General features: G+C 50.7%; 4 protein-coding genes across 4 annotated transcripts; 1 reads left to right on the top strand and 3 right to left on the bottom strand.

Annotated features, from left to right (window-relative positions):
• The first annotated feature begins 3,779 nt into the window (after positions 1-3,779).
• LOC128267059 (adhesive plaque matrix protein-like) lies at positions 3,780-5,330 on the top strand. Its single transcript, XM_053003851.1, has one exon. The coding sequence runs from the start codon at positions 3,780-3,782 to the stop codon at positions 5,328-5,330; it is 1,551 nt and encodes a 516-aa protein (XP_052859811.1).
• A 5,741-nt stretch (positions 5,331-11,071) lies between these two features.
• LOC128267058 (LIM/homeobox protein Awh-like) lies at positions 11,072-12,479 on the bottom strand. The gene is made up of 4 exons (XM_053003850.1): positions 12,474-12,479; positions 11,862-12,043; positions 11,353-11,789; positions 11,072-11,262 (listed from the first exon to the last, which is right to left on the bottom strand). Exons 1-4 carry the CDS (start codon positions 12,477-12,479, stop codon positions 11,072-11,074), a joined length of 816 nt encoding a protein of 271 aa, XP_052859810.1.
• A 5,012-nt stretch (positions 12,480-17,491) lies between these two features.
• On the bottom strand, positions 17,492-41,494 carry LOC128267283 (LIM/homeobox protein Awh-like). The gene is made up of 6 exons (XM_053004089.1): positions 41,421-41,494; positions 24,633-24,814; positions 18,169-18,386; positions 17,884-18,102; positions 17,674-17,814; positions 17,492-17,592 (listed from the first exon to the last, which is right to left on the bottom strand). Exons 1-6 carry the CDS (start codon positions 41,448-41,450, stop codon positions 17,567-17,569), a joined length of 816 nt encoding a protein of 271 aa, XP_052860049.1. The 5' UTR covers positions 41,451-41,494; the 3' UTR covers positions 17,492-17,566.
• A 13,687-nt stretch (positions 41,495-55,181) lies between these two features.
• On the bottom strand, positions 55,182-59,155 carry LOC128268032 (intraflagellar transport protein 122 homolog). The gene is made up of 7 exons (XM_053005028.1): positions 59,091-59,155; positions 58,783-59,013; positions 58,155-58,719; positions 57,209-58,098; positions 56,024-57,139; positions 55,551-55,950; positions 55,182-55,474 (listed from the first exon to the last, which is right to left on the bottom strand). The coding sequence occupies exons 1-7, from the start codon at positions 59,153-59,155 to the stop codon at positions 55,223-55,225; spliced, it is 3,519 nt and encodes a 1,172-aa protein (XP_052860988.1). The 3' UTR covers positions 55,182-55,222.
• Between the last annotated feature and the right edge of the window lie 2,886 nt (positions 59,156-62,041).

Below are 62,041 nucleotides of genomic sequence, written 5' to 3'. Positions count from 1 at the left end.
CGGGACCGTGCGTGCCATCGACTATCTATGATTCATGCGGCCAGCTACGACCACGAAAAGGGTAGTTTTTTGCCATTCAATTGACCTACATCGAAACGTCCACAGAAAAAAAAGCGACGCACCGATAGGCACTGCTTAGGATAGATAGTTATGCGCCATGTTTGGGCTCCCTGTGCGGCGGCTTATCGCTTGAGGTACACGGCTAACGACAACACGCCGTTACGCACGCATTACGCGGACGGGACGGGGGACAAAAAACACTCCACGCCACGCGGCCGACCGAAAGTTTTTGGGCGGAATGTAACGTAAACAAGCCGAATGGTGCGGAGAAAGCACGCGGCCACCTCTTGACACGAAGCCTTCGAACTGTGTCCGCCGCACGTCGCGGACCGGCGTGCTAGAGCTGAGCCGCGCCGCGCATCACATTCCGCCGCGTCACGAAAGCGCTGGGACCGACAATGGCGCAATCCTGCCGCAGGAATGCCTCTCTCTGTCCGAGCCGAAGCCGGACTGACGATCAAAAGACCTCGACGCCGTACGCGACGAACCCGAAAATTGTGTGCCGGAGCGGATCGATACAATTATTTCTCACCTGCACCGGCAGCCGCGGGACAGGATCACCCGCACCGAGCTTCGGATGACCAGCGGAGGGTCAGCGAGAAAAACACACAATGACACAGGCATCCTGATCGTCGGCTGTCGGCATCGGTCGGAGCTTCGAAGGCCCTCCCTCGAGAGCGCTCGAGTGTCGGGCACCTTCAGAAGTGCGGACATCCGTGCCCGATCCCGAGCGGCAGTGGCCCGGCCCGGCGTTGTTTTCGTTCCATTTCGGAAACGAAAATATTTATCCAAAACCGTTCCGATCCCAAAAGTCGTGAACCGTGAGCCGTGGGAAGGGACCTGCGCTTAGTCACGAGCTTCCGTTCCTCGCGCCTCGCGCCTTGACACTTGCCGCAACGGCCCGAAACCTGTCCGCCGGTGTGCAGATGGCTCGATCGGTGGATTCGATTCCTTCATCTCCACTCAACACTCGGGGGGTTTGAGAATTTATCACATTTGTCACATTAGACTTTAACAATCCAATCCGGGCACGGGTGTCGTCCGTCGGTCGCGGACAGGGCCACGCGCTCCGATCTTTTCCCGGTTCGCCCGGCACCCGGGCGACCAAGCGGCATCGGTGCGACCAAGAACGCAGGTTATGAAAAATTGCCAGAATTTGCATAAACTTGTTCAACTACTGTTGACACCTGAGATGCCCGCGATGAGATTCCGGGCGAGGTCGCCGTTGGCGCTGGTAGTTGCATTTGACTCACAAAATTGTCGCTCCGCATCTTTCTCTCTCCTTCTTTCTCTCTCGCTCTTTCTCTATTGCCCTCGGTTTGGTGGGCCACGAACTACACGAACATCATTTACGGTGGACAGCGTTACGAAACGGTTCATTTAAATCATGGTACACGCGACCCAATGTTGCCCACCAAAAAACCGGACGGACGCAGAAGGACGCATTATGTTATTGCATGACACGACGACGACGCTCAACGATGGCAACAAACGGGTGATAAATCACCCGCCTGCCGGTGGGGATTTATTATTTTTTGCTCCGCAAGTCCGCAAACAACCAGTTGGAAGCTTGGTGTTGGGTTTTGTTTTTTCCGAACCAACAAGATGCCAGCTACCGGTTCCATGGCGCGCATCTTGTTCTACTTTCTTTACTACTCGGGTGCAGTAAGCTGCCAAAGTTGTAATTCAACAAATGTTTCAAAAGGGAATTACTTGCGGCTTAAAGTTGCGTAGAGCTTATAAGTTTCATAAACTTAGGAAATCACCATCAGCAAAGGAACTGTGGAACGCACATCACTCCTTGGTACCTTCCGACATCTTCCTTGTTAGAGTCTTGCTCGCCAGCATTCTGCTAGCCGCTGGCGTGTGATTAATCGTCTCGAAATTCATCATCACCTTCCGGCTCTTGAGCCGGAACGTGAGTAAACAATTTAATTCAATACCTCTTTACCCAAACGGCGATGGCGATGAAGAGAAGAATAGTTGAAATACATTATCATTTCGAGCAACATTCACCCCCTTTGACCGGCCGACGGCGATCCTTGGCCTTGGGGAGACGGCTCGACCATAGTGTCGGTGCGTGTTTGGAGGTAAATAGATTCATCATAGAGTCTCCACCGCCCGAAAGCTTCCTTTATCAGCACCCCACCCGATGGCTGGTAGCTGCAAACAGCAAACAGCCAGCAAGTTCCCCGATCTGCGGTGTTACGTCGTGATCTTCGGCTCACTCGTCGAATTTTAAACGTGTTTCCGTAGAACTTTCTTTGTAGCACCCAAGAGGGTCTATGTTTTGAATCGAAACCTTTTAGATTTAGTAAACCACATGACAGGTCGCAGATAGACGCTAGTTTCTCGGACCTCAAGCGCACTAGTACGTGACCTTTCTTTCGCCCGACCAGACAGCTCGATCACGAGGTGTTTCTCCGCTGCCACGCGTTACGCGGGAAATGTAAACGCGCGGATCGCGCAATGTTATGCGTAACGTAACTGGGAGAAGAAATAGTAAATAACTAGTACCGGCATACCGGCTCGGCGGACCACACTCATGAGGAGAAAGACAAAATGTTTACTTTCTGGCATGGCATGAGCCAACGATATGTTTTATTAAGACATAAACGAAACATAAAAGGAGCAAAATTTGCGATGCGCGTCGCACATTCATGGCCAGCTCCGGAGTGTTTTCGTCGCAATTGTGATAATCAAATTTCGAAAGAAATGTTGGCCCGGGTTTCTGTTGGTGGATGTGGTAAAATGTGAAAGCTTATTTCTTGTCCCTTTTACTATGCAAGCAAAGTGTTTTGGGTTGCAAGTTCTGTCAAGATATGAAGCCTCCAATAAAAATAGTACCTATGTACTGTTTGTATCACGCTCTACTGATAACTATTTGATATGATAATTGTTTTTCTAATTAGATAAAGTTTACAATAGAATATTACAATTGGAGTTTATGGCGCTGAACTTCTATGACGCCATTTTGTAACTCGTGTTTTGTTCTTTTAAAATGTGATAAGCATGTCAAGTTATCTTTCAATTTCCCTTCGTAGTATTGTGATCACTTGAACGTGATGGTAGCTGCAAATGGTAGCTAATTATAAAAATGGTAGAATAAAGATATAATTAACGCACCTTCTATGTAAAATACAGCTGATGAACACACACATTTTTATCTCTTCTTTTTTTCTTTAAACCGACCCTCTTGTAGGTAAAATATCGAGTAAGAACTTACAATTTGTCGTGTCTAGAGAACAACCTTGCAAACGAAATGCAACTTATTCTTACATCACTGTCCAAGTTGCATTCTACCAGTTCTTGGACTGTTTCGTTGCAACGAAATCCAAACCAAACCTTCTGCCGAACTCTTATCTCTTAGCGCCCGGTCTATTTGTATCATTTTTGGGGCCTACGTGCGCCGACCCCCCGGAGTAACGTAACGTCCGACCGGCACAACTTGTCCGGTGTCCGGCGCCCTTGGAGACACACTTATTTGAGAATGTGTGCACTATATAAACCTCGAACGTTCGGTGCAGCAGTCATACTCAATCGCCAGCACTCAGCCGTCCAACAGTGGAGCGCAACAATAGCTCACCTGGCAGGACCTATCCGGAGCCAGAAGGTTGACCGGATCCAGCGGTTTTACTGGTCAGCGAAATTGGACTTCCAGCGGTCACTTAATTACTCACAGTGTTGTACTTAACCGTTAAGTTACTGCAGCGATCACAATGAGTAGCGTTACGGTTGTGGCGCTAACGCTGGCCCTTGTTTGCCTCTGGGCACGCGAGTCCAGCTGCAGCGGGCCGATGTACGGAGCCAAGGCATCGTCCAAGCCGGACGACGCGTCTACTGCCGGGTATGAACAGAACGCCAAACCTGACAAGCGAGTTGGCATCTACCCGACTACCCCGAACGTTGAACAGGACAGCTCTTCAAGCGAAAGTGCAGAGCACCACGCTTCGTCTGACGATCACTACGGTCCGTTGGTCCAGAAGTTCCACGATTGCTACCACGGACACCTGCCGCTCTCGCTGTGCGTCCAGCTGCCCGCGGATGCCCCGATGAAGCTCTCGAAGCACGTGATGCAACAGATGGTGAACTCGCTCATGAGGGATCCCCTCGTGCACCACGGCGAGGTACCGTGCAAAGCGCCCAAGAAGCATGCCCACGGTAAGCCCTACCATCATTCGCACGAGTCGGGCGAGAAGAAAGTCTACGGCGAAGTGAAGAAACCGTGCCCCAAGGAGTACCCGCAGCCTCCGTGCAAGGTTTGCCATGAGACTCACGAACATAAGCCACACGGTTGTAAGAAATACTCTCACCTTGTCTTCGGGAAGGCTTTGGAGCACACGAAAAAACCTTGCGGCTATTCCGCCGAGTCGCACGAGCCGCCCAAGAAGGACTATCCCGTGTTCCCGGCTTCGGGAGAATTCTATCACCAGAAGAAACCGTGCGAACACAAGAAACCCTGCAGTTGTTCGGCCGAAACGTACGAACCGCCCAAGAAGGACTATCCCGGCTTCCCATCTTCGGGAGAGTCTTATCACCAGAAGAAACCTTGCGAACATAAGAAACCCTGCAGTTGTTCCGCTGAGTCGTACGAACCGCCCAAGAAGGAATATCCCGGCTTCCCGGCTTCGGGAGAATTCCATCACCCGAAGAAACCGTGCGAACACAAGAAACCTTGCAGTTGTTCGGCCGAGACGTACGAACCACCCAAGAAGGACTACAGCTACCCGTCTTCGGGAGAATCTTATCACCTGAAGAAACCGTGCGAACACAAGAAACCCTGCAGCTGTTCGGTGGAGTCCTTTGTGACCCCGAAGAAGCCGTATTCCTTCCCCTGCTCGCACGAGTCAGCGGGCTCCCATGAGCACCCGAAGAAACCGTACCAGCCGTACCCGAAAGAGTACTCGTCGGGAGAAAGCTACAAGCCGGACTACGTGACGACGCCGCAGGTATACAACGCCCCCAAGAAACCGTGCGGAGCCCACCCTGAACCACCCTACTACAAGAGCACCACTCCCGCTCCTCATCCAACAGCCTACCCTACGCCGCGCTCAACGGCTCATCCCGTTCCGTATCGAACGACCTGTACGGCCGGACACTACACACCATACACTGAACCTCCTCGCTATCCGTCCATGTCGTACAACTCACCCAGCTACCCAAAGCCAACGTACGAACACAATCGCTACGACCACAAGGACTGCGAATCCGCGTCGACCTATCCCAAACCACCGTACCACTTTGACCAGCAGCCACGTCAAAACTACTAGACCACTCCGGCCTAGTTGCTTCGTGCGGAAAGCGAACCGTAGGCCGTAAGGGGGCCGTGTTGGGAATGTGGACTCAGTTAGCCTAACTTATTTATTTTATATTACAATAAAATACAATTCTATGAATACACGCCAAGTAAACCAATCGAACATGTTTTTACTGTTGAAAAAGGATATGAGCGCGAGTGTGGCAAGGGAAAACTTTGGAAACACTTGCAATTTGGAGTTCAATACCTTCTGAATCGACGGACGATGCTTGCTGAAAACTGAAGCAAAATCCATAGCAAAAAACCGAATGGGCGACCGAGGGCTCAAGATAACTGGCTCAAGCTTCAAGACACGTACCCCGTTTCGTTGTTGAAAAACGAGCGGCCAATATTTGTTTCAATTTTGCGATGTGTTGTGGTGTGACACAACAAACAAAAGTGTGATTAACTCTTTAACAGCTAAAAATCTGATATGGCACGAAACGCATGTTTCACATCAAACAAAGAGTTCACGATCTTCTGCGAACGATGGCAAACAACGACACCACACCGATAACAAACGACAAACGATATAATGTGAAATTAAAATTAAATTTAAAGTAAAGTGTTTGAAAAAGGCTGTTAAGAATCTACTAGCCCTGCAGCATATTAACCAAACCCAGAAGTTTTTATGTTTATGTTTTGAAGATTAGTTCCGTCAAAAAGAAAATTGCCGAAAAGATATACAGAAATAATCTGTTGCTTGAATATCAACTTTTAATGTGTGTCGTCTGTTGTTGTTGTTTGTTTTGTTAACCATGGAAACAAATAGTTTTCCCTGCCGGATCCGACCATACAACCGCTCATCAAGGATTGTCGGATCAACCCGCCGAATAGGTGCCAGGTGCCAGATCCCGAATGAAGGACCAAAACTATTTTTACCCCAGAAAAGCAGAGCAGAACAAAATTAACTCAAAATTCTTTTAAAAAATATAACAAAATTTATTTCATTTTTAAATACTCTTAATAACGTGAGGTTAGTTCATTTTAAAATAGTCTTACTAACATGAGGTACGCCTAAACAAACGAAAGCACGTTCCGTAGTGCGATGGCTACTACGATGGTGCCTGTTTCGCATATCCCACCCGGCCAACGGTCAACAGTCTATATTTACACGATCGTCACATGGTTCCTTGAGCGCACTCCGTAAACACCTTTCGGAACTACCGTTTCAGTTGTACGTTCTGGACGCACTGCCTACGTCATGGGTCTGGTACTGGGGCGTCGACAGCTTCGTAGCGACCGCAACGCCATCGCCATTCTCTCGCTTGTCCATCAATCCGCGCAACATCCGGAACACGGGATCGGATCCCTTGGTCGGCAGCTCGTACTTCGCCATCTGTTTGCTCTCCGCACCGTAGTAACCGCCCGATCCCGTTTGGGTTTTGCAGTTACACGTTGGCTTCCGGCGCAGCACCTTGATGACACTCTTGCCCGGAATGCAGTAGTGGTGGCGCTTCTCGACGATCACGAACCCACAATCGTTGCACTCTCCCAGTCCGGGCAGCTTCCCGTGCGTGTACGGCAATCGCACGTTGTTGCGCTCGCACGATGCACCACCTTGCAGCATACCGGGCAGGCCGTAGCCCGAATCCTCGTTCGACTCGGACTCCGTGTACATGTACGTGTCGTCTAAACCGGGGGCACCGCTCACCAACAGTGCAATCGCTGCCACCAACAAGAACTGGACCATCGTAGAAGGCATCCTGTAGCGGGAAGTCCGGACGACGACTGGAAGGAAGCAACCGAACGGAAGTTGTAGAACACCTCGCTCCACTGGCTGGCACAGGAAAAGTGTGATGCTCTTCCGGCGGCGCTAACGTTTTATAATCGTGCCGGGCCGTGCAGGATGGATGGCCACCCTATCGCATGTGCCTTTCCGGTGTTGTTTGGTTGTTTTGCTTTTCCCCAGCACCAACAGCACGGTAGCAACACCCTTACTTGCGGGCCACCAAATGGAAACCGTTCCCAACGACTGCGCTAAAGCCCGGCCCGTTAGCGGGCAGCCCTTTGCTGGGGCCAGCGCCTTGTTTATGCGCAATCCAGCGTGCCGGCTACGTGCCGTGGGCTCTGCACACTTCTGTCGCACGAGGTTTTGATTTTTTCCTGCGCGCGAAGAGTCACCTTTCACACCTTTCACGTGAGTTTGTTTGGTGGATCATGCATAATCGCTACAAATGGAGCAACACGCACGCGGGGACGATCACTAACCGGTTTCGTAATGTTGGGCCAGTCCCTCGGAGTCTTCCGTTCGGGTCAGTGGAGTATAATGTTGCGGTGGCCCAGAAATGGAGCGGATCGTTGAGGTTCGACAACGGCAAGCCGGGTGATTTGGCATCGAACAACCAACAATCCAGAAACGACGGATGACAAGTAAGATTTCGGTCAAATCGATAGTAACTTTGCATAAAAAATTGTCCCTTGAAGGAGGAAGTCCCCTGGAAGAGCCTACTAGGCAGAAGCATTGTGATTTCTGGGTGTGGAGTGGATTCATGGGTTTTCATGGGTCAGTTTTATTGAAGCTTCTTAAGTGTGACTATAGTAGACTTTTAAAAACAATTGGTCCTTTTGAAATCCGTTCCGGGGTTCTAGGTATTAGAACAGAAACCTTTGAACCGATCTACTGGTCGCGTATCGATTATGATAGCGAGCCGTAAAGAAGAAACTGTTCCCATAGCCAGCCCGTAAATTACGTTCGCGAGCAGTAGGAGGATCACTTGCGTAATTGCAGGAATAACTCCGGCCACTAATTGGTTTGAGCTTCCGGACTTCTGCGCCAGAAAACCAACCCGTAACCATGCTGCCGGCACCGACCGTTTCCACTATCAGATGAAGATGGAAGGCCGTGGAACCGTGTCTGCCCTGTCGCAATTGGTTCATCACGTTTCCCAGGCGGCAATTGGACCGGGTTGGGAACCAATTTTCTGTCTCAATTTACGTCGGGGCACATAAAAAAGGCACATCGATGCGATGCAGCAGCGATGGCGGCACCACGCGCTCTCGATTGCACTCGCAAAGCATACAAAGTAAAGACCAGAAGTTCGCAAAAGTAGTTAAAACTTCCCCAATCCGTTGCGGATCACCGATGGCGGGGTGGGAAGAAACGACGGCGACGACGCTAAGAAAACGGACGGACATGCCAAGAGCGCACCTCAAGTCGATCGATTGGCTGATCGATTTACGATCGGTGAGCAGTATTTTAATTTGAAGACCAACCGAAAGACGAAATATGTTTCAATTAGTTATTGAAAGGCCCCGAACCGTCCGATAATGCGCTCCGTCCGTCCGGGCGAGGCCTTCGGGACCTCGGGACTTTGGGTCTTTTTTATTTAATTTTCCTCTCCCGTGCGTACGATCGGCCGGGTCGGTGCATCGATCGGTGCGCACCGGACCGGCGGACCTGCAGCAACATATTGAGATGATCGTTTCGAAATGAAATCGCCCTCCGAGAGCCCCCGGGGAAACATTCTTCGTTGGGGTCGCCGCCGTGGACCGCGCAGGGAAATGAAAATAAAATCTCTTATTTACAACCACGAGCATTCCTCCTGCTTTTTTCAGAAATTCTCGCCAGCCAGCCACCACAACGTCACTTTTTCTTACGTTTTTATGATTTCTATCCTACTCGGTCCGCGGCCCTTCGGCCGCCATGCGGATCTGCACCGTCTGGCAGGGGTCGATCGGGCACTTGGGAACCACACGGCGAGGCCCCTTTCGGGATGAAAGTTTCCTTTTTGTTCTTCCCTGGCAGCAACATAAATTAAGCGCGAAACCAATCGCCAGAGCAAATACAGAATAAATCCTGGGCCGGACATTTAGGATTAATAAAAGTAACGATATGAGAGGTGATAAACGGATTCGTAGGCAAAACGGGGCACCGAAGGCAGGAAACAGATCACGGAGGGTTTGTTCAAATAATAGAGACGAAACATGATGTGAGCCTGCCCTGCCATATTCCATCAATCGCTGCTCGTTAAAATGGTGCCAGCATGTTTATGTATGATTGCTGAAGGTTTACCCTAGTGTCTGACTGAACCTTTCAGTTAGTCAGACGAAGATCTGGAAACGTCGAACCTTACGACGCGCTTCCGAATATTACTTCATTGATTTGGAAACAAAAGTCGGCTTGATTATAGTTAAAAATTCGTGTATTAAATTAAGCAAAGGCTTCCTAAAGCCGCTCGACAAAGGCTGCTTATAGTCTAGAAAATGATAAGAAAACCTCTAACAGTCCAACATCAACGAACAATCTAAATCAGGTGTATCTGCTACGAATACAAAGCGTACCTCATATGCCTTTGAAAATACATCTTACAGATCCTTAAACACACAGGACGTGCGCCGGTGGAAAGCAATACACAACCCGGCAGAGAACTAAGGACGTGCGGCAACGGCGCAATGTGTGAAAGTCTCGCGCAATAACGAAAACCCCTTGGCACAGCCATTCTTTTTCGCCATTATTAATGACACTCAATTTCCTTGGCTACCATTTCGTGCCGGCGCATCCCTGGGTCCCGGGCCCGGGCCCGGAACTGTCGCGCTACGATCGAGCCAATTTCACGATCAGCCTGAGGCGCCCCGAGGAATCGCGGTACATTTATCACGTTTAATAGGGAAAAACCCTCATCAAATTGGCCAATTGCTTGGTGCGGTAACAATGGTGCGGCTCCAATCGGGCGGAGAAAAATCGAAAACAATCCAAACCCAGGCTACTAGCCAGAAGCTTTCAATTATTTTCACTTCCTCGATCATCCGACGATCGTCCTGCGGCGATCCAGGATGCGGATCCAGGAGCCGATCGCTTTCCCCGCCTTCTCTGGTGGGGCTGAGTGTCTCCGCGCGCAGGTGAAATAATGACCGCACCGGATCGCTTAACTCATCGTGCGCCCTCGAGCCACTTTTCGGTCGGCTGAAAAATCGACCAACCATACACCGTGCCCTACGGTGCGCGGATATAAATTATGAAATTAATTTCTGTATTTGTTTTGCGATCCTTGGCCCGGGAGTATCGATGCCGGCCTCGGCCACGGACTGCTGGCGGGCGACCGGAGACAATCGACCGGATTTTTATGCTTCTGCCATTACTCTTGCCCGCGGAACCACCAGAGACGTTTGACGTTTCAATTAAAACCGTCCTCGTGCGGCGTTTGCCTAACGCTTCGGCTACCTCGAAAGGATGATGAAATAATTTCATTTCGTGAACTCAGAGGGAACTTGAATTCAAAATAACTCTGACACGTGCATGTCCTTCGATTTGAAGCCCGAATTTAACATCGTCATCATTTCATTGGTTCTGTCGCATATCAGCCTGAGTGAGCAGCACTAATAAGACGTCACAGGTGATAACATACTTGATAACTTACTTTTTGGGGCTCATGTTTGAGTAGAGTTTGACACAGTTTATATACTTTTGTATAGCAAAAAACTCTGGTTCACTACACAACACTTTATTTCCATTGTACCGTCGTCGGGGACAGTTCGTCTGGGTTCGCTCACTGCACTTCCGACTACAGAATTCCTTGCGACCTCACCGACTGGCGACCGATGGTCGGTTGTTTGCCTCCAGAGCCTCCTGGACGGCGCATATCCCGGAGAATTCTCATCCTTAGCCCGCGTAGCGTTAGCCGATCAGTTTCGCACGGCGCGGCGCGCGTTTCAATGGCACTGTTGTGGATCACAGACATCCATCCAGCGATGGAGTGCGTGGTCACGGTCCCGTCACACCACGAGATTGATGAAGCCGTGCGAGTTGAAGATGGGCGTCTTGCGCAGGACACAGTCTTCCGGCAGATTCAGGTTGGTCAGATGATGGACCGATCCGTCGCTGCTGGTGTTGCTGCTGCTGCTGCAACTGTTGTTGTTGTTCAGATCCGAGCGCATCCCATGGAACAGATCCTGAGCGCGGGGAACTGGAGAGATCGGAAAACAACCAAAACCCACTGCGGTGAGCTGAAAGCTGCTGAAAGTCCTCTTTTCGGCGCCTCCCTCCGACTACTCACCATGGACGTGCTTTTTCTGGCGGGCCCGGGAATTCTGGAACCACACCTGCGTCACCCTTTTGCTGAGCCCCGTGGCCAGCGCGATGCGCTCCAGGTCCTGCCCGTCCGGGTTGCTGTCGATCTGGAAGTTGGCCTGCAGCACCTGGATCTGCTCCTCGGTGAACGTGGTCCGGATACGCTTCGTTTTGTTCTTCCCGCTGCCGTCCGCATCGCAGCCGTCCTCGCTCGAGCCCGTCCCGTCGTCGATCAGCTCCATGTAGTGGGTTTTGCACAGCACACGGTCCTCGCAGATCGCGAACTGCTCGCCGGTCGAAAGCTGCCGGCCGCAGGAGTCGCACGCGAAGCACGCCAAGTGGAACACGTGTTCACGGGCCCGCCGCACCCAGTCGGTGGCCGAAATGGGCCGCGAACACTTGGCGCAGCTCGTTTTGAACTTTCTGCAAAAGGGTCCAGACAGACCATTTAAAAACTCCGCGCTTTCAAAAAGGCGCACACCTTCGCACACTTACTTGATGTAGTCCATTTTGCAGTAAACGTCGCCATCGCGCAGATAGCACGAAGCCTGCCGTTCCAGCGGACAGCAGCAAGCGGCGCACCGCAGGCAGGACCCGTGCCAGGAGCCACCGTTCACTTCGAATATGTAACGATCGGTTATCTGCTCCGCGCAGCCACCGCAAGCCTTGTACTCCGTCTGTGGGAGTGATGGAACGATTGAGATCACATTTTTGTTGACTCCAAATTGTATTTAAAACCCAGCTTTATGGGAATCCAAAAAGTCGGAAGGATTCTGACAGGAACCCTTTTTTAAACTGATGCACATTGTTAAACACGAACGAACCAATATTGGCAACCGGTATTAGACCGTTGCAAAGTCTCCTGTTGTTACGGATCGAATTTACAAACCCTTTTATTTAGTTGAAATCATAAACGAGATAGGAAAAAAATCGAAGTAATATTTATAAGTAAAATGAAAGCGGTTTTATATCGACATCCTTTAAAAAGTCTAAAGTGACGTTGCTTCATCGCACCAAGTTAAGACAGTGAATGTAACGAATAGTAAACTCTAACAATCTATTGTGTAGTGGAACGATTTGACGTTGTTAATTTAAAGCTGAACTTACCTTCATACTAGAAACAACAATAAAGGTAACGTTTTGCTAGTTTTATATCTTAACAACACTTCACTGAGTCCAACGGAGTTTTACACTTTTCAAAACTCCTAACTGGACATAAATTTCAATCTACTTCCTTAGGATTCTATCGGGCCTCGCTATTGAACACTTTTATAAAATGTCACTTCAACTTGTACTACAAACTTCAATTTATTGCACTGCCTCACGGAATACCTTTAATACGGAACCTTATTTTGCTTAGTCCATAACTTCCACGCCGTTCACGGGAACATTCACTGACCGCACACTCGGCGTGATGTGACTCGAGAGGCTCGCCCGAGAACCGGTATCCGATCCGCACGCTGCGAACCCGTTCGGTGCGTTCTTCCTCGACGCGGGTCAAACTCGAACTGAGCTAGCCGCACCGTACCCAGCAGCATCAAAGCCTAGCGAAGATCAGCCGTCGTTCTTCGATGTCCCGCCGGGTGCCGCATCATCTGCCAGCATTATCGGACCGCCGGGTACCACGGGAAGAGCTCCTGCCCGCCCTTTATCTGCTCTCTCGGTCGTACGCTCTCACTGTTTCACTCTTTTGCTCCTCGTTTGGTTTGCTTCGGTTCCTTTCCGTTACGGGCGAACTGTTCTAGCCGATTCCCGTGTCCCAACCGTCGGTCTAGGCCTAGAACCACCTAGCGCGCTATCTCGCTCTCAGGCGAGCGAGCAGAACTCACGAAACCGTCGGCAAACGGGGTTTAGGGTTATGTACAAACCGGGCAGAACCAACCCCTCGGCCTTTAACCTAAACCATCAGCACGCGGGCGAGTTACCCTTCGGACAGCCGAAGACGATGATCGCGGCGTCCACACAATGACTACAACATAACACGCCCCTTCGATTTATGTACCTCGTCTCGTTTTGGTGGGCACGATGCACGTACAGGACTTGGTGGTCGAATCGTTCGAGTGTCCTGCTTATAGTGGTGCCGAACACGGGTCAACCCCGTGGCGACTCTACCTCCTTTTCAACGGGCCGCCAAAGTCAACAATGCGAGATGGGCCTGGTTGAAACGCCTCTACAAGTACTTGTCGCTGGCCGGGATTAAAGTTTCCAGAACCCACACCAGACGGCTTGAAGCGGCTTAGCGTGCTTAAAGTATCATCGTCCAAAGCGTCTTCTCGGAGGTCACCGACGACACCTGAACGCAGCCAGCCAGCCAGCCAGTGATGTCACATCTTTGGCAACACGCCCCGCACACCCGTTGTCGCCGTTGCATAATTGTGTGCCATTCAGATGCAAATCAGATGGAACGATGGTGAGTGACTACCGAACGATGCGGGTCGTGTGACGAATTTTTAACCCAATACTTGGCCGTTCTTCGGCGGTCATTAACGGTGACGACGGGGGCTGCGGAGGTAAAGGGGCATACCTGGGCACAAAAGGGCCCAGCTCTTAGACGAAGCTTAGAAGGTCAGCTTCCGGCGTTCCAACCACGGGCTGCGTTATGAATTTCGAAGCGAAGATGGACCACCGTTCGAAGGGTTACCCCTGGCGGCCGTACCTGGGTACGCCGATGTCCCTGAGTAGGATCAATGGATGTCACTCTAACCGGATGAACGGAATGGACGGCCACCGGTCGGCCATTGTCGGCCCGACGGAAACGGGGAGGCTGAGCGCTCTCGGTAAAGTCGCTACCGTTTGACAGCTTGACAAGCGATTCGGGGAAAAGACCCTCCAAACGGCCTGCCCATCCCAAGACCCTCGCGGCGAGGTAATCGGCGGACACCCAGTAGTGCCCTCGTGTGGACGGAACGGTGTATTCGTGACGGGTCGGCCGATCTTCTTCCTTGCTGCGTGAAATTCCCTTTTTGAACCAAATTTAGCCGACCCGGTAGAGGCGCGAGATGCGCAAAACTGCGGTAACGACCTCGTTACATTTTTTTGCTTCAAGATCCGCCAGGTAAACAAAAGTTCTCCATGTTCAATGTTGCTAAATGGTGACGGTTCGGTTCTCCCCGAAAAATGTCACTTTGCATGTTTGTATTTGCTTAAAAGGCGGCAGAAAATGAGAATACATTGCGCTGTATGTTTTCGGTATGTATGTCAAGGTACACACTTATACAGAACCATATATAAAAAAATAGTATGAAAGTAACCATACGACTTATCATCTAACTTGTTCACCCAGTCCAGCGCTTTTCTTGAAGTTTTGAAGTTTGGTATTGCCCATTACACTTTCGTTGGCCAATTTACTGGCCCATAAATTGCAATCGACTCACCACAATGTTGCAACTCTCGCATTACAATCACTTCCACTAAATTACATGTTACACGTGGCCAACGTTTAAGGAGCTCGTTTTTCAAACGTCGAGCTTCAGTTGAGGAAAACTAGTTCTCCAGGAAACTAGTTCCACACGCCCCAGCCGAGTGCCGAATGGCTGAAAAATGGTTTCAATTCGTCGTGCGCCGTTAGAGGCACTTGGAACTTATTAATGGCCTCCAATGCATCAGAACGTACCGAACGTGCATCCTTGAGCCGTTCAAAGGGGTCATGTTCAGTTGTCGCGCGCCGGAAGGCGATTACAATTATCGCGCTCACTTACGGGGCTCGTTTTTCTAATCTTTCGAACGGAAGCCCGCGCCCCTGCCGACTGATTTACTGAGCCGACTGGGCCAAACAAGTGCCCTGCTGGAGGCCTTTTTCGGTGGTTGCAATTCTATCCCAATGCGCTACCCATCGGCCGCGCGAAACAATCGGGCAAATAAGTGATCAGTTTCATCGCCGCAGGTGGCGAGCCTTCGAAATCCGATGCCGCCGATCCGAAGAAGGCTTGAAAAATCCTCCGCCACCCAGCTTCCGGTTTCGTCGCCCCCTTGAGACCAGGGTGCAGTCGCCGATGTTTGATTGTTAGGCGTTAAGACATCACTAATAACTGCATTTGAGGTACCGGGGCATCCGCTCCCTAATGGCGGCCAGGCGAGTGTGATGAGCGGCGTCGGCCAACTTCCGAGCGCTTCCGGGGGCGATTATAACCCCTCCCTGGAGGCCAATGAATTCGTCGTTGTTGCGGGTGATTTTTCACGTCCCTTGGGTGCGCGGAATCCGCCGGCGCAAACGCAAACACCGCCACCGCCGCCGCCCGCAGCAGCGTAAGCGTGTGTGGCCGTCCTTGCCCGACAGGCCACGGGAACATTATTTACCTTCCGTTTGTGTGCCCTTTTTGACGACGACGGCGACGAGGGAAAAAGACCAATTCCTGAGCAATTTACGCTTCAGTGAAAAGGGGCCAAATTGCTCGTAATTAAATTAGGCGCATATAAATCGCTTCATCGAGCGTTCGGCTGGCTACCGTTCGGACGCAGTCCTTTCTCCCGGTTCCGGGGTCTGTTCGGAACAGTGGCTTTTCCTTTTTTGCTCCACAAACCTTTGAACTTTCTCTCTGATTTTTATGACAACGAAAAAAGTGTGGTCTTTTCCGAACTTGAAGTGTAAGATAAAGAACTTCTGTTCCTTTAAAGATCTCTTACTTGTTACAGATTTATATAGTCTTAAGATAAAGTCAAGGGATAAGATTAAGGTCAAGGCTTTTTGATTTGGTATTTTGGATTTGAAGAGTTTACTACTTTGGTTTTTTGGCTAACTTTAAAACGAAACAAACTTAAAAGCTGGTCAAATTCTACATTAAAACTGAATATTGAAACAAGGAATTGAGAAAGGTGCTCTTGAGAACATTTTCATGAGTCAATGTTCGTCGCCTTCGCTCGGTGACCTTCCAGCATCCGTGGCATAGAAAACCAGCCCAACATTTGCACAAAAAAACCCTACCGATGTCTGCAGTGTCTCTGTCCGGACTTGGTGGTGCTAGACTTTCGACACAATTCCCTCAACACCCTCGGCGGAAAACAAACTTGGCCGTAATGAGACAAACAAATAAACAAACAAACAACTTCGCAAACACCGAAAATGATTGCCATGCGCCTTGGCCAAACTTCATCAACTCGGGTCCCTTATTTTTGTTTCCGGTTGTGCTCTGTTTGTTCAAGTCCGAAAATGGCAAGATGGCCAGCTCCCTCTCGTCGATGGTCGAACCGGAACCAGATCGAACAAAAGTGAAAACAGGTCCTCATTGCGTGACAGATTTTTGCCATTCGTCCCTTGGCCCCTTCCGGCCAAACGTTTTATGTCCCTCCGCCTTGCTCGGTCGTCTTCTTAAGCGGGACGGGGAAAAAACGGGGAACAAGGAACCCGAAGTGAGTCGTTCCGTGGCGGGATTACAAAACGATAATCCCATTAAGCTGGGCGTAATCGGATCAGCCGAGCAAGTTCCTCGAACGCCGCCGTATCAGTCCCGCGCGAGGGACGCATGCATCTGTCGCATGGTGCGGGAGCGGATTAACAATCGTTTATGCTGCGGTGCTTCATGGGCCGAATTGTGAAACAGAAATGCTTCCACCAAAGGGGACAATATTCAAATTACCTTTATTTCTTTTCGATGTAAAACAACCCAACTGTGATGCTGACATAAAGATGATACGGGCTGGATGGGACCGTTTCTGTTCATCTCGATTTCTGTTTCAATAAAGCAATAAGTATTAAAGCAATAAAACTTACCTTGTGCCGATGATTCCTCCACAGAAAGTTCTGCCAAAACAAAGGTTCAAAATGCAAAACTCGACAGTTGAATTGTTTAAATCACGGGCTTTATTTTGGGTGCCATTAACTTTCCGTACATTTACAGCAATAATTTATTTACACTTTAAAGATTTCACTAGAGTTTCGCTACAACCACACCGTGGTTCGATATAACACGGTGAGATGGGAGATTCGTTTGCATAGCTTACATTTACACGTACCATTTTAATACCACCAGCAAGCAGTGCAAAGTGGTGGTGGTGGTGGTGGTGAAGTGCCCCTAACACTACTGGTTGTCCAGAACTAGAACTAGAAGTTGGTTTTTTGTCATAACTCTTTGGTAGTATTCGCGCGGCACCATCTTCGGACGCTTGGCGTACGGCGGCGGCGGCCGGCGGAGGCGACGTCTTCAGCAATCATCCATTTGGCAACCTCCGTGTGGCGCATGCAACAGTGATTGCCTTCCCATATGTTACACCATCAGGTTGATGAGGTTCACTGTCAAAGAGAGAGATACACAGTGAAGGGCTTCCAACCGGTGATCTGGTGATCTGGTGACTCTGCGCCGGACAAACCTACCGTGTGAGTTGAACATCGCACCCGAATGTTTGCCCATACTGTGGCCCGGTTCGTGGTCGCTCAGGCCCGCTTGCCCGCTGCTGTTGTTGTTCAGATCCTGTCGCAGCGCCCCGAACAGATTGGGATTGTGGTCACGTGGAACTGGAAGACAAACCGGAACGCCATAAGGATCGCGCGCGGACGTTCGGACGATCGATCAATCGAACTTACCGTGCGTATGTTTCTTCTGGCGGGCGCGCGAGTTCTGGAACCAAACCTGTGTCACCCGCTTACTGAGGCCCGTCAGCTGCGCTATCCGCTCCAGGTCCTGCCCGTCCGGGTTGCTGTCGATCTGAAAGTTGGCCTGCAGCACCTGCAGCTGTTCCTCGGTAAACGTGGTCCGGACGCGCTTCGATTTGTTCTTGTTGTACCCATCGCTACTGCAACCGTCTGAACCGGGAGGACAGCGAAGGATCAGCAACCGGGGCCAGAAATGCAACCGTGCGCGGGACTTACCATCGCTCGAGTTGGATCCATCGTCGACCGTGTCCATGTAGTGAATTTTGCACATCACCTTATCGTCGATCAGCGCAAACTGCTCGCCGGTCGAGAGCTGCCGGCCACAAGTGTCGCACGAGAAGCACGCCAGATGGAAGACGAGATCGCGCGCCTTGCGCACCCAATCGGAGGCCGCTATCGTGCGGCAGCACTTGGAACACTTGGCGCCGAACGTTCTGCGAAGTAACGAAACCTTCATTTAAACATAAATTGGATAGCCTCTAAGTTATTGTCTTTCAGTTATTTTACAATTCAGGAATCCCAGAACGATTCCCCCATCGCGTTCGTCGGCGTTGTATCAGTGATCGATCGTAAAACCAATTATGTCCGCTACGGCATCAAGCAGAACGAATGCCCTGAGCATCATCGCGATAGGTTGGCTCAATTTGTACGTGATCGCAACCATATTAGAGCCCCCTCCCGGCCGGATATCGATACGGTCTATGAACCACGACCAGCGCTGGACCGCACTTTACCATGTAGGGAAACATGTCCCGTACATTAATGTCGCGTTCTGCTCTCTCTCTCTCTCTCCCCCGTAGCAGCGTTCGAAACCACCTACAACCAGTCAGCGCAAAAACACACAACCAATATCGCGGCGCACCAGGATGCCCAATTTAATTACAGCGCTCCTTCGGCCAGCGCGTAACAAGCGCGCGAGTAAGCAGGTTAAAATGGTGCGACCGACACGGGCGAGGAAAAAGGAACAATTGGATCCCGCTGTGACTGCCTTTTGCTGTGACTTGCGCCTGCCATCGCGGCTCCTCCACCCCCCGCGAGAACCGTGTCGCGCCAATTCATTCAACTCCAACTTGGACCCCTTTTTGCTGCCGTACGCCATCTCTGGCCTCGTGGGTCTCGTGCGCCTTCAGCTTATTCATTCATTTATTTATTCTGTCTGTTATTTATTTAATTTTAATTGAACCACCGTGCAACTCTACCGTGGCCCTACCGGGCTGCGCGGCACCCTGCGACACCTTTTTCTTGTGTTTCCGAGCACCTTTTTTAGTGCTTTCTGCAATGTTTTTTGTCGTTGCCGTTACCGTTGTCCACTCGCTTGTAGCTTACCGAGCTTTAGCCGGTTCTTAAATCTTTCCTTGCAGGCAGAGTCATCGTACTGGTGGGGTGCCGCGCAGAGGCAAGAGGGGCCAAAGCTCAACGACAAGACTGCAAACATCGCGTTGTACATCGCGCGGATCGGGCGGACTTCGCGAGCCGGGTTCGATAAGCGAACGTGGCTCCGAAAGTGTTCGCGGGACCCACGAAACCGCGGGCGCGGTTCGCAAAAAAAAGCAAGAAACGTCCAGAGAAATGTGTCACTGCTGTGCTACTGCGTTTCGCGATTTGCATATTACACCGAGATCGAATTATCGAGCAACGAACCGGCGCGTCGTCGAACCCGGGGGGACCGGAGGGCTCTCGCTTGACGTCGAGGGCCGAGTGACACTCCCCGAGATACGGACTTCGGAGTCCTTCGGATGGTGGCACCTGAGCGTGACGAACTGGCACGGCTCGGGTTGAGTGCGAGAGGGTGTTGGCCATCAAACCTGTGGCAGGGAATAAATCTCGAATCCGCTGGAATGTGATCAACGTATCGGTGGCGGATCAGTTTGCAGTTGCAACTATGTTGCGATCTGCTCGGACCGTTTAATTGCGCACCAAAGAAAGGGTAAGGTACACTGAAAATGCAATGAGAAGAACGCGACAAATTAGAACATAAAGAGTTTCAGGCAAAAGAAACATACTGAAGCGGTTTCCATTAATTAATAATCGTTTCTGATCAGCTTTATCTGCATATATTTTCATTAAAAGCCTCAAAAACGGGCGTCTAATTCCCATCCAAATCCATCACGATATGCAGTAGCCTCCAGGGGTGTCCCGCGGCTGCAGTAACGCCACCGGCGGGCCACGGGCCGTCATGTTGTGCAAAGATAAACGACCCACACAAGATGGACGCATGTTGCGAACTCTCGGTGTCGCTCGGTCCTCTTTTTTCCTGATGCGGAACACTAAAACATAAACCGAATCGGTTGCCAATTAAAAGCCCAAAAACCCCCGAAAGGGTGGAACAATTACATCACACCGCGTTGTGGCGTTGTTGCGTGCTCCTTGCGTGCGCATGTTTGGCGCTCATCGGCCGAATGCTGCAACTGGCGGCATTGATAAGGCCCAGAGCCTGAACGGAAGCAACCCATCGGTCGTTGGGCAGTATGTTGGGCCGGTTGGGCTGGCGGTAGTGCGAAGCAAGCGATGCACGGAAGGTACGATACCGGGTGGTGTGTTGCCCAGCGATGCTCTGGCCCCGTGCCGGGCGAACGATAAATCATAAACTCGTTTGTAGCAACACCAAACACATTTATCACCCCGTATGCATCAGTCAACTCCTGGCCGTTGACGGTGGGGGCCAACCGGCAGCGAGGGGGGTGTAAAACAACACCCGACCGACCGATGGGGCCACGGGGGCACACACAGCTCCAACCACAACCACAACAACAACTACAGCCCCACCAACAACGCCAAGCAACGACGACGATCGGTGTGGTTTGTGGTTGAAATTTGAAGATTTCTCTTCGTCGCCACATAACCGCGCCGCGAATAAAGCGGCATCCTGTGCATCGTCCTGTGCCGACCGCAAACACCACATCAAGCATAACAGGCAGCAATCTTGCTCCACCGCAACAGCATCGGCCGCCGCCGCGTCATCCGTTTTGACACGGGCCACGGAAGTCGCGATCGCGATTTTATTGCCCGGGTCCCCCATTCCCGGTCGGTGATTCCGATCTACACCCCGTTCGAACATATGCTGCCCGCTTGTTACATTGTTTTTTCTTTGTCCCTTTTCCTAGGACCAGTACCAGGTTATGCTCCAACGGTGGCTACTAATCAGCATGGCACGATCTCATAAAATACGTTCTAGCGGCCACGAAAGCGTGCCGCGTGATCGCCGGGGTCCGATAGCCGATTCTGGGATCGGGCCGGAACACCCGAGAGAGTGGATTGAATCCCTTACATTGACGCATAACTGACATTGGGACAAAAAGTTGCGCGAGGCGTTTAAATGGGGCATTAATCGTTCGGGTAGAAATGGCTAGAGTGAAAATATTAACAATAATTGTCTTCGGCCACCAAGTGGACACCGAGAGCGGAATAGTGTGTGGGGCCGTGCCTGGGGCACGCAGTGTCCCCTCCGGTACGGAGCGAGATGAACAAGGCGCGATATGTCTTGTTTAATTACAGTCGCGAGCTGCGTGTGTGCCAGGAGGTTCCCGAGGGGGGTTGTAGCATACCGGGGCACGGAACCGATCTGACAACGATACCGCGGAGCTGGTGCATGCTCCACACACACACGCGTGCGCGATCGCGTCCTGCAAACCCGGTGCACGGAGCAAGCATTATGATCGGTCCCGCAGATATGCACTCCAGATATTGCGCTTCTCACTCACACACACATACACAAATTCTGTCTCTTTCTGTCTCACTGTCGGTGAGTCCAGGCAAGGGCATACCCATCATACGAAGCGCGAGTTCCGCGCCGGTTCCGATGTCAGATTTGCGCGATTTTGCACATTATAAATATTTATTTCGCACGTACCCGTTCGGTGAAGATTGATGGATTTATTTTTTTATTGAACCATCGGCCCCATTTTCTGCCCTTCCCCTTCCCACTCATCCGCCTCGGCCTCGTGCCACGCGAGACGCGACGATTGATGCGTTATGGGCGCGTTGTTTTATTAATGCGCACCGCACCGCAATTGATAAATATGCCAATTGATAAAAATGATAATGTTAACCGGACCGAAGCCGGGCGAACCGGAACCGAGTGGGGTACGCTCCGGCCCACCACCCAAGGGGTCCCGTCGTGGCCTCGACGGTGCACGAAGTCATCCACTGGCTTCCGTTCTTCGCGGGGGAAACTCCTGAACGGTCTGCGCTGGCGCCAGCTCTCTGAAGTGCTCTCGCGCCCGTCACGGAGAGATTTAAATGAAGCAATCGTGGGCCACGCGGAGCGTGGATTAGACGGGAACCTGATCGCGGGACCTGATCTTAAAACATCTCCCCATTCCACTGGCTGTCTCGGTCGTGCCGGGCGCCCTGACAGGCGTCAAATGACATCGCAATTCCCTGGGTCGGGCCCCAGAAGGGAATCCACACACATACACATCGTCCCGATCGTGCCGATGTGCCGTGTGTCTGCCACGACAAGTTGAGGTCGCTGTCTAATAATCCGACAGTTCCATACTGAACGACCGTACACGGAACGCCCGAACGCCAGCCCGTCCGACGCCAGTCAGATAAAGTGTCGTGATATAATAATTCCATTTGGCGCATAAATAAATGCGCGCTGTCAAAACACCCGCCTGCCTGCCAGTGTCGCCGGACGAGATGCGTTCCGGTTCTTTCAGGCTTTCGCGCCCCTCCACTCATGCACCTATGGAGGGTCGCCTTTTTCTTATCGAAACAACTCTGCAGATCTCGGCAGACTGTCATTCCCGTTGATCACTTACTCGCACTTACGCGATCTTTCAGCTCACAGACTTTACTTTTAAAAAGTTCCGTAAACTTCTTCCACAAAGCTCAACCAGCATCCGGCGCTGTGATGATCCTGCGCGCAGTCTGTGGTCCTTCGTCGCGCTTCGAGTGCGCGAGTCCTTCGCCGCCAACAACAACAATGACGAAAGCCCCGTCCACTTGGGCCCCGTCAATCGCGGCCCCGTTTCGTGCCGACCGAACCCAGCGAGAATCGATTGTGTTCCCAGCGCTCGTCGATCGAGTGCGCGGAGATCAAAACATAAATATACATCAAACATCGCTCACGAATAAACGCCGGTGCTATGAGCGTAGGAACGAAAAGAGCACAAATAAAATACAAACTCTGCGGAGGGACCCGGTCGAAGCCAAGTGTCGAACGCGGCCCGAGAGCCACACGGAGAAGATTAATAATCCGTTCGGCAGGCAACGGGGGGGTTCGTCGCTTCGAGCGTCGTACGCCGCGCAAGTCTTTCGTTCGCCCGTGTTCGATTACGGCGGATTCCGAGTGGTGGCACCGTCCGAAACGGATCCGATCCTGCTACAAACTGTCCTCGACGTCGACGTTGTGCTCGGGGGATCCAAAGCATCAAGGAAGCACCTCGCTGTAGGTTGTTGTTGTAGGCCGATCGTCGGCGGGTTAGTTCACCTCAACCGCACATTCCTCGATGCGATGGGTCCGGAAAGGCCCCCGAAAAAAAAAAAAAATATGGTTCACCATGGCAGAGAAATATCAATAAATGATTTCACTTTATAAACGGCAGGGAAAATGATTAATTTCTTCGGTTTCGGTGCGGTTTCAGCACCGATACCGCGGTACGATACTGGCCCCGTACCCGGCCGGGATTCCTGTTCGGTTTTTTTTTTCTTCCCGGTTGCTTTGGCCCCCAACAACGGCGGTTGAGTTTTGTTTGGTCGCCCCGTAAGGGCTTCTTATTTATTTTACTTTATTTCGGTGTCATTTATCCGGGGCCGAGTCCGAGCTGGCCAAACGCCAATCCCGCGTCCGGGTGAGCTGCGTATTGTGTGTGATGTTTGAATTATTGATAGAAATATCTCACTTTTTGGCCAACGGCGGCCAACGGAAAAGTCGGGATCGGAGTGCTGTTCACCTCCGGCTTCGGGTTTTTTTTGTAGCGTTGGTTCGTGGTCACCCCGTGGTGGATTGTGAAATATGAGCGGTCGGTTCGCACAGGCACAGCCCCACAACAACAATGCCACAGCAACACGTGCACCACCACCACGGCAGACGGATTTGTAAGTGATTGACAGTTCGCCCGGCTCGGGCATCGATCTTTATTTTTTATGATTATTAATGTATCCCTAATACATCGCCAGTCCGAGGCTCGCGCGCACTTTCCTCGGCAATCCCCGGTGGTGGCCCGGATTTGGTTGTGACTTTCTCTCTCTCTCTTATGCTGGTTTATACCCCGTTATGCGCTCACTGTGCCCTTTGCCCGGACTCTGACGTTGGGGGCCGTGGCCGTGAGAGCGTTATCCTTTGCGGAACGAGCCCAAGATGATGATGATGATGGCGATGGCGAGTGAGCGAGTGTAATATTTTAATTCTCAACGGGTTAAATCTTAATTATATGTAAACAAGACGTTCACGACGATCGTCCGCCACGGCGCACGACATCGCCCGTCCGCCCCGCCGGTACGGCACATTAATCATTCGGATCTATTAGAGGATAGATGGTGCCCTCCCCTGCATCAGTTTAGCGCGCACCGAAAGCGCGATCGTTCTGCACGGCAACGCGAGCAGGAGTGAGTTAATTGATGACATAATTTTATGGAACCAGCACGGTTCGTGTCCTGGACCACCATCACGGGATCGGTTTAAATGAATACGATTTGATGGGTTTCTGTGTCAAAACCTAACCGGGTCTACTTACTTGGCATAGTCCGTCCGGCAGTAGACGTGTCGATCGCGGAAGTAGCACGACGGTTGGCGTTCGAGCAGCGTCAGACAGACGGAGCACCGCAGACAGGATCCGTGCCAGGCGCTACCATCGATGTCGAAGAGGTACTTATCGGCGATCGGCTCACCGCAGGCGGTGCATATCCGCAGCTCCGTCTGCAAAGCATCAACAAGAACGTTTGGGGGAAGAAACCGAAATTAGCAGCGCCATTGTTGTGGTCCCGGTTTATCGTAGGAATCGGGAAACTGCCTTTGACATCTGCGCCAAGGAGCTTGCTCACGGATCACGACATCACAAGTCCAAGTCCTTCCCAGCCAAAGGTTCGTCCTTTTTGAATCCGCTTCACAATTCGCCCATTAAGGACCCATTCGTTGCTGATCAATTTTGCCAGTCTGGCGGCGGGAATGGCGGATCTTCCGCAAACAGTAGCCGAATGATTATCTTCCCGCTCGCCTTGCCAAACCCAGCGGACAGTTTATTATTTTCTCATCCCGCTCAGGATCATCCCGTGTAAGTCAAACGTTTGATCGTTGTTGCGGCCCAGCGATGTGACCCTTCGAGAAGTCCGGGAAGATGAAAGTCCGGGTCCCCTCGTTATGTTTCGCAAAGTGACACCTTTGCGGTCGATCCGATCGGGTCTGCAAACGGCAGGACCCCGTGCAGAGCGTTCGTCCCTCTGCCACACGGTGGAGGTCAGAAGTGAAACTTCAGGCACAAATGGCGGCACATTTTTCACGCCACACCAGTAAATCGCGCCCGACGGCGGTTTTGCGAGTGATGGTTGACTTTCGGCTCTATGGCACCCCTCTCTAGGCCTCAAGGATAGGGTCCACACCGCCAGAAGTTCCGCAAGAAAACCCGCGACACCCGGAGGGGTGATGCGCATCATCATTTGTTATTGTTTTGTTCGCCTTCGGGTGTGTGTGTGTGTACCGGAAATTGCACTGTCATACGCACATTAACAGCTGCTTACGGGCCAACCACCGTGGATCGGTTTCACACACCGCACAAAACATGGCCGTGATTTGACCGTTGGGACCCGGTGCCTCTTCAGGCAGCAAATTTATTATTTATTATTTTCGTATTACAGAAACAAACGGTGATCGGTTCGCATCGTCATTTGGCTTGGGGTGCTGGGAATGGTGCTGCTTCCGGCGAGTATCCGTCGCTGGCCCGTCGTTTATCGCTGCACGCCCCTTGTTTGTTGGTGAAGCCTCTCGAACCGCCTATGACAAGCAGAACGCAGGACAAACGGGCGAACAGCATATGACATTAATCATAACTTCGGGCTTCTTTTATATTCATGAACATCTTCAATTAACATAAATGAAGAAAAATCTTGCTCGGCACCATATGCAAATGGGTTTGCCTTAGCTTCATCTTGGATTAATCTATCCTTTAAAGCGTGGTAATTCATATAGTAGATTAGATAATTAGCCCGGCTGTGCGGGGTTTCTCTTGGTTCCAATTATGGACTTTTACTATGTTAAACTTTTTCCGTAAATCCATTTAAAAAGATCGATACTCGTATGGTTGTTGTTTGATATTCAATCGAAGTGTCGGTTTCAAAGTTACAGTAGGCGATGCATCACTAGCCTTAGTCCAACGGTCGAAGTTACGTTCAGGAAGCTATTGGAGTAGGCTTTGATCGAAAATTGAACAGTGGAGTTACGAGCATATTCTAAAGTCCTTTCTAATTAAGCAAGCACCAGTTTGTTTAAAGATTATCAGAAAAATCTACTGATTTTATAACGCTGACGTGACCTCAACATCGAGCAAAATTCTAACCCTGTTTTCTTAAATACTCTATCAGACAGACAACCGGACAGATAAGCCTTCAGTTCGACTCATTTAGATATGCCACACCGCAAAGAAGACTGCATCGCGCATCTGAATTCAATTTATCATTTCGCCTTCGCGAATATCCGAATAGTAAAATTCGGCACACGGCCATCCGTCATCCCGAAGTCCCGAAGAGAAAGGCACACGATAAATAATTACTTTCCTTCAACACTTCATTCACAAAACGCTCCAACGCTGGTCACCTGGTTGTCGTTATCTATCATCGTTAAACTGTTAAACCCCGAGAAGAGAAGAAACAAAATACCGGCACCAATTTCCGTTGGACGAACGGACGCGCGACTTTCGCGACTTATCAGCCAATCTGTGCGTCAGTTTGGCTAGCTTTCCTAACTTTCTGACATCTGTGTTAGCCCGAAAAGTGTGTCAATCGAACGACGGGTGTCCGCGCGATCCCGGTGGCAGCAGAAATCCGGAGAAAGAGAGACAGAGAGAGAGGGAGGGACAAACGGACACAGTCCAACACATTTTATTGACATCATTCGACAGGTTTAATGGTCCGCCAGGAGATCTGGCCCGGGCCGGGTTTTTTCGGCAACCATCGAGTCTCTGCAGTATCGGATCGGATCGGTCTTCTTCCGTTTTGCGCGTCTGGAGGATGCTACTTCAGCTCGGAGAGCCCAAAAACACCCGGGTTTGGGATCGGTCCACCATCGGGATCGGAGCAGATCAACCGGACGCAACGGGGACCAAGGACAAACAACACCCCACCCTAATGTAATCAGATAAATCTCGGCGACAGGGAGCAATAAAACTGTCGTCGTACTTGTCACGTTCACACCGCCGTGAGGGCCTCTCTCCGCCTACGAAGTGAGTCGCCTGCGGCCTCAAGACGTCCAACTCGGCGCCAGCACTAAATGCGTCTCACAACGGGGGCTTCCACCTTTCTCCGATCGATCAGACGTCTCGGGCCCGGGATCCCGGGGATGACTGATGTGGAAAGTGGCGCGCGTTTCGAGGAACATTAATCGAGCCCCCGAGAACTGCAGTAATTAATATTCGGACTTCGGAGGTCCCTGATTTGCTTTAATAAATCCTTACTAAGGGGTTGAATTCGTTTGTCGTCTGCTTCGATCCGGTGTGAAAGGCGTCGCGCTGAAAGATCCATCAATTCGCGGACGACGCATCCGCGAATCCCTTTGGCCCCCCAAATCGGCCCTCGGCTTAGCGGTCTCTCCGTGAGGTGTCACTAAAAATTGATTTATGATCGGGTGCCGTGACTCGAAACATGACATTCATCGATTGGCCGGCAAAATGCCACAAAACAACGAAGCCGCGTTGAAGGACGTCTTCGACGTCACCGAGCCGTCGAGTGGATGGAAAGCAAAAGTGAGCAGCACTCGCAGCGCCCCGTCGAGCCGTATTTTTCTGGCCACAACGGGTGCACACATTATCATCGAATCGATTAGCGCCGCACGATTTGCGCCAAGTCGAGCGCCACCAGAGGTGCCGCAGTCTCTCACGCCACGCCAGGTAATCACATCAACCGGCCGCGGGGCGCTAGTTGCGCCGCAAACAACGCTAATGATCTTCATGGCTTTCGGGCGTTTCGGGTTTACGGCCCCGTCTTTTTCTTCGGACCCTGCAACACTGATCGTCTTCAGCTTCTGGGTTTTGTTTTCACCGCTTTTTCCCTCCCCGGTCTGTGGCCATGGGCGCTAGCCAACTCCTCAAACGGAAGCCAAGGTGCCAAAAGGGGGCATCGTTACGCTTATGGCGCAAAGGCGAGAGCAAGAGCGCAAAAAAAAAAAGCGGGAGCGGACTCGGACCTCCTAGATTTTCTTAATTACCTCTAATCGAAGGTGCGCGAATGCGCGTAACGCATTACGGCGGCGGCCGATCTTAAGACATATTCCATCTAGGCCAGCGATATGGCAAACGTTTCAACCGCTCGCACTTGGCCGGCGGCTTGACCGTTCCCCTGTCCGTGCTACCGACTTTTCCCTGACCAAAAATTGAGGTCGACGGAGAGGAAAACACTCTAATGCTGTGCCAAGGCGCAAGGAGTGTGACCCAAGGAGCACTACCAGCCGGACGAGTTGTTGCACCGAAGCCAACAAAAAATGGGAGACTTTTTGGGCCTCGTCGCTATGCGCCCGGCTCTGGTTTTCGGAGGCTGCACAGGTTATTGAGTAATTTCGAAACTTGCTCCGGCCCCGGCATCGTTCATCAATCAACCGCCACAAGCCTCAAGTGAGACCTTTCGGTGCGCCAAGACGCACCATTTCGGATACGAGCTAGTGAAAAGCCCTATCCTTGACTGAACCGACCGCGGCATCTAAAATGTTTTTTTGGGGTGGATTCCGAACGAAGGAAAAGTGAAATAATATAAAAAGCGGCACAACAACCAATCGATATTTGATGATCGATCATACAGCATCTGGACCTTCTGGCGCTGCTGCGGCACGTTTGCGGCGTAACATCAGAAATTATCATTTCTGGGTAATGTGTGTAAAAAAAAACAAGTTTTTTTTATACATGTATGAGTTAGTTTTACACTTCAATAATAGGATTATTTGTTTTTTTTTGTTTGATAAAAGAAACTGATAAAAAGGGGCTTTGCTGAGATGTATGTGTAATAAGCATAGAATCATTGGCGCCGAGCTGCTGTCCTGCCGTTAAACTCTCAAATAGGACAATAGGACAGTTTGTTAGGAGAACCCGTCCAGACATTAACCCCCAGAACAAGTGGTTACGCCAAAACTTCTCGGAGCTTCTCGCAGTTCATTGCGAATGGATCATACTCTCGCTTTAAGTAATTTCACGTCCTTTCTCCTTGTCATATCGCCAAGATACGTTTTACACGTTTCACTTCAATTCTCACGTTCTCGTTCCAATTCGAAAACCACGTTAAAACCTAGCGGTACTATCGAACGGTTCAACACCGGACCAGATGAACCGAATGTCACTCGATTTATGGGCAACCTCCCGGTGCTGCGGGAAACACGGAGCGAAAAAAGAAATTAAATCATTTTGTCACTTGTCACCTCATACACCGGATCGCGGCACCAAAATCCCCACCGGGCCACACCAGGCCATAATCCATAATCTCGCCATATGACACCTTGCCACGCCATCACCTGATGACTTCGTCACGATCATTTTTCACCCAAATTACTTCCTTTCGGAGCGGCCAGCAGTCGAAATTTGAATAAAAACCCAGGCCGGGCCGGGGTCCGAAAACCTGTCGCCCGCGCTTTGAACCCCCCGTGGCCGTGTGGCGGCCGTAATCGTAAAACAAATCGTAGATCCACTGAGCGTCTCAATCCACCCGGGGTCCGTGCCGGGTCGCGCAAAATGAGTTTCAAAGAAGACGCCCCTGTCTCAGACCCAATACAAATGGACCGAAAGAAGCGCGCTTTCCGTGGCCAAGCCAAACAAATCGGCCCTGATTGCTACAAATTTGTGTTCGATTTTTCAACGATTTTCCCCAAAGCCGCGTGAAAACCGCGGCCTCTCGGCCTTTGGGTTCGGAAAATAATTACACCACCATTCCCGAATGGTGGAATGTGCCTCCCGAAGGGTGCCCACCCGGCGCAAAGGGATCGCGGCCCACATCGATGGGACCGAAAGGGTTGCGCTACGAAGAAATGTTTCGTTTTTTTCCTTACTGTCCCTGATCTCGTACGCACGTAAGACAATTCGATCGATACCAAACCGGACCGGCGCACCGACCGACGGCAGTGACCGTTTATGAGTTAATAAGACGCCGAAGGCAGTCAGAGATCGATACCCGAACCAGGCGAGGCAACCGAGCCGATCCGGGTCTGGACGTCCATTCCCGCGGCTGGACCCCCGACCGCGTTTATTTACCGGTCGGCTTTCTACACCTTGTCCCGTGACAGTTATGAACCATCGGGCCAAGTTATTGTGACGATTACCGATAAATTTAGATAATATCTTGGCCGCGGCGGCGCGCACGCGAGAGAGATGGCCCCACGAGGCTCCTCGCTGTCGGCCATCGGTGCTTATTCTGGTCTTCTTTTTTCGATGGAAATCACGAGCTGGGACAGTGGGAAGGAATGGTCTTCGGAATGGACAGATCCAAGTGACGGTCACTGAAAGTTTGAGTCGCTTAGTCATGAGCAAAAGTCCACAAAGTACACAACTGTCACAAAGTGGACCTCAAAGGACCTAGTGAAGATCACTTACCGATCACAAGTTTGTTTGAAACGAAATTATTAGCAACTTATAGTGTTAGTTGGTAGTACATTTTATTTAAACTTAACCCCCCTTTTTGGCCCCCTCACAGGTTCGCCATTGCCCACCGTTTGACCATATCGTAAATGTCGCTCCGTGGCCAATCACCATGGGACGCGATGACCATCAAGTCCCATTCTTCGTTCGTGGCGGAGGAAAAAAAAGACCCGACGAGAGTGAAGATCACCTCACTGCCCTTAAACGTAAGCGATCGCCGACGTGACCAAGGCGGCGGAGGCGGCCGCGACGATCGGCATCGATTCCGCCACGGAGCCCCCGGATCAGTACCACATTCGGAGCACCTTCCACAACCGATTTCGGGCAGTCGATGATGGCGCGGTGCGAATGCGAATCGGCGACGATCTTCCTCGTTGGCGGCACACACACACACGGGCACACGCAAGTCGGGCTCAAACTATAAAACCCCACCGGCATGATAATCGCTTTTCATATATATGTGTATAAAAACGCATTTATTTTTTTCCGTTTTTCTTTTTGTCGGAACGTCGGAAAATATTATTCAAATCGATCGATGTGCCGCCCGGACCGCCTGCGGTGCGCTCCGACGACCGGGTGGACGACGCTGCGTGGACGATCCTGTCCTGTTCCGTCGGTCAGGGTCCCGTCGTCAGTCAGTCAGTCAGTCAGCCGGTCCGCGTATGGTGAGAACTTGAGAAACGGTACCCATTTGCGTTTTGATTCCTTGCCGATCCTTTCGATCCTGCTGCGGGCCGCGGCCGGATCGGTGAGAACCGTGGGCCTCCTCCCAACCGCCCGTCCGCCCGCCAAACCGGTTCTAGGCGTCACGGTCGGCCCTAGTGCCGTGATAAATCCATTCATATTAGCATCTCAATGGCGGCTGGCGATCGGTCGCGGCCGCGGCGTCCCAAGTCGGCCGTCCGGAGGTTGATAAATTTATGATTTTATTGATTTACGAGGCCCGTAATATGCGAGCCCCGTCGGCAGGGTCGGTGACGACTGCCGGCCATAGTGTTCCGCGGCGCGGTAGCGGCGGCCACTTTATGGGCAGGCTATTTACAGCTGCCAATACTCGGACTCTCGGATGCGACACCGGCACCGCGGCCACGGAACACGATGACACGATGGCTAATCGATGGAACCGCGGGCCGCAGGGGACTGGCATCCTTGTACCGATTATTAGATTCCTCCCGTTTACTGCCCACACACACAGGGGCAGCGGCCATAAACGGGGGCCCCCGGACGTAGCCACCGGACACCGCAACGTGGGACTCGGGCGCAGACCTGTTGCGTTTTATTGGCCCCGAAGGCCCACGCTCCGGTTTTCGCCTCACGCGTCCGGTGGTCACCGCGACGCACGGTAGCACATCCTTCCGCCCTGTCGGCCGGGCCGTGCTGGACCGGTAAGCAGATTAGGCTTCTAATAACATTTTAGACATTTTGTAACGACGTGCCGTAACGTTTTACGACCACCGCAGCCCCTGGCCGTGGGAGACTGGCCCGGCTCGGCCCGGCTCGACCTTGAATTTTGCAATGTTTTGCGCACCTTTCCGCGAGCCACAGCCACAGAGCGTTCCGTTCCGGTATTCAAATCAACCGACCGGGGACCGGTACGGATCGACACACGATCGATCGGCTACATTTTATAACTTTATGAGTTAATCTCTTGGTTATAAATTCCACTGAGTTTTTTCGTTGTTGGTTTCCTTCTTTTCAGCACCGTAAAATGTTATCGCGGTGGTGAGAATGCTTTCGTTTTACTTGTGGCCGGATCATCCTTCAAGCATCGTCCTTTCGGCGCCCGGAACGTAGGGCTACGTTGAAAAATGATACCCACGGCACAGGGAACCGCAAAAGGGGTACGTTTCAGGACGCGTAAACGCTGCCCAAAACGCATCATCTAACAGAGTCTTTGGGCGCGATCATCCCGACTGCGCCAAGGAGATCTCGTTTTGTTTTTTTTTTTACTAAAATGAAGTCATAAATTATCTCGGAAACTTGAGTCAAATAAAATAATGCTCACCACACGGGCCGCGACCGGCAACCGGCGGTATGGTTTTATGATGATGTATTTAAAGTAGCCCCCTCCGGGCCCCGGGATCGTAAATAGTTGACGGAACGGAACGTCGGCTCGACGGGCTCGCTGAGTCACGGGAACTCGGGTGGGGGACCCAGATGAGCTGGCAGGTCCGCGCAGTGCACAGAGTGCTTAATCTTGTTGACTGGTCGGGGTCCAACTAGATAGTAGGTCGATTTTTGGGTCGCCCGGCGGCCAGGATTGGGACTTCAGTTGTTTTAGCTTCAAACCCGCCGGACGGCAAGGACGAGCGATGAAAAATGTACCCTCGCACGGCACCCGCCGTGCTTTCGAAACTATCGCCGGACTCCGAGCGGCCAAGCGGAGCGAACGGGGAACCACAGCAAAAGCCTCGTGAACAGGTTCCAAATTTATGGCCGCCCGACGCCCGACCGCGGGCGCTCCGAATCCGTTTTTTCTGGTGGGGGGATTTATGAAAATGTATTTATTGGAACCCATTTCGTGGACCACGGGTGGGTCGTGTGTGGGTCTCCGGTCCCATCAAACGGTCCGCTCGCGCCAGAAGGACGCGGGAACCGAACCGAGAACGGGCGCATAGACACAACATAAATCAGAAACAGAAAAGAACCGAAAAACACCCGCCAAAGGCCATTGCCGCGCAGTTGCCGTCGTGGTGTGCGCGTGGCAATAGACGCACCATAAACGGTGGGTCAACTCGCTGATCGGTCGGACACACATCTTTGTAGAAAGTATTTTAGCATAAGCCTTCCGGCGACAGGCTTTCAGTGGACCCAGCAACTTCATGGTATGCTTCCGTACCTGAATTCTAAATCCTCTGTTGGCCGACTCATCTGCAGTGCTACTTCTGGAACAACGACGACGTCGGACACCATCGAAAGTGTCATTTTTGGCACAACTTTTCGCAGGAGTTCGGGAGTGCATTAGACCGGACTTGATCGTCGACGTTCGAAGTAAGTTCGAAGAGGCAAGAAGTAACACAGAGTGCGGATATGATGAACGAAATTGGTCATCCGATGGTCCTGAGACCCTTATTCTTTAACGTCCCTTAGTGGACACTCGATAGTATTCGTTTATTCTCATCATTACGCATTTCCATTGGATTATGCTCGGCTAGAAGATCAACACTGGGCATAATATTGATATTTAGCTAATAAGTATGCAATTCTGAGTGTTGATCTCACCTAACCGGATGTTACCATGCCGTTCGAAATGGAATGGAAAAATAAAACAAACCGGATTCCTATCGCTTCCTGCAGACGCTCCTGGACGCTCTCGGTAAACAGTAGCATTCCTCCGAAGCGCTCCATCCGGATTCCATTCGACGAGGATCTATTTTCACTTGCCGACCCCTACCGTGCCGTGCGTCCTGATCCATCGAAAGACCGTTTCCCGTTCGGGTCTGGTGAGCCGGCCAACCGAGCCGGCGACGATAATAGTTTAAGTATGATGTCAACCAAGCCTGGCTCGATCGCCGCCGTCGCCGTCGCCCATCCAGGTATAGGCTGGGTAGACACCGTTTCACAACAACGCCCTCGAAGCACGCCCGAAGAAAGCCACACGGCACAGCGGGCGATGAGCACGGCAAGTTTGTTAGACCATCGGAAAGCGGACCAAGCGGTGCTTTAAAACGGTGTAATCCGATTAAAATCTTATTATTGACAACGGTCTGCCCCCGGCGTAGGGGCCGCAGAGTGTGTGTGCATCGTGTCGCCTTGCCGCGGACCGGCTCCGGCTCCGTAAGACGGCCCCGGCCCCGGAGGATCGTGTCACTCCGTGGGAAGTGGATAGTGACAGAACACCGATGTTTACAGCCAACACGCGCCCAGCTCCGGGCGCGAACGTCTGGCCACATCGGACTAAACGTCAGTCGAACGCATTGTCACTTAATTTAAACTTGTTGCTTCGTGTTTCGTTTGGTGGCGGCCGTGGATATCTCGATCGTCGGGCCTCTTCGGGAGTCTAGACGCAGCTCTCGACAACATGCATTATGCGATGTTCGATTGGATGCCCACATTATGCATCATAAAAGGAGCTCAGATCGGGCGCGTCTTCATTAGGGGATCTTGCGTCTACGGTGACGGGCGGGCATTACACTTGTTAATAGTAACCTCTCTTAACAACTTCCGAGATTACAACTGCGGGTGAGTTATTTCTGGGCTAAACATGCCATCAAGAAGAATGCAACCAAAACTGCAAATAGCTCAGTAGCGGTGCAACAACTCGAACGCTACAATGAAGCCGTTTGTAGCAGTGCGGCACCAGAACCGTGCGTTCCCCGATCGCTATCCATCAAAGTCAAATCCATAACTCACATCGCAACCTACCCGGGACACTGGGTTGACACCGGGATCGGGAATCCCTCGAACCTTCGGTCGGTCGGACTTTACGGTCTGAACTCCGAAGACTCCGGTGGCCTAGATCGAGCGCGCGATCCACCGGAGTCCTTTCTCCCAAAGTCAAGCGAAAGAGCGTGGATCGAGTCCCGAGGTTGTGGCCATAATAACGATAGCGGCGATGATCGTAAAGCTTATACTTATGCTAATACGCAAAGTCAGCCCGGACATTAATCTTAATCCGGCAAAGGAGATTATCCTTTTGCGCTTCTGCGCACAGTTCGTTAGAAGGGCAGCGGCGGGCTCCGCGCCACCCCTGGGTTGGCACGGGTGATCCCGCCACGGGCGAAGGAGAGAATGGCAAGAGTGAATGAGCTTGAGACCTCTCGGGCGAGAGGTCAGCAGCAACAAGTGGGCTCCGCGTGTCTTTGTCGCCGACCATCCGACCGACTGATCGACCGAGGTTGTCCCGACAGCGTCTGCGCACACACACACGTACGGTGCATTGTAACGGATAAGGACCCGTAAGAAAACTATCATAAGCCGCGCTAAGCTGGCCGTCCGAAACAGATATCCCACAAGCTGTCAATAGTCCGGAGGTAAAGGTCGAACGTAGGTTTTCGAGTGCAGATTAGCCCTCTTTAACGGCCGATCGACGTCCCGTCGCTCAATGCGGTTTGTCGCATTTGCATTCTCGGCCGAAGGGAACTTTGACCGAAGGCTTTGTGCGGGAAATGTTAATGCTGCGCCGAGAGAAAGCATTCGCCACCGGCAGGGGAAACACCACAGCTGACAATAAGGAGCTGTTAAGATTGAACTTCTGGACGACGGTGTGCGAAACTCCGTACACACATTAAGAAAAGCTTACTATAAAACCATCAACAGTGTGGCATTTCAATTGAATAATGTTTCTTATCCTTTTCAAGCCTATGAAATACAGTATTTGCGTTCAAATTTGTTAATTAAACTGTTTTAGGTCTCACCAACTGATAGGCTGTCAAGCTGTTTGAATTAATCTTAAACTGAAGCCAACATAAAATGGACCCTACGATCGTCACTATCAACGGGACGCCACATAAGTTACGCAACATCAGACAGGACACTCTTCAAATACGCACCGAACGGGCCTGAGCCTTCCCGCTGTGCGGTGCCGAAGAACCGAAAAACAAACGATCGCCCAACCGGGGCCGGGTGCTTAATTGGCATTCTTCCGGGCCTTGGTAAGGACCGAAAAACGGACGTCCGTGCCGTGAGGAGGGCTCACCCAGCCAGCCAGCCAGCCAGCCAGCTGCTCAAAATGGCCACACGTCCTTTTTCTAGGCGCATCTGTGTGTTGGTCTTTCGATTTCAGTTTTTTTTTGCGCCCCTTTGTTTTTGGGCTGACTATTTGAGGACATTTAAGGACCCGTGACACTCGAGCAACCAAAAATTGTGTGGAAAATTAGTGTGAAAATCTGCACTCTGCCTGCAGCCGCAGCTGCTGTCCGGCCGGCCGAGGTGCTGATGAAAGTGCCATTCCGGCCCTCGAGAGGCTGTCATTGTCTAATTTTTTGTTTGGTCGTGCCCGTGAGGTGCCCGTGGCCATTCATCGAAACAAAACTGCCTTCCGAGCCCAAGAAGGAGGTCCTTCGTAACGGTCAACACGGTCCGGTCCCGGTTTCTTCGGATTTAACGACGGTTTAATAATTTAAAGCATTGGACCTGGGGTTTTCAGGGGCTGCTCGACGTGACCACATGTGGCGCTTGGGCTCAGCGTAGGGTTTGAACTAGGAACTCGGTACACTGTTTATCTTTCCGCCGTGTGGACCCTGCCATTGCCTTTCAATCAATCTTGTATTGAAGAATCGAATATTGGCATCCCGTGCTACATCCTTAGCCTTCGGTTCGTTCGGTAGTTTCGAGCCACATTGCGACCGAGAAGGCATTAAGATTTTACACAGCATCTTTCAACATTCGCTTCAGATCATTAATAACGAATACGATCGCGCGCCTCCCATGTGTGTGCGTCCGTGGTGTGATGTTTGGTTTGTTACTTTTGTTTTTCGGTACCGTACTAGCGCCACATCGACATGTTCCGTCACGCAGCCGGCCCCAGGACGGCCCCAATGGGCGAGCTTTTGCCCAGAAAAGCTTCTCGCCGTGCGTGGTATGCGATCATAATTTTCCCAATTTTTCACGCACTCCAATCTTAAATCTGCCGCCACATGGCGCAGCGCCGTTTGGCCGGCTCGGATACGCTCGGATCCGAATCGGGTGCCGCGCCGCACCGAAAGGCTTTATCGATGCGTGATGGCCTCTCGGACCTCTCTCTGGGTTACGAACCTGTTGCCCGTTGGCCGCGGTCCGCAATCGGTTTGATGATCGATCATCGACTTATGGGCACATTTGTCAGAGTGGACGCGAGGCCGCCAAGATTGGCGGGGGCCGCTCCGGGATTATGCTGGCCGCCAAGAGAGCGGGGCCGGCCAGGTCGGTGAAACCATTCGCCTAAGCCGGGCGCGGTGGTGATGGAATGAAATGAAAAGCGATTTTCTCAACCGCGACGAAATGGTGCGCAGTTTCAAAACAATGGCCTAATGGCCCGTAACAGGTTCAACCGTGACGCGCGCGTAGAGGCCTCACGTGGTTATGCAAAAAAGGCTGTTTAGAAATTATAATTTATTATTGAAATGTTGCCACAAAGGCCGCAGATTCGAATTAAACAGTGCAAGCATTTTATTTTTATTGCCACACTTCAAATTAATATGTAATAAATATTTAAACTCAAATAATATAGATTTGTCTACAGAGTAGCATTTAGAGAGCAGATTCCAATCACAACAAACCACTAGGCGCTATGGCGCGCTTCCTGATGCCGGCAATGTTCCAACATGTTCCAACATAAATGCTCAGCAAGGGAAGGGCAGTCGCCCAAAAGCGATCCCCACATCACAACACACCCCTAGATTGGTGCGCTGCCGGGGCTCAATCGGTCAATCTTGTTGATGCTCTCCCTTCAGCCTCAAGTGTAGCCACATTTCAACAGCTCACACCACTCGAGAGGGTCCTCCACGGCCGCTTGTAGCAACCGTGATCGCGCGCTCCGGAGCGGCAAACATTAGAGACTCGTCACGGTGAACATCTTCATAAGGGCGTCTGCTGCTGGCCGGCCACAGTTTCGTCCGCCGATTTGATCGCGCCATCGTCCCCAACTCGCCAGCGACTTTCTTGCCACGCGGCAAGACGGACGGTGGATCAAGAAGGTTGCGGTGGAGGTTGCGCCTCGAGTGGCCGTATCGGTAACAGAAACTGTTTGCCACTCTTCGATGCTGGCGAAGAATCCAAGCCCCACTTCACGTCCCGGCCAGGTCGGCCGAGTGGCCGGCCACTCGCAGGAGCGCACTTGAGCCGCTCGGAGCCGCTCGGAGCTTTCTGCGGGCTCCGGTTCGAAGGAAGAAGAGGCGCTCGAGCTGCCACACAATGTTGCCTGGTCAGACGGGTGTCAGACACTTGACTCGAGTGGGGCCCCTCGGTGTCTGCCTGGGTGACTTCCAAAAACTTGTGCGCCGGCGTCGACTAAGACTCAATCCGACGTCACGCTACCGACAATCGGTGCGCCCGGTGAGGCCGAGATCTAATTACTGACCGCCCAAAAGTTCCCGTGTGCGCAGTTGTTAATCGTTTCCGGGACCGCCGTAAAGTAGCGTTTTGAACGACCAGGATGGCCAACTTAGTGGTGGCGCTCGTAAAATGTTACATTTAATAGCGCCGCAACCGCACCATCGGATGCATGCTTTTGGCGCCGGTTGGACTACTTTTCGTCCTTTGGTCCGCTCGGCGCCCGCCCGGGAGCCGAACGAACGAGTCGATCGAGTTCCATCGATAAACGGTTTTTCGGGGAGAATCGAAAAGCGAACACAAATAGTATAGGCGGCAGAAATGTGGCCACCCGACAACCCGACGGATGGTTCGCGTGATTTGCATAAATATGTTTTAAATGTAAATGATATCACCCGGTGCACCTTACCGGAGCCGCGCAGGCGGAACGGTCCGACCGGGCCGACTGCATTGCGGGGTCGTAGAAACGGTCCAGCAGCAGGTTGAATTCTTCGAACCCAAACTCGGGGGGGGTTTTCGTTTAACCCGTTTCGGTGTGTGTATTGTGCCGTCCACTATTAGGTGGTTAGTGGAGGTGAAAATTATGCTCCACGACGAGCGACACGCTTCACGTTACGTCGGCGGTATCATGTTTCGAGATAGAAAGATTAGGCCCGTCGGTGTGCCCAACAGCGATAAATGTCTGCCACTACCGATCGGTGCGTCTATCAGGGGCAATTGTCGTAAAACACCTTCCGAAAACCTATCCGAGCGGAAGACGGCAATAAGCTTCTAGCTTCGGCACGATGCGAAGTGTTTTGCTTGCCTCTCATATGCGAATGATCGGGTGTGATTCATCGAACGGCTTGATCATTCAATTCCGGAGCCCGGCGATCGTTTACGGCTTTTGACGTATCATGTTTTACTGCAGGGCGGTATTGGGACACATAAACCAGTCGGTCATCAAACACAATACCAGGCCGATACCTAGCTTTGAGTTAAGTTAGGCATAAAGCATGTTTTTTCGTAAAAAAAACATTCTTCTTTTTCAAAAGCTCAATTCTACAGTTCTTCTCGGCTGTTTGTCAGGATAAATTCAATTGTGGCGAAACCTATCGGAACACAGCATCGTCTGAATGTCAAAGTGGCGCAACAATTGGAGGGCCAAAGAATTTCACGACTTTTCGAGACCATCGAGATGTCCCTGGGCTCGGAGCTTATCACCATCGGGCGATCTTCACACTGAAACCTTCATCGTTTCGCGCCGCCTAGAGGCCACCGATGGGAGACTCAAAGCAGAAGAAAACATCCTTGCTCTCGCGGCGATCGCTTTCCTATCGCGCATTCCAAATCGCCCGATGCCCGATCTTGCCCGATTGCCACCAACCAATAAGCCACCCAGCACGGCTGCGTTGTGCCGAAAAATCGAAAGTCCAAATCGATTCAACACGCTCTTCAGAAACATTTCAAACAACCCATCTGCATGGGACCGTCCCCGCAGTGGAATGGTAAGAATCGTGGCCCGGGCCCGGGCGCATGATCTGCAACTATTTGGCCGCCAGTTATTCGAGGAATGCTGCCGGCGCGCCGTTTCCGGTATCGGTCACCTCGGCCAGTGGTGGAACGATAAGTAAATGTTATGGATCCTTGTAATGGATGATCTCCATTTGAATATCTGCTACACCGGTAAGGCTTCCTGCTGCGCTGGGAAAATAGCCTCACCAGAGTGTGATCCTCCCCAGAAAAGACTTCCTCACTTTGTGCGGTTGATGTATTACTCTCCCGTAGATCATCGTTTCTGACTGATGTGGGGCCCCCATATCGTCCCGAAACGCGCCACATCACGCTCATTTCCATTATTTCATATTTTAATTTGATTTTATCTGCCGACGCAGCTCGCGGCGCTCTCGCAGCTGGAGCCGGCCGGTGCCGGACTTATTGCGCCATTGCGCGGCGGCGGCGATGACTAGTTTCGTTCGGCGGTTCGTTTCGTCAAACCGCCGACGGTACACGCCGCCGACAGGTTCAAAGCGGCTTGAAAACAAAACCATAACTCCGAGAAACGCGCGGCGCGGCATGATTCAAATGATACAGTGGGGGTCGGCTGTCGCACTGCACTCGTGATCGTGATGTGCGGTGAAGATTCTGAACCGTGCCATGCTCATCATCATCGTGACTTGCGCCTTAACCCCCGGGCCGGTTTTAAGGCGACGAATCCGTCTTCGTCCGAGAGTGGGTAAAAAAGTGTCCGATTCCCTCCGATTCCGGGGCACAAAGTCATTACGAGAATTATTATGCGACCGATAGCATGCCCGCCGCCGACCGGCCGATAATAAATCAACCGACAGTGACACTACTCTCTTCAAAACCAATAGGTGACGGGTTTACGCGTCAAAGAATTATAAATTCTCCGCCGAAGGACGCCTCGGTGTGCCTCGAAAGTGACGTTTTCGAAAATGTTTGAACACTCGCTGTCTTCCGGTAAACTGTGAAATTTATCAACCATTAATATCCCGTTCCGTTCGCGTCGAGTCGAGGAAAGGTGAGAAGCGAGAAAAAAGTCCCGAGGCACAAAAACACGATCCTCGATCGGACCCGGATCGGAGTATGCCTTCCACGCATCCGACAGGCCGTTTGACGGGCCGTTTTCGGTTCTGGCTGACAGTGTTGTGATAGGTGAAACTCCGATTCCTGACACTTTCCTGACGTCCGGCGCGGCCGGACGTGCTCGAGCATCGCCGGCCTCGTGCTTACCTTGAGCTGTTCCACTTTGATATCCATCATCCAGCGCAGCTTAAGAACGTTCTTCGTTATTCTTCTGTTGGGGAGACCTGTCGTCGGCGGATTAACGACTGCCAAATAAATCTGCTGCCAGTTCGGCCAGGTTGGCTACGGTTGCTTCTTGAGTTTGGCTTCACTTGTACGCGATTCGGTCAATCTAGCGCAAACTTCTCTATTTTTGTCTTTCGACAGTTTACACTATAATAACAACTTGAGTAACAGTTACGAACTAACACAAATCTGCATGTTTTCGATGAGTTGAACCAGAACCACCATGTTCACCCATCCTGTTTCGCACCGCACACGATCGATGGCGGTGGTCGCGGATCGCTTTCGTTAACCGCCATGTCAAACGTCATGACTTCCGGTACGCAAACGTCACACCGCGACCGGGCCAGGTGTTTTTATCTGCCCCTTCAACCACGGCACCGTTACCTCGTCGTAACGCACGACGAGAAACGCAAACGACGCAAACGCAACGCAAACGACGACGGTCGCAGATCCAATCTCACCGACACGTTCCCGTTGACTGGATGCTGAGCCAAGCGAACAGCGCGCCCGCCAAGGTCCGGCCTCAGCCTATCGACATCCTTTTCGCACACACACACACGCACGTTCAACGGCCGCAAACGTGTTTTCTCGAAGCACGTGTTTTCTCGCTCTGTGGCCAGCCAGCGAACGTAGCAACAACAATAAACTCGAACCGAACAAACTCGACGCGAAGATCTCCATTTATAACGCGCGCTGCTCGCCATTCGATCGTTCGTTTTGTAGCTACTTCGCGGTGAGTGATTGCTGAGTTCCCGGCCAGCGGCCGGGAACGCAATAAAATGCAAATAAAATGCGCAGCATGGAAGCAAAGGGGCGTGGTTTACTTTACGGCGCATGACAGGACATCAAGGATCCGTGCAAGGATCTGCGGCACAACCGAAATCAATGTCCCGAGGGGAGACATATTTAGACACAATTTGTTCGGCGCCGGGTTTTATGTGCAATCACGCAAACTACCGTTGGGCAATACTCGTGGAAGGAGCACGGTGCGGTATGTCGGCAGCACCGCCGCCCTCCGTTCCCTCTCCGAAGGACCTTCGTTGCCGAAGGACTTTCGTCGCGGGACTGGCTCTCCCGTGGAGTCGCACGGGGCATAAGTTTGCTCGGTTTGCCAACGCCGACGGTTCTGCGCTGTGCTCTTCCGGTAAGTAGTACTCTTTGGTCGGCAGGCAAAACCGGCAGGACAAAGAGAAAAAGCGGAAGCGAATTCAATTCAATTACCATGGGGAATATATAATGACCGTACTCCGTGCGCTCGGTTGTGCCGGTTCCCGGTGGTGGTTGGAGCAAAAATGCTGAAATCTGCTTATCAAATTTAAGAACTTTAACTCACCGTTCAACTTTCGGCGAGCTGGTTCGCTAGTGTCTCACGAAGTCCTTGTGACCGGGAGATTTTGGAGAACGTTTCTTTGGCGAGTTGATGGTTTCCTGCCGCACGAGAGAAGATTTATAGATCACCCGAAATCTCAAATTAAAGAGAGAGATTTGCTGAAAACTTGGTTGCGGTTGGTTCCAGATTTAAACCCTGGTTCTAGGGTATCGCTGAATCTGCGAATAATGATTGTGTTGGTGTGTTCCAGTTGGCACCAATTACGGCTCAGGTATTTCACGTTTGAAATCCTTCAATCGATGAACTTGGTGATAAATCGACTCCTCGAAAGTAAGTCCCGTAGTTATGTCCCTTTGGCGGTTCTTGCAATTACTAAATTCCTTTTCTATGTCACTTCAAAACTTAAACCGCACAAAATATGAGGAACCTTCGAACCGCGCACTATCTTGCGTTAGCGACCGGGACCAAGATTAGCTCGTGACGAATAGAATTAAATCTCTATTTGATCGTCTTACTCTTGTCAACATGCGAACACCTTTCGGCCCCGCTCGAGCGCGGCACGTGGCCCAGCACGTTTCAGGGCGGAGGTAATTAGTCATATTTATTCTACACACCCTACCCCGGGGGGTTTAAATGTTGCGTTACTAAGGGAAATATATTTCGCACAACGTTGGCCGGCCCGGTTGTCGATATCCTGCGTTTAATTTAATGTTCCGTCTGTCAAAATAGTTTGACAACACGGTCGGTCGCACCGATTGTGTCGATGTCTTGAAATTTATTCAATTTCATTGAATTACTTTTCAAAATCGGATCATCCTTAACAAAGGATCAACAGAGGATCCTAAATCAAGCACCATGAAAACACACTTTACGAGCGCCTCACCGCGTGCTCGCTGATTGTGTTCGCTATCCTTTAAAACAGACATGCTTGACTACTTTACGTGCTGCGATTACCATCTCGACAGCTATCGTCGTGGGCCCCATAAAGTGAAACTAAAAACATCCGAACTTTTTAACCTCACACTGCTGCGTTCGATCACCGATTACCATAAATAATAGCCGCGTTGTAAAATCAAACTATCGACTGCTCTAACATCGTTCTGACATCTTGTTTATGGTAAGATAAGCACGGATCGATAAACACCGAAAACCGTAGGGGCCTAGAGACGCCAAGGCCGTGCCTGCCACCACCGGCAGCAACGGCACTAAAAGGACAGTTAATGGGCAACCAACGCCAGGATCCTTTAACCGGCGTAGAAAATTCCTACCAGCGCGGGTCTCACGGTCACCGCGATGCGGGAGTCCAACCAACCTGCTGCTCGAAGGCATCAAAATCCAGCGTTTAAGACCGACGAGTCCGCATCCGACCAAACGCATTCCTATAAATTCAATCGATAAAACAAGTGAAGTCTTCGGAGTGGTTGGGCTGAAAAGGGTTGAAAAGCACTTCTAGGATTCATCTAGGTCGTCGGAATGCTGTGCCGTTGTCGCCAGTAGTCTACCGGTGAGTGATTCGAGCCGGAGCTGCCGAATTTGATGACCAGTTGACGCCACCACTGATGGCTGGACCACCGCCTATAATGCGGCCCGTGGGTCTCTGGGTTTATATTGAGGTGTCAATAAAAATAATGTCCGACGTTCTGGTGCTGCCGTGTCCGGTAACTGGAGATGAGGGTCCCCGGGACCACGATCGAACTACAGCAAACGTTCAGGAAAACATCCGTCGACATAAAAGCACCAAAAGAGCTTTAGGTCCCGCTCGGGGGGCTAAAGATTATGACAATTGAAGCAAATGGAAATGAAAATCGGCCACAGAAACGGGGGTACGCGGTGCAGGTGGACGCAAGTGACGAACCGATTTTCGGGTGGAACGTTTACGGTTCCGTTACGACCGGCAGCGTTCGTTCGGGGTTATGGGGCACCGGGTTGTTTATGGTTTCCTCATGGCTGTTTCGCTGTTTCTTTTCTACTAGTTTTATCTCCCCGTTTTGTCTACGCCACCGAGTCCGGCTGTCGTCGATTAATTCTTTCTGTTGTTCAGTTTTATTCGCTACAACTCATAAACCTATCGTTCTTGGTGTTTTATTTTCCGCGTTTACTGATGTCATTTGTTTTGTTTTCATATCTCTCTCTGTCTCTCCTCGGTTCGGTCCATTCTCGGTTGTTCGCTGCTCCTTTACTAGATTTTATTTAATTTTTGACTGTCCGCAGGCTCCACGAGTTTGTGTGTCGCGTGTTTCCGCCCTCAAGCGGGTGGTTTCTGTCTCTATCCGAGCGATGTTGGTTTTTGATTTGCTGCGGACATTAATAGCGCTAATTTATAATCGAGCGTTAACTCCCGCTGAGTGGGAATAAATATGAAGCACGGTGCTGTCGTTCGGTCGCAAGGCAGTGATCTTCTAGAGGGTTTAGTTTTCGACTTCTTCTCCATAATACATTCAGTTTTGACTGTTTTGCTCAAGTCGTTTAGATCGAAATGATTTAGATTGAATCGTCCAAGTTTTGTTTTGCCCAAAAGTAAGGCGTAGTGTTTTTGGGGAGAACGCATCGTAAACCGGCTGGACCATTTCCAAACAGGAGAGTCAAAGAGAGAGAGAGTTAAGTTGTAAATGTGAATCAAATATTATAATCGCTTGCCATGAAATGTTACGAGGTGCTTGAAATGGGTGACTTCTAAAGTATGACTGATGGCCGCAGACTGGGCCAACCAGAGCTACGTTTTCATAGAAACAGGACCGTCGATGAAAGATTGTTGTTGATAGGAACAGTTCAGTTCGAAGCTCGGGGAGCTCATTTGTTGCAAGGCTCATAATGTTTTTTATGCACGTTTCATTTCACCCAACGAGGTATTTGCGTTGGATGCTGTCAGGCGTCAGGATGGCGTGAGAATTTCAGGCAATTTTTACGTTTGTCGAATGACTGACGAAATGATAAAATTATACCGTTAGCTCGTAGGAAGAGGAAGTTCAATCAGTGTTGGTCCATTATCGATCATATTAGAATTGGACTGATTCACATCGTTGTAAGAGTCAATATAAGCAGCTTGCGAGATGCATGTGGGTTGAACTAAAATCCGAAACAGTTTTCGGAGCCTCAACCACAATGTGCCTCGAAAATAAATAAAAAAAGAGCTTCATTCCTATCGGAATGTTTCGAGAAAGTATCAATAGAGACATAGAATATGGAACAAATATATTTCGGATCGACCTAAATGAAGCTGTTATGCTATGAAATAAAAGCAATTTTTCTGGCCGTGAGTTATTACTCTGATTGTAGATGAAAGATCGCCGAGAGAGCCTTTTAAAGGTGAATTATGTTTTAGGGAAATCTAACACCCAAGCACGTTCAAGCGCTACCAAAAAACTCCGACAAATGTAGACCTCCAGAACGGTCAAACGAGATCGATTACGCTTCGCTCATTTGGCTTATTTTGATGAATGGCCATCGACATTAGTCATTCCTGTTCCCGAGTACTGCTAAGTGGGGCATCCCTCAAACGCCAACAACATCCCAGCGAAGCAGCAGTCGCAGCATCATTGTTGCCACTTTGTTCGCCGGCATTCGTATCAAATATCCACCAACCATAAGTTGAAGATTTCTTTATCACGATTTTCAGCTGTAGTCGAAAATTGTTCTATTTATTAATTTTGTTCTACACATCGAGCCTTCTTGAAGCGGCACTTTAAATATAAATTTTCTCCCCCTAAAAGACCCATCGTTTGATTTCTTAACTCACTCACAGCATCATCCACACAATTCTAGAAGGAGTGTTACAGTTTCAAAAGTCACAGGATTTGCTGCGCAACAAACGCACTTCAGCATCTCGTTGAGATCAATCGCCAATATGGTCATTTTGACTGCCACCCTTTTCACTCTAGACAACCGGTTTCCAGGTTTCCGGTTGCTCGTGGATTCCTTTTTGACACCAAAAATATGCTCTCTTTCGACGGGGTAACAGATTTTGTGTTGAATTCTCAACAACGCTCTGGTAAGGATTACCGCCAACATGTCCTCCGTCAAGGAGAAACCGCGCAGTTAAGAACCACCAGCGGAAGTCACTCCTTACCGGAAAATCCAGTGTGAAAGAAAGAAGTCCCTTTGAGTGTATCCGGCATCCATGCGCCGTATACATTCCGAGTGGAAGTGTGCAGAAGAGGCTTAGAATTTCTGGCACACCAACCAAGAAAGCGGAACCCGTCTTCTGCGGCACCATAAAACTCGCGACTTGTACCAGCCTCAAGGGAGACGATTTGTTGTCCAACTTAGCCACTCGTTTTGTCGGCGAAGAGCGCAGAAAATGGGAAGCCTTACGAAATTTATCGACCATGAAGAATGGTCACGGAGTTGGCGCGAGCCACAAAGGTGCGACCGGACACATCTTTGCGATACACATTCTGCAGCCCAGCATTCGGTACGCGGTTCAATGGTTCGTAAATCATCAATTTCAACGCCGCCCAACACGGACAGGTCGCGGAACCGATCCTTGCTAAACTCCGAACGGACACACCCTGAAGTGATCAGCTTCGAGTGTGGCCCTACGTTGATCGGTGGTCAAGACCTTGGTAACCTTCACCGTATCGCAGGTTTGCTGTTAGAGAGGTCATTGACACATTCTGATTGTAATGCGGAACATTTTTAGTTTATAAAATATACGAGGCACAAATAAACAACAATCGCGAGACTATAAATATAAAATCTTTCTTGTGTATTAAAAAAACACGGTTCACAGTCACAATATTCTCTTAATTGAAATTTATATTAAATTAGACATAAGTTAATAATCGACATCATCTATCCCTTCATTTTAACAACAAATCCCAAATAAGAGTAACCACAGAATGAACTGCTGAACAATATTTTCAGCAACAGTTATTATACAAAATTGTCATTCTAAAGTAGATAAAATAAACTATCTGTTGGAAACCCGGCAAAAGCACCCTACCCATTGCAAGAATAAATTGTTACAAAATTTCACACTTTTTTCATACCAATCACAGCGGCACAATAGGCCACCTTCGAACCCAATCGGATCGCCTGGTCGACCGCTCGGCGGCAAACGATTCTGCACGCGGCATCCAAAGCCATCCGAAGCCTTCGCCTTCGGATTGTGCAGCCGGCAGCACAACCGGCGTACCGCACGAGGCACTGAAAACCGTAAATTATGTTTATTAATAAATAACAATCATAAATTTCCTCATATTTGCATTGTGTGCCCGTCCGCGCGCGCATGTGGAGCAAAATGGCGGTGGCCATTTGCGGCTGCGTTGGGGCCACGACGTCCGCCTAAGGCACAGCATCCGACGATGCGCCACCGCCGTTGACGGTGCCGATGGTCGGTAAGTGTTGCAAATGATCCGCCGACATCCGCAGAAATTGCAGAAAATCTCTCCAATCCACTCGGAACAGCCTGCCAGCCCGGTGCTTGCGCACTGGCAGCACCGGAATACATTGTGCAATAATAACTTTGCGCGTCCTGCGCTGCACATTCGAGTGCACCCCTCGCAGTTGCAGCAGCTTGAAGTGTCGTCGGTTCCAGCTGGCCTAGCGTACCGGATCGAATCGATCAGGCCGCGCCGGGTCGTGGGCCAACAAATATGCGATCGTGGCGATGCGCTTCAAGCCCCGAGACCCTCTCGAGGACTCCTGAGCGGAAAGAAAAATCGCCGATCGAAACGGCTCGCCCCGCCGTAAGCGATGGGCTTAAATAATAATAATAATCGGTAAATCAACCTGTAAACATGGGATTTTATGTGTGTACATATGTTAAAGCCTTTTGATCGGTTATTGCGCTGCCCCGTGGCCAGCCCACAGCCAGCCACATCGGAGCACCGGACGATGCACAATCCCAGTGGCCACTTCGCGCCAGTGGAATTGATCCAACACCGCGCGCGTCAAGCACGATCCGGTTACACGATTGTTGATGGTTCGCATCCCCTTAATCGAAACTCTGCAGCCTTTGAACCTCCTGGCAACACGATATATGTTCATTACCGATCGAACGGAACGTTTTATGTTCCGTTTCGTACAGAAGCACCACGATCAATACGGGTCGAAATCCGCGTACATCAAGATGAGGATGGACTTTTGCCTGCATTAGAACCAAAATGATGCTACTTCCAGGGTAAGGTGAAGTAATCCAATTAGCGCCTATTTTAGCGATAAAGTTTCAAGTGATTTTTGGTGACCAGTGACATTTTGCAATTCATCAGTTTTAAAAATAAATGATGAGTTAAAAATTCTAATTTAGTCGTGTTTGAAAAGTAGTGCAGTTATACCCTTCTTCGATTGTCGGTTTGGATAAAAGTTAATAATGCAAACGCAATGTATCAACTAGATTTTCTATTCTACAGTACAATTTTCATCACTCCGCAGGTGTTAATAAGCCAATCGTAAAATTTATTCCAACGACTGATTGCAAAGAGATGACTGCAACTCCACTTTGAGTGCAACAGACCGAAAGTGCGAAACACGCACCGAAAGATGCGATAATTAAACTAAGTTCCACGTCAAACGTGCGTATCTTTGATCGTCCGGAACGTTACACCGGAGGGCACATGTGCATCGCTGCACTAACGCCCAGTGCACACACATCAACGCCGGGCCTTTTTCGGCCAGACTGGCAAGGGTTCGAAAATTCAGTTCTATATCCGGTGCCGCTGTACTCAAATATGCAATCCACGATTTTACGAACCAATCTTTAGGCCCCATCCGATGGGGACCAAATCTAGGCGATGGTCGAGCTGGGTGGTGCCTGATTGCAGTCCAGTCATGGACGGTGCGCTTCAATCAAGCTGCATCCGATGCAAAAGCCGTTCACCATTTGGCACAGGCAGTCCAGAGTACGCAATGCAGAGAAATGTTTGCCAACCAATCGTCAAGGTGACGAAATTAGTTTGCATTTCGAACGCTTTAAAATGCTGCGAGCTGAGCACTCCAGACGTTATTTTTCAATCAGAAACGCCCAAGTTTGTCCCTCTTAGACCTTTAACCTGTTGTCTGGGTTGTTTTGCTTCAGTTTCTTTTTTCTCGAACCTTTGATACAACGTTTCAACATAACATGACTTTTAAGGTATTCTCATCTTTTATCTTCTATCATCTTACATCGATAACTATGTGCCTGTATTCCGCTGAAAATCATCCATCGGGTAAACCCGTTTGTCCAAAACGCATGGTCCACCGGTTCCCAAAAGACACCCCTCCTGGCTAAGTGCACCCGAACACAGCCAGCATAACCATACAAAAGGCGAATGTTGTGACAAGTAAAATTATGAATGTGGCCCCTGTGTAGCAACGGACCACTGTGGCCTTTTGATTCGCAAATTACCGGTTCCGGCGCAGTTACCACGAGCCGAGCGATTTTATCGTCTCTTTCGACTAAGTCCCAACGAACCGCCAGAATCCTGCGGCAGGATCGCACTGAGGACACTGAGAATGTAACCGCCTGCTCATTAAACTGTCACAATAATTACAAACATCGGCGCCGAGCGGTGGCGGCGCACATTGTCCCCTGGGCCGTCGATTGATTCAATTACCGCGGATCACGCTCAGATTGCGCCCAAAGACGACTCCCTGATTTTGGGCACAATTTTCCTGCCCATTGGTTCGGCAGAGCCCGTTTTTGCTACCTTTCACCGTGCTTCTTGCGGCCGGAAAAGAAGTGACGAATTGTGATGCTTGAAATGGCCTGCATCCCGGTGGTTGGATGTGGGCGGTTTGCTGTCCTGTTTCGGCCCGGTGAGCCGATGTGGGCACAGGGCCAGTCACCCTCTCGGGTTGGACAAATTGAGCATTTTATTAACTATTCACGTACCGAAGGGGTGCCCTGCTTGTGATGGTAACAATAATGATTCGTTTATTGTTATCACGCGTGGCAACCACAAGGAGGCTGTGGAACCCTTGCCCGAGGAGAAATGGTGTAAAGTTCGATTACTTTATACTGAATGTTGTTATTAATGTTTAATGTTCAACCATGGAACTCTTTGCAATTGATTGCATAAAGTCATATTTTTCAAAGATTGGCTAAAATTTCAAAAAATTCCGCAATCGATGTTTTGCATTTTTATTTTTATTCCATTACATTGTAAACTCAGCGTTCCTTTCTTTTCGTTCACTAAATCGAATTCACCCAAGAGCCAAGATTCGGACAACAACTTGAGACTGTCCGGCATCAGAGTGAGGCACATCAGCAATTCAGCTCTCGGTTGGTCCCAGGACTTTCTTTCTTCCCGGCCAGTTGAATGGTCGTTTCTCCGGGGGTTCGTTCCGAGATGCTCGTTGAAATGTGAATCGCCCAAATTGTTGGTTCCATCCGGTAGGATTGTTGCAAGAAACAGATTTCCTAATAAATATTCATGCCGACCAACCAGGACGCGCCCTGGAGAATCCTCAGGCACCCACACTCTGGTACGCCGTTGTTTCCTTTATATTGTTTCGTTCCTGGGGCTACGCCTCTCCCGGTGATGTCCATCACTTTCTAGAGTCTTGCAAACTGTGCCAAAACACGACGAAGGTATCCTTGGAGTCACTCGCAAAAAATCCTTCCAAAAGTCCAGCCCCGTTTCCGGGTCACTTTCTGGGACACAGCAAAGTAGTGAAGCGAACCGATTTTGTACAAATTGAATCAAATTGGGCAGTTGCTGTGGCCCGGAACACAGCAGTAACTGCCTTCTTCTTGACTTGAATTAATTTACCGGAAGATTCACTCAAGAAAAGGTTGGTCTCATGATTATTCTGGTGCGTGTTTTTCATGTTCGATAGTGCTTCTTTCGTTTTTAACTATGTTAAAATTGGGTTTTATAAGTTTGACTTACTTTAATGATACTAATTTTTGATACAAGTAATTTACCTTTTTATCTTTCAGTCTCAATATCGTATGTTTCTCACGGTTTGGACGAATGGCAGACAGCATCTTGTTGAAATTGTTGGCGGCTGCCGAAAGCCTTGACGCCGTGTGGCGCCAATCTGATAAAACACCTCACAAAAGATTGCCGAAACAAACATGTGTGATTGAAGATGTGTTCGACAAACGATATTTTGTGTGATTTTTGTCCAAGGCACTGGAGGAAAGTGATATTTGTCTAGCCGTCATGTCGTCACCGCTATTCAGAGTCGCGCTGCGTTCGTCCAACATCAAACACGGACCCTACTGCTGACTCGTGCCCGTGTTGTCTAGAGCCCTTTTCACCACCATCTGTATCTCGTGTCACTCCTACCGTTGCCGTGCTCCGTTGCCTTTGATATTGGTGCGGATCCGAACGTTCGCTACCGAGCCAGTGGACCGTGTAACACGCATCGTACGCTCCGCGCACTGCACAGAAATCGGATTATCCAGCGCTGCCCGGAAGCATACCAACCCCTTGATGGCAGACTTGCGGCATTTGTCTTTCTTTTTGCACCCATTTCAGGATCTCCCTAGCCCACGGCATTGCAACCAGAGTGACGAACAGATGAATTGATTCGAGCCCAACCCATCGGGGGCGATGCTCCGGACAGGAACTTTCCGCCTTTAGGTCCTCCATTCGGCGGGTTCGCGGGTTCGGAAAGGGCCCAGCATCATCAACGTCATGATTGTGATATGCTAGCGAAAAGCAAGCAGCAGGACTGCGGTGGGCTGGGAAAGACCAAAATCAAATTACAATATTACACGTTTGCGAAGCAAAGCACCAAACCCTGACATGAGCAACATTCGGCTGCATTTCCTGCTGACCCGGAATAATTATTACTACGCCAGCTAGTGTAAAACCCGAACCGAACCTTAAAATATTCCTCCGTGCTCCGAACAGACGCTGGGCTGACTGATGATTCGTTGATCCCTGCGTCACGTGAGAATTTCCACCGAAAATGTGACCTTTTAACCCCCTAGCCGACGGACCATCGCCAGAAGGCAACGGTGAAACAATGGACCGGATTCATCGAGTTGTGCAACATTTCCGCTACTTCACTACTATTCAATTCAAGTGTCCGCGTAAAAAACAGGGAATCTTTATCCTTCGGCCCACAGAGAAAACACACAGTGAGGACGAATAATGGTGAGAATCTTGTTCGGCGGGAACCAATACATTCCCTCGCTCTTGAATTAAATCCCTCACTCTAAGGATTAATTCGATAGCAAAGCTCGCGGTCAACCGAGAACAATGTGCCAACGTTGCAACAAATCGACGTAACATTACTGCGAGGTACTTATTTAATGGACTACATAATCAGAGGCGCGACGGTCCGAGCTGAACAAGGGCCACGTGGCACTGTGGCGTCAACAATGGCCACGTGGCGCCGTACAAACCCCCTGCTAGCGCATGAATTGATGATCCGGCACATGCCGACACCACGGGTGTCGTCTCGGAGGAACGGATGGCGGAACAATTAGTTTAAAAAAGCGGCCAACTCGCCACCGAGGTTAGGATTGTTTCCTTTTCGATGTGAAACTCGAAACGGAGCCACTTCCATGGACCCAAGAGGTAACGTTTGAATGAGCGCAATCATAAATAATGTTTCGCATATGTAATCGCACCACAAGTATGTCATAAATCGCACCACAAGTATGTCATCACACTTCAAACACACGCTCAAATTGATAGTAATTCACTGTTGACGTCAAACGGCAGGTCCTAGTGGCGACACACGCAACACCAAAACCCCATCGACAATCATCAATTGATATGCCAATCATGGATCAGCTATCGGTTAGTTTTCCAAAACCAACCTCCGTCGGCTGGCGTCGGCCATTTCACTGAATTCCTCACTGCGGGATTGAAAAGTTTAATCGACCGGAATAAATATTTTATCCATCACCGGTCTGGCACTGGAATTGGTGGTGCCCACCGCCCCGGCTCGGGATGTGAAAGTTTGTTTGTGTCCCGTCTGTCGTACGTTTTGCCAATCGATTTTCCCATCCTATCAACGGCTACCAAGTGAACGCAAAAAGATGTGGAAAGCTATTTTACAGCTTGCCCATCATTCAGGATCGGATCGGGGACGGAAAACGTGCCGCCAGAAAGCCAAGATAATGGTCGGTCGGAATGGATGTTCGGTTTGCATCGCAAACAGAGCATAATGATGAGCACCGATAATGTACCAATGCACGATCAGATAGCAAGCGCCAAACAGCGTGATGACAATATTCAGTTCAGCGGGAATCAACATAAAGTATTGCCGTTGAGTGCCACGTCTAGCAAAAGGACTAACGTTCAATTGTATAGAAACCCTAAATTTGGAAAAAGCAGTGCGTAATCATTTATTTTTGCTATTGTGGCGTATTTCACTGATTGTTGAAAGCAAAATGGTTAACCCAATTCAAGTAGATAATATAATATGCGAACGCTGGGTGCGCGAAGTCCCTGTGCGGCAAACTTGTTCACAATCACTAAAGCAAATCACAGGATTCCTCAGACCGGTCCCTTTGGCAAACAGAGCTCATTTACTCAATCGTAACACGTAGCCCTCGAAATACCCTCCACTACCACACCGGTACGAACAGTGTTACTTCAACGATCGATGCTGGGGCAGCCATTTGTACCCTTATTTTATCGACCACCACTCGCTGTCGTGGCAATAGTTGTGCAAAGAAAACACACGGGCGGGATTTGGTTAGCACCCTCATCACACCGCGACACGACAATTGTTTAACGAAACTCCAATAACACCGAACGCGTGTTTAACACTGGCTGGTTTCGCACCTCGAAAGCGGACGAAAACTTTTTCGATACTTCTACCTTCCGGTTCAGAATTAGCGCACAACATCCCTCATTTGCAGATTTGATTCCAGCGTTTGGGTCTTTCGAAGCCCGAAGCCAGCGAGAGCGGCGGAAACGTCGGGGTGGAACACAAATTTTAATATCATTTCTCGTACATTGTTTGATCATCATTCGGGTATCGTTCTCCCTGTGGCCTCAGGGTGGGCTTCCGGTGGCGTTTCTTTTGCGCTTTCCGCCAACCTTTCCATCCATCCTGCGCTTCGCCAGGGGGATAAGAAGAATAATTGGGGTCGATTTACGAAATTTATTCACCCAAACGTTGCGCTACGCAGCGTTTGGGTGCTAGCATTGGAGAGGCTAGCTTTTAATAGGGCTAGAGCGTAATTCAATTATGGAACTCGTTCGAACCAAAGCAGAAGCTTCCGTCAAAGCTATGGTAATCAGAAGATCAAAAGTTTTTTATATAAAAGAAATTCCGGTACATAAAGAATGCTGTCGATTGAAATCAAATACATTTCTAGTAGGTGCACTAAAGTGCATTTTTATTTATGCATTGCTCGTTATAACTTATTAAATTGCTGTTCAGAGTATTTATTTCGACACTTTTACCTCGCCATGTCCCACCATTAACTTTTTATGAGATCACACATTAACTGGACGGAATGATTTCTTTCACACACACACAACAATGAGATCCGTAAACACTAATTCATAAGACTTTCTTCGGCCGTTCGGCAGAACGGACAGTAGCCTTTCTGCAGAAACTGCAGCTCAAAGTCCTCCGAGTGAAACACCTGATTGCACTCCGAGCACACGGTGATCTGCAACTCGGGCAGCAGGTTGCGGTAGTAGCGCGTTGAAAGTGGCGCCGGACCGCGCACGATGATCACTTCCCGTGGGTCGATCGCCCGCAGTGCATCACGATCAAGCGTCGACGGATAGGTATCAATAATGTCCTGTTATGGCACAAAACAAAAGATCGAAATCGTTAGTTACACACTTCTCCAACTCTACTCTGAAATGTAGACCTACTTCCTGTATAAACTGATCCTGCTGACCATCGGCCACCGGTTTCGGAGGTGCCAGTAAAAGTCTTTCGGCATCTTGCTCGCTAATGTCGCGCTCGGGGACAAACTCGGCCAGCGGCAGAATCTCGAAGGATACGTACGAGAAAACGTACTCCTGCTGACAGTTCGGACACCGGTTGCCGTGCAGATGTGGGCTGTAGTTCGAGCACTTGTAGCACATCGGCAACAGCTCCTCGGGATCGTTAAACCCTCCCGGGCAGGCCCGGCTAGTGATGTAGCTAATGTCCACCTGTTCCTGAATGCCGGCCGGAACTTTCAACGATTGCAGCTTGTTGTTGATCTGCAGGTGCAGTTTATTGGCCCCAAGCACCTTGGCCTGTTTCGACAGCGTATAATAGACGGCACTGGAATGAAATGAGCAAGGAAAGTGGATTGAAAATGTTCGCCATCCCCAACGAATGTCTAGCAGCGCCTTACAACAAACTGATGCCCTTCGGGGCGTTGGTCCCATTTATTTGGTTCACGACGAAACGGCTGGTGTTGAACAGAGTCAACGGTGGGCTACTGGTGAACGGTTCCTTCAGGTACGAATTGATAGTATTGTACGCATAGTAGATGGACGAAAGCTTCAACAACGAACGATACTCCTCGACGGCAGGACCATCCGGAACGGTCGTCTCCTGCTCGGTAGTACCGACGAGCATCTTTAGGGCCTGTTTGGCCCTCAGCAATGTGTAATAGCCAGCATCAAGATATCGTTCTTCCGAGACGGCACACTCGACCAGATTCCGCAACAGCTTCGTTGCTTCATGGGGTCGACCCGCCAGAATGTACGCTTCGTGTGCGGAAATAAACTGATCCGATTCGGCTAGCCATTGGGCGTGCTGGAAGTGGATCGCGGGCAACACCTTTGGCAGATGCTCGGCCAATCGGAACGCTTCCGGCCAATCGCGCGCTTCGACGTGCAGCTGTACCACTTGTTCCTCTTCGCCCAGCTTGCGATATATTTCCGCCGCCAAGGGAAGCGCTTTCAAACGGCGCAAGTGGCCTGCAATCAGTTCGAGCGGTTTTCTCTCCGTTGCCGCAAGACGTCGGCCAATGTCGAGCAGAACATCGGGCCAACCCTGTTCGGCCACGATTTCAATGGCCCGTTCTGCTTCTCCAGCAGACAGTAGCAGCTCGGCAGCGGCCCGCGGTTCATGCACCGAGCAGGCCCACTCGGCCCGTCGACGGATCAGCTCCTTTTTATCCGCTGCGCTGCCTTCTTTCAGGAATTCCTGCGCCAAATCGAACATCCGCAGATCGCTGTACATTGCGAGCGCTTTACCGTTGCTGCCAGCCTTCTGATAGAGACGGGCTGCTTCCTTGAAGCGGCCGGCGAAGGAGTACGCTTCCGCCAACAGCACCTCCTTCGACGTTTCGCCCCGCTTCTGACGTTCACGCAGCTCTCCGATCAGTTCGAGCCACGGAAGGTTACGCACCTTCACGTACGCGTCACGAGCGATCTGAAAGTCCAGTGCATCGAGCGCAGCTTGGGCCAGGCCTTCCCAGTCAGACAGGGGCACACCGAGACAGGCCACCTGATATGCGTCGCTGAGGAGAAAGATCACAGATTAGTGTTGCTTAGTGTGCAAAACTGGAACTCCTTTCGGCGGGGCTTACTCGAACATTCCGGCCTCGACAAACTGCCACATCGTAGCACCGAGTGCGAGTGGGACGTTGCTCATCACGTTTCCTCGCAGGCAGAAAGCGGTGGCTCCACACAAACCGACGACAACACCGAGCATCGTCTGGGGGCTACGAGGTGGCAGGGTTCCAACGCGAACACTTAGCCCGCCCGTCGTGTGCGAATAACACAGCATCGACTCGAGATGTGTGTTCCAAGCGACCGAATTAACGCTCGAATCTTGGTACAGCATCGTATCCTGAATTAGATCCCGCACCACTAGCCGGCCCGCATCGTCCACCACCGCTAGCTTGGTCCGCGTTGCGTTCAGATCGAGACACCGCACGGACGACAGTACGGTCGTGACCAGAATTGGGAGCGAGTTGTCCAGAAAGATTCGCCACACTTGACCACTCTTCAGGCCGAGCAACAGTCCCTCGCGGCCAGCCGGTCCGCCCGTAACCTTGATGTAGCGTATGAAACTATCCATCAGCCATTCGCGCTGCAGCAGCCCGGCAAAGTCGAGGCTCTGCAGCTTCTTCTCCTGGCACAGCACCAGGTGCTGTGCGCACACGACCAACAGGCTGCACTCGAATTTTTTCGCAATCTTTTCTCGCACCTTGTAGTGCATCGGTTGGTTTTCGGCGGAGCTCAATTCGTAAAGAACAACCCGCTCGGGCAGTTGCACCGCTAACCGGTTCCGATAGATGGCGATCTTGTGTACGAGATCGCGGCACTTGATTCGTACCTTTTGGCCCGACACCAAGTGCTGGATGATCACGTCGCACATGTTCTCTCGGAACGCATAGCGTTCCCGGTAGAGTGCGTGCACCGTGTTGAAGGCCAAATTGTAGCACCCGAGCGTCCCATCCTGACAGCCAACCACCTACGAATACGATTACGATCAGCAAACAGTTTTCATTTCCACGCCTGATCGCTTACCACACAGGTCCCGGCCGGATGAACGACCGCAGTCCAGATCCACGAGTCGTACTGCTCTCCTAGCATTCCCAGTCGAATTCCGTCACGGGTGAAGAGCTGCAGCGCTTTGTTACAACCGGCCACGATCAGAAACTCTCCGTTGGGGAAAAAACTCAAGCAGAGTGGATCAAAACCAAAGTTACGCTCCTTGCCGATCATCTGACCACCGAGCGAGTAGAACGACAGTATTTGACTCCAATCGATCACGCAAAGGATGTCCGATGAACCGGACGTAGCCGGGGGGTTCCAGGCAACACCAAACACCGGGCTATTGACTCCTCCCGGTCGATCGATCTTGATCTTCTCCTCGCCCGCCTTGTTGCGTATCGAAATCGTTCCATTTGCCAGCCCGAGCGCAATGTACTGTCCATCGTTTGTCCAGGCGCACGCATTGATGCGGGCCGGAGATTTGTACTTTTGGACCGCCTTTTGCTCGGATGACCAGAATGAAAAGTCCGATACGGCACACGAGGCAAGCTGGTGAGAGATCGGATTGAACGCAAGGCACTGGACCGAATCGTTGTGACTGTAAGTGGGAAAAAAACATTACTATCTTCTTCGTTTACGAGTTTCCACTAGTTGGTCCTACGAAAATTTGAGCAATCCTTCCAGTTTCAGCGTCCAAATGATGACCGTTTTGTCGGCACTTCCCGATGCAAACTTCTTGCCATCTTTCGCGTACGCTACACAGTAAACCGTGTCCTTGTGGCCCTTCAGTGAGCTGATCAGATTGCCGTCGATCGGATCGTACACCAGCACCTTGTCACCAGCACCCACCACCAGCTGCAATCCCTCCGGGTGATAGCAGATCGAATGGATGCTAAAAGAAAGGCGTAGAACGATTACGGGTTGAGTCAATCAATTCCACGATAGCTACGCAGAATATCGATTAACTACCTTGCGACATCATTTTTCTCGGCGGAATCGTGGATCTTTTCAACCCATTTCGGTATCGCCCGCATCGTAGCCGTTCCACCGCGCGCGTCGGCAGGAAAACGAGTGGTCAAATTTGTCCAAACTCCACGTTTTGTGTTTCACTTTCCCAGACTCCCAGACGGAAGAAGGAAAACTTTTATCACCTAATTCCCACTAACCACAACACGACTCGCGGATGGAATGACAGATCTCCCGTTTGTTTGTGTTTTCCCCGAAGAGTGTTCCTAGCAACACCATGTTCTTCGGGCGCCCGAAGATATCCGACCGGCCGCGTGAGGGAAAGAACGAGACAGGCAGATGTGGCGAGTTATCGGCAGGATCGTTCTTCGCTTCGAACGATTAATTCTAGCTCGCGATCGCCGAAAAAGCGAAGGATCACTCAACTGGTAATAAAAATATTTCACCTAAATTCCTGAAATTCATTCGATTTGGATTCAGGTATAATTTCAGGATCAGCCAATGGCCTTTTGCCTTTAGGCTAACAGGCTAATTAACCATGCGGTAAAGGATCGTTTCCATGTTGCCATGTGTTGGTGAAGCATCGCATCCTGCGCCAGATGTTTGAAACGAAAACGGGTTTCTGTGTCTCTGCATGGAATATCTTTGGTCCTACAATAAGCGTTATTTTCAAATAATGCCACAAATTAAATGGAGGATGTGAGAGAAGAGAATTCTGCCAGCTTCTATATCTGATTAATAATTTCTCCCAATAAGCAAGTTAGTGCCCTTGAAATCGACGCTCGTGACATTATTGCACATGGTTAGTATTTGAATTTTGTCCTTTCTGAAACACTCCATTTTCCCACCATCTTGGCTGCGGACGTTTCAGAGTGTGTTTGTGTACGGGCGGGCATTATCTCGTAAACGACGCACACGAGCGCACCAACGGGTGACCATGCGTTTTAATTTACTCTATTATTAAGTCGCTCCCAGTACTCGCTCGGTCATACTTTCCCACTGGACGCCGCGCGTCCCGCCGTTTCGAACGAAGCGTCAAGATTCGGAAGCGACCGTCGCTGGCCATCGCTGGAAATTCGAGCAAAGTTGATGCAACACAAGCCGGTTATTTGTCGCAGTGCTTCTTCGGAAAAGGCGGTTCTCGCTGAGTCTGGCTAGCGGCTGAAACGGTCACCGTTCTTCGTCGCCGTGTAAGTGTGTGTGCGTGTGTTCGGATCGGCGAACGAAGAGTTACAATATATTTCAGGCGCTACGGTTGGCAGCCCTGGGCGCTGCTGCTAGGTTCGGTGATGTCTGGTTCGCCTGTTTCGCCCCAGCGGTAGAAGCATCCGTCGTCTCGAGCAGGCGGGCCGCCATGTTGAAGTTTTTGATTACACTCAAAAATCGATTCTGAAGTGTCGGGGCCTCGAGAGGTAGCGCGAGAGTGCGATTTTGAAGTTTTGACAATTTGACTTCTGTCGCGCTTTGGCTGCGTTTGACGCGTCGACGTCAGTGCAACAGCGAGAAGTGGTAGGTTTGTGTGAATTGCGAAAATCGGACTGTACCACCAGCGCACCGCGCATAACTGACCCAGCCCGTGCGTGCGGCGCCGGGACCGTCGTCGTCGTTCCGGCAGGCAAAGGCGCAGGGGGCTGTTGACGGCTCCGGCTTGTGCTCCGCGCTCGCTTTCGTCACGTCCAGAACGGGTTGGTTTTGCTGGCACTATCGCGCGCGTGATTCTTCCCCCCCGGTCTGCACCCTTTTGTTGGCACCCGCAGTTGCTGGGGCATAAAGGGAAACTTTAGTGGCTGTGGATGATTTTTTCATCGCGCGTAGTTGTGTGGTGGAGAGTCGAGACGAAGTGCCCCAGTGTCAGAGTGCGTCAGCGGTTGCGAATTGCCGCGATTGTTCCTAACATCGTGCAGAACCGCGAAATCACCCTCAGACCCCCCGTGACACCGACGAACCCTGCGAACCGTATCGTGTTCGCCGCAGCGAGAAAATATTTCCCTTTTAGCATTCGCCCGGTGACATTTGTGAACCGCGGGTACGGGCGGTGTTCCGATGCGTAGGAGCCCGTGAAGTGTGAGTAGAGCGAGAAAGAGAAAACCGAGCGGTTAGAATAAGACGCAATGTATGAGCTTCTTTGAATTGCGGAGGAAAAATAGAACGCTAATAAAGCGTCTTGAATCCCCGTTAACAAGAGCAGTGCGATGTGAAGTTTTGTTTTCGCCGATCCTAGCCCGCTCGGGAGCGATGCTGCTCTTCTCTTGTGGTCCTTAGGAGGCTAGGTCAAGTATCGCGCGAAGTGAAAACGACGCCCACTTCCAGTTTGGCGGGATCCGGGTTTGGTCGGCTTGTGTTTAGGGTAAAGACAATGTTTTTTATGTGTTTTTTTGCTGCTAGCCGTCGCTCGACGTTAGCCACGGTCGCGTAAGCGGTCAACGACAAGTTAGAAGTAACAATAAAGTGCGTGCGTGCGAGAGTGAGAGGGAATAGGTCAACATAAGCGAGCACGAGCGAGCAGATCGCGGGCGAAAAGGCAAATTGCTTGCCATTGCATTATCCTCTTCACTTTACGCTGCCCTCACTTTACGCGGCTTGCTGCTGCTGATGCCTAGAGAGCACGCGAATGCGAGTGTTTGTTGCAAGGAGCCGCACCGCTGCTTGGTGTGCGTGTAAGCCGGCAACAGCAGCGTTGCGCGCGTAGCCCGTGTCGGACAGCGAACCGATGCCGACGTGTGGAAGTGTGTGTGTGACGCGTCTCAGGAACGCGATGAAGCCAGAAAGGGTTCGCGTGGTGCCTAGGACGCGATCGTTGTTTTTTCGTTCGATCGCGCGCGTATCCTGTATTTCCATTAAATTTAATGTTCATCTTGAAAACGATACTATCTGCCAACGTATTTAAGTACGATCATCTTTCTGCTGCGGGACACAAATATTAGTAAACAAGTAGGCCGTGGGAAGAAGTGCAT

Source organism: Anopheles cruzii, chromosome 2 (genome assembly GCF_943734635.1).
Source record: "Anopheles cruzii chromosome 2, idAnoCruzAS_RS32_06, whole genome shotgun sequence".
In the NCBI taxonomy this organism is placed as follows: Eukaryota; Metazoa; Arthropoda; class Insecta; order Diptera; family Culicidae; genus Anopheles; species Anopheles cruzii.
Note: the sequence above shows the minus strand (reverse complement) of the source record. Positions and strands in the feature narration are given on the sequence as shown.

What these genes read in the sequence shown, in the direction of transcription:
- LOC128267059 (XM_053003851.1), top strand. Translation starts at nt 3,780, where the DNA reads ATGAGTAGCGTTACGGTTGTGGCGCTAACGCTGGCCCTTGTTTGCCTC.
- LOC128267058 (XM_053003850.1), bottom strand. An exon ending in TGCAAAATGGACTACATCAA is followed by an intron (nt 11,790 to 11,861) that starts GTAAGTGTGCGA and finishes ACCCTTTTGCAG; the next exon opens with AAAGTTCAAAACGAGCTGCG. An exon ending in CCAGAAAAAGCACGTCCATG is followed by an intron (nt 11,263 to 11,352) that starts GTGAGTAGTCGG and finishes CGATCTCTCCAG; the next exon opens with TTCCCCGCGCTCAGGATCTG.
- LOC128267283 (XM_053004089.1), bottom strand. Translation starts at nt 41,450, where the DNA reads ATGATGGATATCAAAGTGGAACAGCTCAAG. An exon ending in TCAAAGTGGAACAGCTCAAG is followed by an intron (nt 24,815 to 41,420) that starts GTAAGCACGAGG and finishes GATGCTTTGCAG; the next exon opens with ACGGAGCTGCGGATATGCAC. An exon ending in TGCGATGTTCAACTCACACG is followed by an intron (nt 17,593 to 17,673) that starts GTAGGTTTGTCC and finishes TCTCTTTGACAG; the next exon opens with TGAACCTCATCAACCTGATG.
- LOC128268032 (XM_053005028.1), bottom strand. Translation starts at nt 59,155, where the DNA reads ATGCGGGCGATACCGAAATGGGTTGAAAAGATCCACGATTCCGCCGAG. An exon ending in ATCCGGCCGGGACCTGTGTG is followed by an intron (nt 58,099 to 58,154) that starts GTAAGCGATCAG and finishes TCGTATTCGTAG; the next exon opens with GTGGTTGGCTGTCAGGATGG. An exon ending in AGGATCAGTTTATACAGGAA is followed by an intron (nt 55,475 to 55,550) that starts GTAGGTCTACAT and finishes GTGCCATAACAG; the next exon opens with GACATTATTGATACCTATCC.